The following is a 65,123-nucleotide window of genomic DNA, read 5'->3' as shown; positions in this document are numbered from 1 at the left end:
GAATTTCATGTCATTTTCCCCGTGTGCTGTGTGCTGACTACATTTGGAGGAGGCTACTTAGTTAAATTAAAACCAAATGCAAACCCAGATCAAATCCCTCCCACCTAAACTTGTCGTTTGTGTAAGTGGAGCATCAGGCAAAATAACTTGGGGGATGAAAAAGAATCAGGGCACTCCACGTTTCTTCTTTTTATTCTTAGGAACTTAGCTTAGGGTTTGTGGATTCTTCCTCTCACCCTGACCCCCAGGCCTGGGATTCACTCACTCACTCACCATCCCCCCACACACCAAATAAAAAGATCTCTGTTCTGATCACCAATGTAATATAAACTTATCATAAAGAATCAGACAATACATGGGAAAAAAAACCAAGGAAGAAAGTAAAAATTACCTACATGCCACTCCCGAGAGATAACCCCTACTATCAGATTTGAGTATGTTCTTCCAGACTTTCCTTAGTGTATGTAAACACATGTACACATTTAAAAATAGATGTCATCATCTCCACAGCACTTTGTAACATGCTTTTGTCAATTAACATCACACCGTGACAGGTTTCCACATCAGTAAATACAGTTCTGAGTCATGTCATTGTTTTTAGAGCTCCTTTAAGTTTTATTCATTACATGGCTTTACCATACAGTCTCTCATGATGGGACATGTAGGTTGTTTCCAATCCCTCTGCTACTGGAAACAACACTTGCTTTGGACACAAACTTGTACCCAAAAATCTGGGTGGAGAATAATATTTTGCGTCCTATGAAAGGCTTGACAATACAGCTGTTTATTCCCCCACTAAATCGACTAATTAGTGTGGTGACAGCCTTAGAGTGAGAAAGAGCGTTTTCTCTTCTGCCCAGATAAATAGCCAATATCATTAGAAAGAAGACGAAGCCTTTTGCAGGGAGGCTGGGTATTTTTTCAAGTTGGTGAGGGAAACACCTGCAGCCCTCTCTAGCCCAGCGAGTTCAGGGAGAACAGTTTTCCCTGCGGCCATCGCGCCCGTCTTAGGGGTTGAAACCTTCCCTCTACCAGTACACAGATGCATGTTTTACTCTCTGGCATGACAACCTACTAGGGAAATACAGACAGAAAGCCCCAGAGAGCTCAATAAGGTGACATAAACATGCCTATGTCTCGAAGGTGAGAATTAAGATCAAGACCCGAAATCTTCTATCAACTTCCTCCCTTTTCATGAAAAAGGGTTTTCTTCCAACAGCCTGGAATCAAATGCGAAAACGTGCACCAGGATACAAAGGCACTTACATTTGTGAGCTCCAAGAAAAATCCTGGTGATGTAACTTGATTGTGTTGACAAATTAGCCTAATGAGAATAGTTTCCCACTACGAATTCATTAAGCAAAAATGTGCAAAGTAGGTATTTGCGGCCTATTAACCCTTAATTGGCTCAACACTGAAAACACTTAATTGTGACGTGTGACACCAAAATCCCTAATGTAGTTCATCACTGGTAGACTTACAAAATTATACGTTTTAAATGATGATCTTTAATTAAAAATTATTTGGGATTATCTTTAGCCCCTGGTTTAAAATGAGCAGCTTGGGTACACTTGAGAAAATGGTGGCAAAGACAGTAGTTTCGGGAGGGTTGCTGTCGGCTTGTAATAAGAATTCTGCATATGGGGAATATGGAGATAAGACACAGGCAGTTTTCAAATAAGCTTCAAATGTTTCAAAGTCGTATGGTGGAAAGTGCTGGACCAAAAGAGAGGAGAGGCCTTGCTCCTATATGGCTGTGTGACCTTGGATACATCACTTCTCTGCTTTGGGACTCAGGGTCCTGATCAGTAAAATGTGGGGATTGGATTGGTCTGGTGCGCACAGGAGAGAGATGAAAATAAGTATGTTAATGTATCCATTGGCTCAAACAAAAGTCAAGACACAATGGATAAGCTTCTCACTCAATGGGTCAATGAGCAATTGTGCTATAGACTCTAAAATGTGCCATGGAAACTTAAAAAATGGAAACAACAAAAAGTGGGGCTCAATTCACTTTCCTTTCTGGCTTCTGACCTCAGAACACTCACTGACACAGATATCTAACTGCCTTTCTCCTTCCTTGGTGGTCCCAGTAGGTGGGGAGGAAACTTTCATCCTAACCAACAAGCCCCAGATTGCAGAGAAAATACTTTTCCTAAGCTGGAAAAAAAAAAAGAAATTTTGGAGTTGCACTAATTTTCTTTACACCTTCTATATCCTGCACACTCCATTTCAGTGTCAAATACAAATTATAGTAGTATCTTTTGGCTCCCTGGTGACCCTTCATCACGTACACAATTTTAATGATCTACATTCTAAGGTGGTTGAATAGTGGTCTCCCCCAAGAGATGTGGAAGTCTCTGAGGTGTGTGTTCAAAAAACACAGCTGGTGGCAGGCCTGGAAACCTCAGTGGGGTTGAACATGGAGCAGGTGGGGGAAGGGAGGAGGCTGACGCGATGACCTTGTCCGTCCAGACTGTTGCTGTCACTTCGGCAACATGGCAGCCTCTGGCCTGACCCACAGTGAAAGGAGGGGTGTTGGGAAGAGGGTGAGTATGGACTGGAGTGGGGCTGAAATGTCAGAAATACCAATCAAAGGGAAGTTGGGTACTCTTTTGTCATTGTGACTGTAGACCAGGAGCAAAGAAGGCCAGGTTCTCTAGGTGAGGCTCACCTTAGTTCTAGCGTGGCCCCATGGTAGGTCAACTGAACTTCACCCATCAGTTACTCAATGTCACTTGTGTACAAGACTCCAAGCTGGGAGGCAATGGAGCCTCCATCCATTTCCTCTCCTCTGCCTTCCACCCTTCTCTCCCAGCCAACCGGCTTGATATAATCAGACCATAGCTGCTCACTGATCACCTCTGGAGTTTTGCTGGCCTGATCTCACCAGGTCTCTAGGCTCATAAACTTCTATTGTTTGGGCTTGGCTGTTCCTTGAATTGCCCTCCTTGTCAATGGCGTGGACTCCGTGACCCTTGGGCCCATTATGCTCTGACTGGGCTGTTTTTCTGGACCTCCTCCTGGCCAGGGCAAGCACTATGGCTGCGGGTGAGAGGCACCCACCTCTACCACTGTGGGGTCTCCCTGAGGCGGTCCCTCTCCCTTCTCAGTGAGGGGTGAGATGGGACACCATGAAGCGTCACTAGCGGGATGTGAGGCGAGGTGCCTGACGTCATGGGCTTCAGGCCGGTGGGGGAGGGCTCATGACATCCAGGAACCAGTGCGGCATGGACACTGGGAGGAGCCACGTGGAGAAAAGCCAGAGGGAAGTCTTTTGCAAAAATCAGTGTAAACTTTACCTCCCCTGCTACCAAAGGATATAATCAAGTAAAACCAATAAAGGCAGAGCTTCCCTCATTGAAGTGAGGAATGGGAGTCTCCAGAGAACACTAAAAAGTTATAGTCACTCAGTGAATTCATGCTCCTTTAAAAAAAAAATAGAACATTAAACGATTACACTAAAATCTACTGACGCCCCATGACCAGACCCACTTCCCTCCCCAGAGGAAACCACGTTACAAGTTGGTGGGTATTCTTTTCGACCCGTAATCCACGCTCGTATACACATCTCTGTCTCCATAGCATTGTCTTGAGTGTGTTTTATATCATTGTTATCCTACTGTTGACCTGTACACACCTGGTTCATTCCTTTTCACTGCTATATAGTATTCCATTGTATGTATACTCCCCATTTTACACAGCAGCCCCCTATTGATGAGTGTTTAGGTTATTTCTATTTTCCTGGTCACAAACAAAGCTTGTGCATGTATTTTTAGGCATAGGTAAGAGAGTTTCTCTACTCTATGGAGGAGAATTTTCCTGAGAGCTTGGAAATCACTATGCTGGGGACTTGGGTGCGGGTGTGGTGGGAATGGCAGAGGGGAGGATGGATGGGAAGGCTTCAGAGAGGAGCTGGGCTTTCAGCAGGCTATGAAAGGTGAACCTGGGCTTCACATAGATGGAGAAAAGGAAAAGGGGGTCTGGAGTTGGGAGAGGCAGGTGATGTGCTCAAGGTGCCGACCCAGAGGAAACAGGAGGTTGGTGACTGGTGCCAGGGGAGGGGGTTAGGTTGGCAGGGAAGGGCATGCTTTCATGCTTTCTGGGGGTTTGGCGTGGGACAAGAACAACTCACAAAGGTGTTTGTAGGTGATGTTGGACCCAAGGCTGGCTCTTTATTAGGCACCAAGGTTTACCTCTGCCTTCAAATCCTCGGGGAGGATGTGATCTTGTGCCAGCACTTGTCCTTTTCCCCCTGGCCCGGTAACCCAGGCCTCTCCTTTCTCTTGCCAGCATGCTGCCACTCAGCTCTCACCCCTGCACAGCAGAAGGGAAGAGCCAGCAGCCAGGGTCACCGGCCTCCCCGGGGGTTGAAGGTCAGTGGGCAAGGCCCATCCAGGTGCTCACAGAACCCGTGGGAGGCTTGGAGGAGGACAGTGCAGGCGAGCCCCTTCTGGGTGATCCAGGGAGGGTCCATCTCTTGGGCCCTGGGTGGAGCCTCATTGCTTCACGATGATGGAAATCATGGCCATTGTCTGCTCACACGTTTGCTGTGCGCCTGGCAGGGAACCACGGTCCCTAAAACTACTGTGGGGATGTGGAGGGGTGCCCTTCCAGACTGGTCCTGGGAGTAGTCACAGAAGCAGGACTCCGGGAGGGACATGGAAGTCTGAGGAGGGGGCTGCAGTGGACGTCCCTTGTCCTGGGTGGGGACATCACTCCTAAAGCTCACTTTTGCTCGAGTACAGTCATATCAGGAGAAATCCTCTGACTGTGCCTGTTTCCCCACGTGCCTTAGCACTGGCTCCCCAACCTCTTGACATCTCCCACAGTGGGCCTACGAGTTTTTTGTCTTGCCTCTGGGGTAGGAGGTTCTGAAGACCACTGGGGAGTGGAGACAAGGGGTGACAGCATGCGGGAGGTCTCAACTGTCCTCCCAGCCTCTGTCAGTGTTCCCGCCCACGGCCTCTCTCTCCAGCCCCTCTGAGGTCAGCACATGTTCCAGGCAAGAGGTCTGACACCCCGTGGGCTTCCAGGAGAGGGAGAGGTCTGAGCAGTGGAACAAAGGTTGGGGGGTGGAGGGCAGCAGGGTCACCAAGGAAGCTGGGGCTGCCTCGTGCAGGTCCTGAATGCCAGGCTAAGGGGTTGAAACCATCTCCTGTGGGCAACAGGGAGCCACTGAAGGTTTCTGAGTAAAAGCAGCAAAGTGATCTGCTAGGGAAATGCAAGACGGATGGGCGGGGGCGCGGGGAGTCCAGCTGGGAGAGACCGAAGGACAAAGAGCTGAGCTATGGGATAGTAGAGCAGGAGGCAGAGAAGGAAAACCCACAGAAGAAAATCTGGAAAACTGAGTAACTGCGCTGGAAAGCAGGGAGGCGATACACACACAGCACAGCCCCTCGCGGCTGCATTTTCTTTGGGAAAGCCTTCCTAATTAAGGTGACTTTTGTCAGGTGGATGATTAATTAAAAGTGCAGAACTTCTAAACTCTGAGGCCCTTAGCAGTCCCGGGTCAAAAATAATGGTCGGGTCCTTGGAGACAACGAATGCCAAGGTAACAGAGAAAGAGGTCTCCTTCACTGGAAGAATGTGTGGCCACAGCCTCCAGCAGCTACACCCACCTCTGCCCCCAGCTAGCGAGGATGAAACCTCTCTGATTTTTGTTTTCTCATCTGGAAAATGGGCACAGTGCTATCGCCCGTCTTTATGTTGTGGAGCCATTAACTGGGCTGATGAGCGCGGTGGGTGTTGACCGCAGAGCCTGGCACAGAGGGACCACTTCGTAAATGGCAGCTGTCATTCATAACAGCCCGGCTGAAGCTTCTCTCAAAGCTTCTTCCTTCTCTCAGTGCTTCTCATGAGTCCCGTCTGATTTCAGATGAGTCTCTGCTCTCAGGATACCCCACGTGTCACTTTGCCCTGTCCCATCAGCCAGTCCTGAATTCCCGTGAGGATCCCAAAAGGGCCATTTGAACTGCAGGCACTCACGGTTCCACGGGACTCTCCCCGGTGCCCTTTCTGAGGTCACCGCTTCCACAAGGGCCTTTGGATTCACAGCTTTGCCTACCTGTGGATTTCTCTCCCCTTTCTCCTGGCCGGTGATAGTGAAGGTGGGTATTTCTCTTGAACCTGGATTGGGAGAGTCGTGTGCTTTTGCCTGTAATAAAACCCAGCAATTTTGTTGGTCCAACACAGCCAGGTTTTTAAGACGCTGGCTTTGCTAAAAGCCATGATATAAAAGGGACTTATTAACACTCCGTCCAGTTAGCAGACAGCTCTGAATGCAGTGCCCTAAAGTGTCCTACGTGCTCTTCTTATCACATTGGCTGATTCTTCCCGGCATCAACGAGGTGATGCTAAACTTGGGTGCCTCTGGGATGGAGGGAGCCCCACATGAGGAGAGGTTTGGGGGCATCTGGGGTCCAAGGAGGCCAAGTGAATACACTGAAGAAAAATGCCTCCATGGAAGTGGACCATGGCCCAGGGCTGAGACCTACAAGTTCTTGGAATGTGCCTGATGGAGAAAGTGAGGATGGGTCGGTATTAGGGTTTCTTCTTTTTGCCAAGAATGGAAATGAAGCAGAGCATCAAAGTCTACTCAAAGCCTGGTGGCAAATTCCTGGCAGAGAACTGAGCTGTCCCCATGACTTCAGAGGTCCAGGGGACTTTGCTGTGGGGGAGAAGTCTGCCACCTCAGCATATGCATTAGGATTTGCATGTGTTCCTGGAGTTACGGAATGTGGATGAAGACAGGTGCACCATTTGTGGCCTCTTGTTTGCCTGTGCGTCAATGGCTGGAGGGCTCTGTCTTAGGAATGCAGAAAGGATTAGGGAGCATTATGACACATGGGGGAGGCAAAAAGCCTCGCCAAGCAAGTCACAGAATTTATGGTGGGAGGTGACTGTAGAGGATGCTTTGTTCTGTTTTTATCAGCTCAGCATTCATTTCAACCTTCACTGGGAAACACAGCTCATTTTTTTTCCCCCTGGGAGAAAATTATCCCTTTCTATTCTTAAACCATTAGGTTTGAGTCAGTTCATATTACTCCCCGATCCAGGGTAAGCACATGAGTCAGACCTGGCCAATCAGAGCATTCCACTCCCCCTTGGCCATGGTGAATGGTTCAGGGATGGGGCAGATGACCCAAGCCCATCTAATGATGCTGAATTCAGAGATTTTTCTTGATAATATTGTGAATGAGGAACATTTTTTTTCTACTAACACTTAAGTCTGGAATTATTAGCAATCAGCTCTCTTTCAGAAGCACGAGTTCGTGTACAATTCTTCTGGAAGAAATTTGTAAGTCCTGCAGGCTCGTGACTGTCCCTTTTTGTTAATTCTTTCTGCCACACTCAAACTTGATTGCTGTTTAAAATGCTCTGACCAGTACCCGGGGATGCTGGATGTGTGAAATTGGTAAGCAGGCCATCTCGGAAAGGCAGGCAGCTGTGGGGGACCCAACATCATCCAATCCCCAAACCGGAGCTGTGAGCTCACGACCAACTAAGTCAGGTGCACGAAGCTCTGGCACCATCCCATTACCTGCCTATTAGTTTTGCCATCTTTTTTTCTTGTCCAACAATGAATTGATTTTCTTTAAGATAGGATGTGGTTACATCCTGCCTACCTTTTTCTTGCCTACTCATTGATGTTTTGCACGTGAAGACCCAGGCTCTGGGAGTGCCTGAGAAGCTGTTAGTGCAGCTGGTGGAGTCCTTGCACAGGGTCTGCAGGGAGCTATCCGAGCTCTTCCCTACAAAGGACCGATTTGTGAAAAGAGCTTAAAGATGCATCCACAGAGCGGGGCATGATGAATAGAGCAGCCCCATCGGTTCCAGTCCCTACTGGCTTCATCGCAGGCATACTAAGGGAAAGCCAGTTATGTGATTCCGCAACGAAGACCATGGCATTCATTGACTTCCATTGCATAACAGAACTGGAAAGTTTGTGGGGTAGACCTGGCTTCCTCCATGACTTAAACGTCTGTCTTTCTCTCCCTTGTCTCTGCTCTGCTTTTCCCAGTGTTGTCTTCATCCTCAACGTAAGCCCCACATTCACATCTTTCTTGTGGCCAGCAGTCCCAGGCCGAGTTATTGCCCTCTTTCACCCTCATTTGCCTTAATCTCTGAAACAAATTCTGATTGCCAACTTGGGTCACAGGCTCTCCCCGGTCAGGCCCTAGGGATTGAGCATGGAGTATTCTGATTGTCCAGACACCCTGGAGGAAGTAGGTGTGGCCCCTTGATTGACAGCCCTATCAAAATCAGGTGGAGTCAGTGCTGTTAATTTACAAAAGGAAGGCAAGCAAGGCATACCCCAAAGTAATTGAGATCTTCCATATTCATGGTATAAATTTCTTTTCACATGCCAACTCCAGCAGATTGATGTTAGCTGCCCATAGTTAGTGGATTAGAAGGCTACCGTTGATTAGCAGGGTCTGCCGTGGGTGTAGGATATGGGTGCTGTGGACACATGCTCTGTTTTTTGCTGCATCTGAACTTCTAGGGCATGAGAGGCTGGAAAGTTCACATTGATTTACTTTGGAGGGAAGTTCCTAATCACACATCAGAGTTGCTGATGCAGAAATCCCAAGGCACATCATTAACTTGCTCCCAGCCTCTCTCCCCTATCCCATTTCCCTGCTTCACAGGAGCGTTTCCTCCCTGTTAAGGGCCTCTGCTTGGGCTGGGGGAGGAAGCCGGATACCCTAGCTGAGGACCCTCCTCTTCCCCTAGTGCCAAACAGAGGTCCTCAAATATTCCCGTTCTTGGGAGGAGGGGCTGTCCTGGGGCCAGGCTTTTCCATCCTGGATGGAGAGGGAAAAAAACAGGAGAAGAGAAGAGATGACAGAGAAGAGAAGAGAGTTCTGTAGCAATCTGGACGCTTTACTCTGAGCTGATTCTTCTCTCCCAGTCAACAGCATCCTGGCTGGTGAAGGGAAAAGGGCAGTGGCCAGGGCAGCTGGGGTTGAAAGCCATCCCTGACTCAATGAGTGGAGGCCCTCGGCACCTTCTCTGGGCTCAGTGTCCCCATTCCTGAAACAAGGGGTCAGTACTTTACAGCTTTCTCTAGCCCAGACTTTCTGGAGTTTGATGACAATAGTAGCTCTTTTTTCCTTCTCATAATGGTTTGTCACACAGGGCCGGAGAAGTGGTTCCTTCTAGGCACAGACGGATGCAATCCCATACAGATTTTTAAAAGTTTATTATTATTTAAAAAAATTAAAAAAAAAATTTTTTTTGCCACACCACTCGGCTTGCAGGATCTCAGTTCCCTGACCAGGATCGGACCCTGACCATAGCAGTGATAGTGCCGAATCCTAACCGCTAGACCACCAGGGAACTCATCAGATTTTTTTTTTTTTTAAACAAAGGTACCTTTCAAAAACAAAGAGAACTTGGACCCACGTGGTCCTGACATATTTGACCTCCATTTGCTTCACTCTCATAGGACGATGGTTTAACTGACCCCCAGTCCATTTTCAGTGACCATGAAACATGAGTTCAAATGCCAACTGTGCCTTACTGTATTACTTTTCTTCTCTTTTGCTGGGTGACCTTGGGCAAATCACTTTGCTTCTCTGAACATGATATCCTTCCTCCGTAAAGTGGGGATGTCCACTTATTGGGCTGGTGAGATATTCAAATATTTAATAAGTGTTTTGAAAATCATAAAGAATCGTACAGGAGACAGGGATGAGCTCTTATTAAACTCTCACTCAAAACTGGCCTAAGAATGGGCCAGAAATTCCTTCAGGCCTGTTTGTACTGTGCCTTGCACGTAGCAGACACGTGGCAAATATTTGTTGAATGATTGGAATCCCAGGGGCTGTTTGAGTTGTGGTGGATCTCCACATAGCACTCAGGCTGTGCTACTTTACGTCCCAACTGCGGATCTCTGATGGGACAGCTGGGAGGGTGGGTTGTGGGCCTGGAGGAGCAGGGCTGTCTGGTACCTGCTTGGTGCCAAGTCCGCTAACTCGCCTGAGATGGGGCATCTGTCAGCCAAGGTAGGAAGATAGATTTCTAACAGCCGGTGGTGGGGGGGGGGGTGGGGGGGGAGGGGGCTTGTGTTTTTCTGATCGTGTTGTAGCTGTTTTGGGAATAAATTACTGTGACTTTATAGCCCTTACAGGAGTTTCTGGAAAATCTAATTGGATGAATCCCAAAAACTGAATTCTTTTTTGAGTTTCCAACTCCCTCAGATGCTCATTTGGAAGGAAAATGGGGTCGGCCTCTTTGCCTTTGACAGACACCCAATCACCCTCCTAACGGGGTCACCTCTCCTTGATCTTGGAAGTCTTTCTTTTCCCAAAGGACTCCAAGAACATGGCTGAGCCACTCAGACACACAGCCACTCCCCAAGGGTAAAGAGGCAGCTTTGGAAGCCTTGTCACTCCTTGGCCAAGCGATCAAGCCAATCAGGACAGAGCTGGGGGGTGGGGCGGGGCGCGGGAGAAGCCGACTTCTCGCCCAGGCTCCTTGCCCTGTCCTCTGTTCCTCTCTCCTAAGAAATAGGCATTGACATCCAGCGAGTGCTTTTACACCGATGTAGGTGCACACGGCTTAACAAGCACTGGCGATGCTCTCTTGTCAATTAAATTAAATAACCAGCCCCCCGCCCCAGCCCCCATCTTAGAAAAATGCTCTGTGTAGCCAAACATCTGTAGCCCAGGATATGTGATCTCCCTCTGTTTTGTTTTGCTCCAGACAAAATGGTGGAAAAGCTGAAATTTATGCCTTTGGAATCTGAGGCATTAACCGTTGTAAATCAGCATTTGGTGCCCAAAGGTAACAATTACTGCTCTCATTAATAGATTTCCCCAGCCTCCATCATAAAACAACTCTGGAAATGTCTCCAGGGACAGGGTGGGGGAAGCGTGCCTGGGGATCATTAACAGTCAAGCACCCTGGGCACAGAGGGAGGCCGCATTCCTCTCCCCAGGGCCAGCCCAGGGGACGTGAGAGAAAGTGCGCACACACATAGGGTCCCCCAGACAGGGCCGGGGTGCTGCTGACGTGAGGTGGGTGTGCAGGTCGAGCAGAAGCCCCACATCTGTGCAAGGCCTCCCAGGCAGTGGATCAGAAGCCTTGGGTCTTGAAGAGGAAAGGACTGAGGAGGGAGGACGTGGGGGGTGGGGTGGGGGGGGGGGGTGGGGGGGTGGGCGGGGGGTGCTGAGGGAGGGAGGGAGACGTGCGGGTTGGAGGGCAGGGGGAAGGAAGGCTCGCATCTCTATGACTACAGGTGCCTTTCTTCTTTTGGGAACACCAGGGCTGGAGGGCATCTTGCCTTCAGTAGCGACCTGGGCACAATGGGGGGCCCCGGGGCTTGCCCAGGGTCACCTGGCAAGTCAGTGTCTAACTCAGCCACGACCATAAAGAAAAAGGTAGAGGCCTGCCCAGAGGTTTGACCGTGGACCCTTTCTGTCTCTCTTTGGTTGGAACATAAACTGGATTTGTACCCAGGAAATAATTTCTTCTGTTCTGCAGATGGAAGCAGGGTGACCATGCTGAGGCCACACACGTGGCCCCTGGAAACGGTAGATGAAGAGGCCTCGCTGGGCTGGAGGGGCTGGCCGATCCCCCTCCGGGCACCCCTTTATACCTGGGGATGCGTGTGACCGCGGGGCAAAAGAGAGCAGAGAGTTCTCTCTGCTACTTGCTGATCCCCACCCTAGTTTTGTGTTATTTTTCTTTTCCGGTGGGATTCTCACATCTCTTTTTCTGGGATATTCGTTTGTAGAAAGAATCCATATGGGATTTGGATTTGACGGGGCCTGTGTAAGAATGCTAACTGCATCCTTAGCTGATGAACAAGCTGTGAGGCCTTGTGAAGGAAAGTCTCAGGACCTCTTCCCTTCTTGTCTGCAACGGGCACCGTGGTTCCTCCGTGAGACGGTGCTGTGAGGGTGGGTGCCCAGCTGTGTGTGCAGCGTGTGTGCCAGGCTGAGCAGCTGGCACGGGGTAGGTGTTCACAAAGTACTTTCTGAGTGAATGGAAAAGAAAAGGTATCTATTGGTGTAGAACAAGAGCGGGGTATCCTACCCTCCTGGGTCAGTTTAATTCTCCCCCTTGCAATTTACTCAGATGCAAGAAATCAAAGGCTTCCTGGTACTCGGGCAAAGCTTGGCTCAGAGAAGCTGCCACGTTGCTCGGGGCGCACAGCGGAACACCCAGCAGGTGGTCGGCTTCCCATCCTCCATGCCTCCCAGCCCTGAACCTCGCTTCCAGCTCATAGCAACTCCACCAGGCTGATTGACAGAGAGCATTGCCCCTTGTTTGTTCATTTTTGTTGTGGTAAAATATACATAATATAAAATTTACCATTTTGTCCATTTTTAGGTGGGCAGTTCAGTGAGATTAAGTACCTTCACTTTGTTGTACAATCACCACCACCGTCCGTCTCCACACCTTTTGCATCATTCCTGTACTCGTGAAATGATAACTCCTCCTCTCCCTTCACCCAGCCTTGGTAACCTCTAATATTTCCTGTTTCTATGAATTTGACTGTTCTAGGTAAACTCATGTATGTGGAATCATACAGTACTTGTCCTTTTGTGTTTGGCTACTTTCACTTAGGATAATGTCGTCAGGGTTCATCCGTGCTTGGCATGTGTCAGAATTTCATTTGTTTTTAAGGCTGAATAATATTCTATCGTTTGTATGTACCACATTCTGCTTATCCATTTGTCCATCAATGATCATTTGCGTTGTTTCCACATTTTGGCTGTTGTGAATAATACCGCCATGAACGTGGGTGTGCCACATCTGTTTGAGTTCCTGCTTTCAATTTTTTGGATATATACCTAGAAATAGAATTACTGGATTTATGGTAATTCTACATTTACTTTTTTGAGGGACCACCATACTAACCCTTTTTAAAACTTTCCCAGTGGAAGGGCAGTGCTGCAGGGGTGGTGTCTGATGAGAATAGATGCTCTGGGCCTTTCCAAAGTTAGGGCTGGGGGCTGGGGGTGGCAGGGAGGACCCTGGAGCTGGCACAGGGCACCCTTTGGCAGTTCAGCACTGCCCCCCACCAACTGGGACCCGTTTTACACTAAGCCCTGGGAGAAACGAAGCACTAGCTCTGTTCACCATGGATGGACAGAGATTGTTTTGCTTCTTATGATTAAACAACAACTAAATCCCCCACCCCATGTATGCACACACCAACTCCAAATTTGGTTCAGAAAGGCGACTTAAGAAGATTTAAGATGTTGTGATTAAATACATGGGTTTTGGTGCCAGTTCAAATTCTGGTTTACAACAAGGACCTACTGTATTGCAGAGGGAACTATATTCAATATCTTCTAATAACCTGTAATGGAAAAGAATCTGAAAAAAAGAATATGTATATCATTATATATATATTATATATATATATAACTGAACCTCTTTGCTATATACCTGAAACAAACACAACATTGTAAATCAACTATACTTCAATTAAAAAAAAGAACAAAAACCCAAATTCTGGTTTAGTCACTTACTAGTTAGGGATCTTGGACAAATCACTGAACCTGAGAGCCTCAGTGTTCACATATAAAATTGGGGTCACAGGTTGTTGTGGCCTTAGAGGGACATTGGATGTGAAAAGCTGTACACAGTCTTGGGCCAGAGGGAGCTCTGTCCAAGGACTGGGGTTTTGTTCTCAGAGGCTGCTGACCACGCCATGAGTGGAGGGGTTAGAAGATGTCCCCGACTGGCTGCTTGGCTCTGCCTCACCTGCCTGCTCTGGAGGTGGAGGGTGCTTGAGCCCCGGGAGTTCCACGTTCACTGCCGGGCCTCCCAGGTCCCGAGGCTGGCGCTGCCTGTGGGGAACGGCCCACAGTGGGGGGATTTATTATCTCTGGTCTCCGGTGCTTCATGGGTCATGTGACATGGCTAATCCTTAATTACACCTAATGTTAAAGGTTAGTCCACCTCTGGGATGTTTCCCAGCTTGAAGGTGCCTATGGAAAATTAGTTCATTCATAAAACACAGTGTCAGGTTACAGACCCAAATGGCTTCCCCCAGCCTCTGGTGGAGATGGGGTTGGCGGAGGCCGCTGAGAAACATCCCCAAGCTTGCCTCCTGACTCATCCGTTACCTCTAACAGGGTGTCAAGTGAATGATTCCCTTCTAGAAAGATAGCAATCATGCCCAGAGGAAGGGTGAGTTCAAAGGGCTTCAGAAGCATCGAACAATCACTCAGATGGACAGAGGTCAGCATGGGGGAAGATGAGGCCCGGGAAATTTCATGGTGGTTGTTCAGCTTCCCTGTTCCTCAGCAACTGTCCCCCCACCCCCATGGCTGCTATACTTTGTATGGTCAACGGAGACATTGCCAAGCTGCTGAGAAGTGCCAGGGCCCCAACTCCACCCTGGGCAGTGCCCCAGTGGGCCCAGAAATCATCACAAGTGCCAGCCTTCCAGGGCAGCTTTGCTGGGGCCAAGTTCTGCTTGCTCTAAAGGTGACTTCCCATCAGTCCAAAATTTATTAAGTCATCCAGCAAATATTCATTGGGTACTCACTGTGCCAGGTACTATTCTAGAACCTGGGGATGGATTGCAGTGACCAAACAGACAAAACAAGAATGGCTACCCTCCCAGAGTGTCCATTCTAGTGGTGGGGGGAAAGACAGACAATGAACGAAATGTAGTAGTAAAATGATAGCGTTATCTGATGGTGATAAGTGCTATGGAGAGAAAGAAAGCAGAGGAGGGAGAGAAGAAATACTAGCCTGGGTATGTGCTGCAAGTTTTGATAGGGTAGTCAGAGAAGGCCTTACTGTAAGTTGAGAGTGGAGCAAAAAAAGGAAGGAGGTGAGGCAGTAAGCCATGAAGAGATCTGAAAGGACAGTTGCTCCAGGCAGGGTGAATAGCAAGCGCAAAGGCCCTGAGGCAGTAGGATGCAGGTATGTTTGAAGAGTAGCAAGGAGGCTGTGCGGCTGGAGCAGAGAGAGTCAGGGGAAGAGTAACAGAAGATGAGGTCAGGGAAAACAAAGACCATGCATCGGTTTCTGTGCCTCTAGCCCTGTGCTCAGTGTTTCCTGGCCTTGACCATGGATGTAATATGTCGGCTGTAATGTTTTAGAGTAGGGATCAGCAAACTACAACCCTTTGGCCAAATCCATCCAGCTGTTTTTGTAGATCAAGTTGGATTGGAACAAAGCTGTACCCATTCATTCACGTATTGTCTATAGCTGCATTCAAGCTACCAGGTCAGAACTGAGTCATTGTGACAGTGACTGGATGAACTGAAAGCCTAAGATATTTACTACCTGGTCCATGTTTTAGGGCACGGGCTTTGGAGTTAGACCACATCGGTTCAAATCTCTGCTCATTTATTATCCAAGCGGCCCTGGGCAAGTTACTTAACTTCTCGGAGCTTTATCCTCCCATCTGTAAAATGCTGATAATATCTATCTTACAGAGTCTTCTGAGATTAGATAAAACAACTAATATGGAATGCATGCACCTGATAAATCCAAATACTTTTTAAGGAGTCATCAGTGGGTGCACAGTCCTGGACTCACAGGGACAATATCTTAGCAAAAGTTTTCATTGGTCTCAGTTTTCATTAGTCTCAGTTTCTCTATCTGTTAAGTGGGGATAATTATTTGTGAAACTAAAATGAGATAAGGTGTATGGCTTGTAGCAAGCACATATTAAATGGAAGTTGCTGCTTTTATTTTCATCAGCTTTACCCTCCATCATCTCCTGTGTGGGGGGCCATCTTCAAATTCTCCAGGATCTGGGAGAAAAATCCAACATCTGTCTGTATATCCATGTGCTGCTGCCCTGCTACCGGCTCCTGGTACATACCTCAGCTGGTGGTGCCCAGAAGGGAGTGAGTATTAAAAGGCCTCCCTTTCCCACATCTTGACATCCGGCCTAAACCCACTGCTACCTGAAAGAGCGCCAACCTGTTCAGCATGTTTGAATTTGCAGATAACCTCTTATTTATTCTCAGAGTATCCACAAAGCTGAAGCTTGTCACGGGTTTTTATTATGTGGCAATAAGTACTGTTGGGGAAGGTCTATCTTCGCAAAGTCCAATTAGAGTATTTATTTATTAGGCTCTTTTATCATCAGGTAAGAGTAATAGGAGGGTCATTGTAGGATTCTGCCCGCTGAAGCCGGTTTGAGCATTTGCCGATTGGCGGGGGTGGATGGCAAGTGGTAAGAATTTGGGATGGGATGGCGGTCTGGGCTTGGGAAATGTTGATTTTGTCGGAGGACTTTGTCACGCCGCCTGGCTGTGATGACAATCCACTTGAGTTACATCGCATTAAAAAGAAAAGTGGCGAGAGTCCAGTGGTTGAAATGCAGACGCCCACACGTATTTATATTTGCAGTGCCTGGGCCATGTGTGCAGTGATACAGCGAACAAGAAAGTTGTGGAACTGAAAATAACATATGTCTGTCTCAAGTGCCAGAGGAAATTGTAGCACTGGCGAGAAGGGGAAGGGTCCAGATTTAGAGATGGGGAAAGAAATATGCTCCTTGTTCAACCGTGGTGTTTATACACAAGCCCTCATTTCTCCTCACACATAATGAACAGCCACAAAACTGACAGGAAAACAAATGCAAAACGGGGCAAGTTGATTGCTTCTTTGAGAGCTGGTTGGCGTAACCGAGTCCTGGATTGAAAATAAAGTTCAGGCAGATTGAACTCTGACCCCCCCCCCCCACCTCCTTGTTGCAGTTTTCTGGGTTCCTGGGATCTTGTTCATGAGAACGAAGCTGTGGATGCAGCTGAAACGGGTCGAGGTGGAGATGGTTAGGAAGGGATTCCTCCTTCACCACAAACCTCCTTGACTTAAAAATGATTAAAATAAAAAATCTCCAAACCAATTACTTTCTGTCTCTTGAGAGCCAGAGGATTGTCTAGGGTTTTTCTGGACACAGGGACCCCGAAGATCATATTTCTTTTCTGGGTGGGGTGCTATTTTTAAGACTTGGTTACCAGCCTCCAACTCTTAATTCCATGTGTCTATATGTATAAATAGATGTGACTAAATTTAAAAAGAAATAATATTCACATCTTTGGTTTTTTTCCATCCTCACAAAAAACAAGTAATGGTTTTGACTTCATTTTCCACATTTCTCTGCCGTTTTGACGTTAATCAGACACAGCCCAAGACTAGGAGCACATTTGGTCTTTGCAAAAAAAAATTGAATTGGCCTCTGACTCCTCTGGATGGTTCTGTAATTCCTTGCTCTCAGAGCACCCCTGACAACCCAGAGCCCCAGCTCAGATCTCAGATCCAGCTGGAAACCTCCTACCACGGCCCTTGGCTTGAAACTAGACCCTCAGGATTTTAACATACATGTTGGCCAAGCCACTTACGTCTAACTCCCCCTGCCTCAGTTTTTTCATCTGCAGAATGGACGTGATACTCTCACCACCTGTCAGGACCAGAAGAGGTTGGGAGGAGTTGGAGAAACACCCATGGTGGGTTTCGGAGTAGCTGCTGAAGTGAAATAGAGCCCGATGGCCACTCAGCTATTGTTTTCTGCTTCTTCCTCACCTTACTGGTTAAGTGTGGCCAACACCCAGTTTTCATGTCAGGCATGCTGGCCCCAGGGACCCGAGCCTGGGGGCTAAGCTATCACAGCCTGAACACCTCCTGCAGGCCAGCACCAGGTGCCTGGCCTTCGTTTGCTTGGTTACACCTCACGACAACTGCCAGAGAGGCATTGCTGGTTCCATTTCACAGACTGGGAGACTGATGAGCGGCTGCTCCTTTCACACCAATTGAAACGTAATACTCCCAGCGGTTAAAAAAATATGTTACAACCAACCAAAGAAAATGTATGCAGCTGTCTGTGGAGGAGGATGGGGCAGGTGGGCAGAGAGCAGGGCATTCAGGCTGGAATCTTGGGAGGAGAGCACCATATCCTTCCACATCCTGTGTAGTGGGTCTAATAGTATCACCCTTACCTCGAAAAAAAAAATGTGTGTCTACCCAGATGTCAGAATAAGCCCTTCTTTGGAAATAGAATCTGAAGATGTGTCATTCGTTAAGGATCTCGAGAGCAAATCATCCTGGATTTAGAATGAGCCCTAAATCCAATCACTGGTGTCCTTCCAAGGAGAGGAGAGGGCACAGACACAGAGGGAAGAAAGGCCATGAAGACAGAGGCAGAGACTGGAGCCAGAGGACGCTGGGAGCCACGAGGAGCTCCCAGACAAGGAAGGATGCTCCCCTAGCGCCTTTGAAGGGAGCGTGACCCCGCTGACACCTCAGTTTTGGACTTCTGGCTTCCAGAACGGTGAGAGAATACATTTCTGTTGTTTTAAGCCACCGAGATTGAGCAATTGGTTAGGGCAGTCTTAACAAACTAACACCTTCTGACGAGCTGTTTACATTTGGTCACCAGAAATAAAGGCAGGCGGGAGCTAGTACTGAACACACACAAGCAAGGGCTAACTCTGTAAAGGGAAACATGAAATCTCTTTGGTAAAACAAAACAAAAGGCAGAAAGTCCCTTGTTCTTTCCTTGGAGCATGCCTTAGAGATAGAATCCCTGAGTCTGCGAGGAGCCCAGCAGTGTGAGGTGTGGGATCAGGGGAATGATGTAAGATGATATGATTTATTGCTTTGTTGAGCAATGTTTTCAGCTGTGGATCTTGCTTTCAAGCTTAAGCTATTGCTGAAATAATAGGCAGGCCAAGGGACTTTTGAACACACACAGAATATCTCTGGTGACTGGAGAGCGAGCGTGGCTGATGTTTCTATGGGGAAGTTGGGAGGTGAGCGGTTTGAAGACTTGATTATGGAAACACGGCACAGGGTAACCAATAATTGAGTGACATTGGGGTATGGGGAACATTGAAGTAGGCTGGTGCAGCCTTATCTCCAAGGGACTGATACGAGAAGTCCTTTACAACAGGACAGCAGTTGGGGGCCTCTAACCCCAACAGGTGAGCGGAAGTGCTGTAATTAGCATTATTGTGGTAACTAGAGACCTGGGAAGGGTCAACACAAATGTGAGGCCAAATTTTGAAGAGGACGCATGATATGACAGATGAAGGAGGACCAGCCAAGAGCAAATCACAGCAGCTCAGCTGGGAGACGATGACAGCAGAAACCGGAATCTTGGCAATAGTCGTTGTTAAGTATCCCGCCATCCATGCGTGAGATACGCATGTGCATGTTGTATTTTTAAAAAGAGATTAAAGTATAATAATTAGGAGACTTTATTAATGCCTTTGGAGGAGTTAGAAATGATAATCTATATCCAAAATGACACACAAATCTCTAACCTGGCGCTGAGGGTATTGCTGGGATGACTTAATCTCAGGAAACTGGCAATCTGTCACTGGGGGAGGGCGAAGACAGACCTGCTGGGGAGGGGGGAGGGGTTTGTCCGGGAGAGGATGGGAGAGGGTTCTCTGGAGCGAGGGCTTCATGGCTGGGTGTCCGCCTCGCAGAGGAAGGACCACCTGCTCTCATCCATCTCTCTGTTGGAGTCCAGGGAACTGGTCTTCCCACCAGGCTCTCAATCTGCGCTCAAATCACAGAGGTCAGTAATTATTCAAGTTGATGAAAATGAAAACGTGATTTATAATGAGATAACGGCTCCCACATTTTGAAGGAGACAGTATAAGCCAGAGGCTCACAGCCTGCGCTCTGGAGTTTGAAGCTCGAGTTCAAATCCCGCCTCTAGCTGTGTGAGATCCACCTGTGTGAGGTCTCAGAGTAGTGGACGCCTCTGAAGTCATGAGATCAGCACATTGTATGTGAGTCTCGCATTGCTGAACATTAGAGGAGTGGGTCCTGGAACCACTAGTGGTTGTGTTAGCCGACGTCATCGCATTTAATCAGCACTACTGCACGGGGATGGGGTGGGTATGTGTGTGGGGGGAGGTGTTCTTCCCTGAGTCATACACGAGGAAACTGAGGCTCGGAGGACTTGAGCACTCGTTTGCCTGAGGTTCCTCGCCTGGCGCCTGGTGAGCGGCATCAGTGCAAGTCACTGTCTCTCTCGTGAGTCCGTGGCCTCACCATCCTAAAGGCGCCGTGGAAGGTGGGCAGACCCACTTGGTTCCTCTGCTTCTGGCCACCTCCGCTTTCTCTGTGCCCTGCCTCCTTGTCCCAGCCCTTCATCTTAATTGCCAATGGGAATGGACCTTGTTGGAAGCTGCTCTGGGGCCCAGTGGCAGGGCCACCCAACAACGATGCTCACCCTTAAGAAAAGACCATCTATATTCCACCTTCTGCAACGCCTCCCTGAAGTTCACAGGCATGGCCTGTCCCTGGGGAAATGGACACCACGGGGGTGGGGCAAGGTCAGCCATTCTCAGGTCTGATGCACACATTCAAATCACCTGGGACCACTTGCCAAGTGTCCCATGCCTGTACCCCACCTGAGTCCAGCTGCTGCTCTATCTGCCCAGGTGAGTCTGATGCGCGGCCAGGCTTGAACACTACCGCCAGGGCACACTTCTCCTTCTGGGTCACAGCCCTGCCGACGTTGTTTTACATTTTAAACCCTCTCACCTTAGAGCAGATTCCACGTAGCTGGTGGAAGGCTCCAAGTCTCCGTTTGGTGGGTTGTTACCCGGTCACATGAGGGCCACTGGAACCTGCTAGGGTAGGGGTGGGAACTGCCTTGTGAGGGTGATGTGCAGACCGTTCCCATCAAACAAGCAGGGGTGGCCTGCTCCCCAGGGACCTGTGAGCCTGTCCCCACTGTCCCTGCGGCTGGCACTTGGGGGGAACGTGGTCAGAGTCTTAAGAATCTTCATCCTCTGCTTCCTCAAAGGCAAGTCTTTAAAATGGCTCCCACTTTATGTGAATCTTCTAATCATGGAGAGTTTCCTTTATTTACTGTAATAATAGCTGAGTGACACTCAAGTAGCAGTGTGAGTCTTGTGACAGCTCTGAGTTTTTGTAGGTGTTATTATTCTCATTTCATGGGTAGGAAACCTAGAAGTTACACTGGTTGGATGAATCACACACCAGGAAGAGGCAGAGCTGGGACCTGGCGCTGCGTCTCTGCCCTGTACTCTGTCTTCTCCCTGCTTGAGGCGGGTAGCTAGGTTTCCATGTCACAGATGATCCTTGACATTGACACATATTCTGGGTGATCTTGGACAAGTCCTTTTTCTTGGAGCCTCTGTTTTTTTGTTGTAAAATTCTGAGAGGGTCACATTCTTTAAGGATTCCATCAAAGCTGATATTTTAAAGACAATACAGCTTTTAAGGTCACAGGAGACAAGGAATGTGAAAAATGTTCTTACAAGGAGAATGCCTCCTTGAGACGTGAGGGTTATAATTATAGTTTTCTATAACATTAGCTCTGGCCATGTTGAAAACATCTGGGCTACAATTGCTTGGGAGCAGGGCCACTTCTACCTTGTGTACCACTGTATACACTACATACAGGTAACATATACAGGTGTTCAGTAAAGGATTTTAAGCAAATGTTTTAACTTTGAAGTATAACATAGAGAGATGTGTATAAATCACAAATGTACAGATAAATTATTTTTTTCAATTGAGCATACTTGTGTAACTACCACCCAAAATAAGATGCAGAATATAGCCAGCACCCATCACAGGCCTCCCTCATGGCGCCTCCTAGTAATTACCCCCTGACTACTAACTGCTATCTTGACTTCCAACCTCATGGATTGGTTTTGCCCATTTTTGAACTGCAATTGAATGGAATCATGTAGGATGGACACATTTCTTTCAATCTTATGTTTGTGACTGCACTCAAGTTATAGTGTGTAATTTTATGTTGTTCATCCTCATTACTATCTATATTCCATTGTATGGCTACCACTCAATGTATGTATTCATTTCACTGATGATGTATGTTTAGATTGTTTCCAGTTGGGGGCCATACGGAATAATGCTGCAGTGAGTAGGCTTGTATTTTGGAGCACATATGTACTCATGTTTGTTGACTATATAACTAAAAGTAGAATTGCTTGGTTATAAGGTTTGTATATGTTCAACTCTAGAAAGTCCTGCCAACTTTTTCCCCATTGTACTTGTACCAATTAATATTCCCATCAGCAATGTAAGAGAGAGGATTCTACCAGTTGCTCCACAAACTTGCCAAGACTTGGTATTATTGTATTATTTTTAAAAAAGCTGTTCTGGTGAGTATGTAGTGGTATAAAATTGTGATTTTAGTATGCATTTCCTTGATGGTTATTTATTTTGAACACTTTTTCTTATTTAAGTCTTTTGGCCTTTTTCTATCCAGTTGCTGATATTTTTCTTACTGAGTGCTAGGAGATCTTATTTATTTATATATTTATTTTAATACTTATTTATTTGGCTGTGCCGGGTCTTAGTTGCCACACGATCTTCGTTGTCGTGTGCGGGATCTTCGTTGCGGCATGCGGGACCTTTCGTTGCGGCATGTGGGAACTTTCGTTGCGGCATGTGGGATCTAGTTCCCTGACCAGGGATCGAACCCAGGCCCCCTGCATTGGGAGCCTGGAGTCTTAACCACTGGACCACCAGGGAAGTCCCACTAGGAGTTCTTTATATATTCTGGATATGAGTCTTTTAGGCTTACCTTCTCACTTTCTTCATGAATCAGAAATGAACAGAATAGAAAATTTTTTTGTTGTACAGAAGCTTAAAATTTTTTTTGAGTAAGTTAATTACATATTAGTAGATGCTGCTAATGATAAAAGACTGAATCACTATAGGAATTATTTCCTTTGGAATATTAATCCCTACATTTTTTTTTCAATTTTTATTTTTTAATTATAGAGATATTCTTAATTTTAATGAAGTCCAATTTATCAATCTTTTCCTCTATGATTTTTGCTTTTTGTATCTTGTTAAGAAAATGTTGTCTATCCTAAGGCTATAAGGATATCCTCTTATGTTATTTTCTAGAAGCTTTATTGTTGAACTTTCACAAGTTAGGCCTGTAGTCCCATCTGGGATTGACTTTTATGTATGGTGTGAGGTTGGGGTGACCATTGCTTCTTCTCCATTCAGATGCATCATCTTTCCTCCGTGCATTGCAGATGTATGTTTATTGTAAACTGGGTAACCGTATGTATGAGCCTCTGTTCCTGAGCTCTGTTCTACTGGCTCAGTGAATACTTCAGGGATGATGGTGGGTGGCCTGGGCCTCACATGCTCCTCATGAAGATGGAGGTTCTGAACTCTTGCTTTCTGAGGAGATCCTGTGCTTCCTCTGCTGAATCATTTGGTTTATCTCTGCCCTTTTCTGACTTCTTCCCATAGACACAGTTAATTGGCTGACAAAATTATCAAGATAGCAAAGGCTTCCATAACATTTACCAGGTCCTGTTCTAAATATGCTTGAATTCATTGAATCTTTACACAAACCCTTGATGTAGTCACTATTATTATCCTCATTTTCCTGATGAGAAAATTAGGGCACTGAGACCACATGGGTGGCATGTACCAGACATGGAATTTGAACCCAGGGATTCAGCCTTGGAGTCCATGTTCCTAAGCACAACACTGGGCTTTCTTTCAGCCAACAGCAGGAAGTAAAATGGTAGAGGACAAAATCACCCTGGCCTAGGAATGAAGACATCTGAGCTCTTATCTTGGCTTCTACACCTATTGGATGGGAGATTTTGGACACATTGGTTAATCTCCTTGAACCAGTTTCCTCAGCTAGAAAGCAAGAGAGTAAAATTATATTTTCAGCTCTGACATTTTACAATATCATCTCTCTGGAAGATTCCTAGAGAGACTGTGGATTTTTTGGAGAGAAGACTATTGTACAATGGAGACTAGGGTGGAGGCACAGATTGGGGAGGAGCCCAGAGAGAGTGGTGAGAGCCGGGTTGGGGGGAATAAGGATGTAGGGAGGTGGGGGGAGTGGGAGAGGGAGAGGAGGGAATGTCCCAGCCCTCCAACCTGTCTCTTCCCATCTGCTTATCCCCTTCATGGACCCTCAGATCCAGCCTATCAGATTACATGATGGAGGGGGTGGTGATGCCTAGGTGCTAAGTTTTCTAATTGACCCGCCTTCTGGGAATTTCTTTGAGAGGCTCCTGTTTGTTCCCAAGGTCGTGGTTCCTGTGTGAGCCTCCTGGGGGGCAGTTTCTCTGCCCAGAGCTGGCTAATTGTTCACCCACCGTGTCCACTCACTGGTGAAAATCACGCCAGGCTCTTCCATGTAGACACCAGAGGTCCATGGGGGTGTCTCGTGACCTTGGGGGCCCTCACAGCCCGAGGCTGGGGGCCTGGGAACAGTCTTTTATCATTAACTTCTGGACAGCGACATTGGTGGTGGTAGTGGTGGGGGGAGAGGAACGGTTAAAAGATAACTTAGAAATGTCACACAAGGAATATATGCTATTTTTAGACAAATTTAGAAAATTCAGATACACACAAAAAAGGAAACCAAAAAAGTGATCTGTAATCACTTAATCCAGAGATAACCACTATTAACATTTTGGCAGTGATTTTCTTTAGAAGTGTTTTGGATATCTCTGTTTCTCTCTGTCTTTGTAGATCTTTATCTCTGTATGTATGACATACGTATATATCTTTTTATAAAAATGGGTTGCAGTCTTCTGGAGCTAGATTTTTTAATTTGGCAATATATCATAAGCATTTCTTCAATCACTCAACGTATTTTATCATCTTTAATAGCTGCATGACAAGCCATAGGTGATAGTTTCCCATCTTTGTTATTATTCGTTGTGAACACACTTTTTCATGCATTTTTGAACATATTTCCTTAGGAAATATTTGAAAATATCAGAATGAATATGTCCCAGTGATTTTTGAAAGATAATAAAGTTAATACTGTCCTCATCATTATCAATAAACATTTATATAGTACCAATAACAGTAATAATTATTTTTTTAATTGAAAGCCTCATAGATTACCAACTCTCTCAGTAGGTCATCTCATTTAATTTTCTGAGAGGTTCTATTAGGTTCATTTATTCCCATTTTACAGCTGTGAAAATTGAGACCTTAGGAGGGGAAACGACTCCCCCAGGTCACCCAGTTGAGCAGGGCAGGGACAGGAAGTATGTCTGGGCTCCCTCCTCTCCGCTGGGCTCCCTGCACCCAGCAGGGCATGTGAAGCTGCCCAGAACGAGGCCTCCGCTCGCTCTGCAATGCTCTGGACAGGACGGGAGATTGGTGCCTGCACACGGGCTGAAGATTGACATCTGTCAAAGGAGGATCCCAGGTAACGCCTGCTGGGGCTTCAGAGCAGCCTTCCTGGAGCTGAGCCTTAAAGCGGGGAGAGAGGGAGCCACAGAAAAGCACAGAGAGCATGCCAGGCAGGGGAGGCACGGTGTGAGCAAAGGGGTAAGTCAGGGAAACCCGACACCCCTCCCTCCTCTCGCTCAGGCCCCTGTGCTGAGATCAGCTTACAGGAGGCCTGTTCTAGCACCTTTGCCAGACACTGACAGCGAATGTGTAGTGTCACAGGCAACGGGATAATAATGGAAATTAAATTTTCTGTTAAGCAGCCTTGTATATGTTTAAATCATTTCATTATACAGATAGAAATGTTTTTCTGATTTCTCCTATTTTCCTCAAAATGGTAATAGCCTTTTGCCTGATTCTAAGAATGATATCTATTCAATGGTAAAAAATAAAACTTTTACACAATACAGACAAGCATAAAGATACAAAAAAAGGCAAGAAGCAGACCTTCCCCATCCTGAGGTAACTGCTTGGCGTCTGGGCTTTCAGACTCTCTCTGGGCCCACAGATTCATGGGGGATTTTCCTTGACAGTTTTACATAAATGGGATGGAGCCAAACACACTCTTCTAGTGCATGTTTTCTCACTCAGCAATCTGTCTTGGACACCTTCCCCTGTCATTACGTATGGATTTCCATCATTATTTTTATTTATTTTTGTAGAGTCTGACTTAACATTAATTCAAAAAGGTCAAATTGCCGGTGTATAAAATGTTGATTAAGGTGCACAGAAATTGGGGTTTGACTCTTCTCAAAATGACAAGGGCTTTGTCAGCCCTGGTGGCCTATGAACAAGGTATCTTCCTGTTTATTTTTTTTATGTTTACTTTTTTTTATTAGGCAAATTTTCAAACTACTTAAAAGAAGAGAGAATAGTGCAAGGAACTTTCCAATACCCGTCACCTGGATTCAACAATTATCAAGATTTTGCAACATTTGCTTTATCAATCCTTTATTTTATTTTATTTTATTTTTTGCTGAAATATTTTAAGGCAAATCCAGTTATCTTGTCATTTTAGCCCTGCATCCTTTAGTATGCATGGCTCAAAAAAAAAAAAGATATTTTCTTATGCAGCCACCATGGCTTTCTTTTCCAACCTTCCTCCCTCCATCCTTCTTCCCTTCCTGTCTTACTTTCTAGGTAAGAAGTCTTAAACAGGCAACCTCATCTAGCTAGATTATAATAACATGATTTCTTTGTATTGCGGTTACTTTTACTTATGGTAACTGACACTAATATTCTGTTTAGGGTAGTGTAGTTGTTTTTTTTTTAAGACAATACATTTATTTGAATAAAATGAATGGACAAGTTTAAAGAAAAGCCATGGAAAGGGTGACATGCAAATACAACAACCCTTCCAGAAAGTGATTTGAGAATGGAAGATGCTGCTTTAGCTCATCCTCTTCTGAAAGGCATTTAGAGTGTTTCCAACTCTTTCACTACTAAAAACAATGCTGTAATGAATAATCTTATATATACATACCTCTGGTGCTGTCTGGTTATTTTCTTAGGATATATGCTTTAGAAGCAGAACTGCTGATTTTACAGGCTATGAATCTCTTAAAAGCCATGGTTTCCTAACCAGAGTGTACTGTATTTAATTTAATATTTTGTTCCTGTTTTTATTTTCTGGTGACTCAGGGTCATATTGAAGCATCAGCAATTGTACACTGATGGTCTTAGCCTTTCTGCACTTTTTCTGTACGTCTCCAGGCTATGATGGTGAAGCTTTTGCACCCACTTTTCATAGTGTTTCTGTCTCATCCTTTTCAGTAAATTTTCCTTTGTCGTTCTCTCCCAGCCTTTTAATTTGCTACTTCTCAAGTACTGTGAGCTGGAACAGATAAACAAGTTTGTGCTGATTGTAGCTAAATTACGGGTAAATAGACTCTCAGTAAGGGTCTGATGGGACAAACATGAGGCAAGATTTTTCTTAGGTCCTGCCCATCCCACTTCCTTTTAGATCTATCCTGCTTCAGATCTCTAGGGCTGTTTGAAGGGTGGCCGCTGGTGATGGCAATGGGAGTTACTGCTACTTAACGGCAGATAAAGTGACAAACGGAAAGTATTGTGGATCCCTTGTGCTCCCAGAGAGATTTTTCAGGATACAGCATGGATTTGCTACTTACCTCCCTCCATCCTTACAAGCATTTTGATGTAGCTGGAGTCAGTCTTACAACCTCTGATTTGTGGAGGAGGGATCTGTGTTTCACAGAGACCAGGTGATTTTCCAAAGGCCACACCGCTGGCTTATGGCAGAGCTATGACTCGAATTTCTTCTGCTTACCACCTGGACCAGGTGCACCGGGGGTTTGAATAATGGGTGTTTCTAGGAAGAGTGATGCTAATAGCAAAGAACCAGCGCGTCATGGGGCACTTGCCCAGCCAGCGCATGGACAAGGTCCAGGGACTGGGACAGACAGATTCACGGGAGCTCAACCGCTAGGGACAAGGCTTTTACGTGACTCGAGATGTCCTCAGCCAAAAGGACAGCTGGGCAGGAGTGGGGGCCAAGAACGCTAAGTCCTCATTACTGCTCAGCCTCCTGGCTGTGGAAGAAGGATCAGGGCCCCAGGAGTCCCCGAGCTGGGTTCCAGAGCCTTCCCGGCTGTGTGCCCTGGGCCAGGAAACACCCCACCTCTAAGCCTCAGCTGAAAAGAGGGGCTCGGACCCAGATCAGGGGTCTTCTAACTGTAATCCTGGGGAGGCCACCCCCCATGCACCTCTCCAGGTACCTCAGTCATTGAAGAGGCTCTGTTTTTTGTTTTTTGTTTTTAATTCTTCAGACTTAATTGGAAGGATTCTGATGCCAACATTTTTCTGAACAACTGACCAAAATGATCTTGCATGTTTCACTCTCATCTGCTCCTGAGTTTCCACCCCTGGGTCATGGTACTTCCCCACCCCACACTGACATTAACCAGCCCTTGGGAGACAGCCCTGGATGCTACCCCCGCCTCGTCCCCTCTGCTTCATTCTACCCATCCCGCTTCCTCAGTTTCCCTTTTAGCCCCTGGCACCATCCTGCCCCCGCTCAGTTGCCTGGTCTCCTCACTGGCCTCAGCCCTGCACTCAGCCCTCCACGCAGTTGTGTTCACTGCCAGCGGGAGAAAGCCCAAGACATCAGGCTTTCCAGGCCCTTCGGTCCTGCCCTCTCCTCTGTGTCTAACCCAGGGGACGGTTTCCAGGTTTCTGAACTCTGCTTTCTCTCATGCATCGGGATACAAGAGTTCCTGTGCCCGGAGCTCTCTCTCTGGCCCTTGTCATCTTGGAGCTACTGGACTCATCCTGAAGACTCAGCTCAGTTGCCATGTCCTCAGTGAAGCCTCCTGCAAGCACCCGCCCCAGCCGATGAGTCACTTCTGTGTCCCTGCAGCTGCTGCTAAGATCTGTCACATCAATCCTCCCAGGCCTGGTTCCCCACTCAACCCCAGGCTTCTCAGGGTCTGAGATTTAAAACTTCACCCCAATCACAGATGTTCGGTGTTTCTAGCAAACCTGAGCTCAGCAAATGCTTGTTGAATGAACAGATGAGTTTCCTCTGCAGCCGGGCCCTGTGCCAGGTATGGGGGGCTTGCACCTCACCATTTGGACCCTGTGAACCTGTAGATCCTACCATGTCAACCCCTAGAATTCTCTGACTGCAGCTTTATGAGCACAAACTTTAAAAAAATAGGGAATTATACAAAATCAGATGTATTTACAACTGACAGATTAGACACACTCTGTCAACCAATTTAGTGGATTGATTACTTTTCTATAGAACATGGTTAAACGGGTCCTGATTTTTGTCCATTTTTATCAGTATTGATTCTTTTCCAGGTAGATTTTATAATGAATATTTGCTGCACTGACCAATTCTTTTGTCCCTCATAAAGTTTTACAAATTATAGCATTTTCTGTTGTAATTTTCTTTTGTGGGTGTTATTTTTACCCAATCCAGGTTTTCTGGAACAAATTTTGTGGTAGACTTAAGAAACTTAATTAGCTTTTTATTTTTTAGAAGCAGTTTTAGGTTCATAGCAAAAACTGAATGGAAAGTACCGAGAGTTCTGAGATACTCCCGTCCCCATACCTGCAAGCCTCCTTCTCTATGGCTGTCCCCCACCACAGTGGCACATTTGTCACAACTGATGAACCTACATTGACACATCATCACCCTAAGTCCAGAGTTCACATTAGGGCTCACTCTTGGCGGTATACATTCTGTGGGTTTGGACAAATGTAGAACGACGTGTGTCTGCCATGATAGTACCATACAGAATAGTTTCACGGCCCTAAAAATCCTCTCGGCTCTGTCTATTCATCCCTCCCTCCTCCCTAACTCTTGTGATAAAAATATGATCAGAATGATTTCAGTCTTTTGTTAATTCCAACTGTAAAATAAATTTTAACATGTTCAATTTGAACTATACTCAGTTATATTTTGTGTAAGTTACTTTTACAGGTAACAATTGATTAAAAATTAATCTGTATTTATTTTTCAGGTTATTTATGTGAAAATTGTGAGGAACCTTCTGTTGGATATTCCAGGCTTCTTCTAGGGACAAAGAGTAGCCAGGTGAAAATGGAGAAGTCAGACTGTCCCTTCTCAGATCCTACTGTGGCTCTCTTTACTCTGAACAAAAGCTGGTCTCGGACTTCCCTGGTGACGCAGTGGTTAAGAATCCGCCTGCCAATGCAGGGGACACGGGTTCGAGCCCTGGTCCGGGAAGATCCCACATGCCACACAGAGCAACTAAGCCCATGTGCCACAACTACTGAGCCTGTGCTCTAGAGCCCGCGAGCCACAACTACTAAGCCCAGGTGACACAACTACTAAAGCCTGCGTGCCTAGAGCCCGTGCTCTGCAACAAGAGAAGCCACTGCAATGAGAAGCCCGTGTACTGCAACAAAGAGTAGCCCCCGCTTGCCACAGCTAGAGAAAGCCCACGCGCAGCAACAAAGACCCAATGCAGCCAAATAAAACAAACAAATAAATAAATAAATCAAAAAACCAAAAAACTAAAAAAACCCCAAAATGGCCTGGTCTCTATCCCAGCAACTTAGAGAGCTTCAGTCTCTGGTCAAGGTCACGGAGCTTGTGTTGAGGACAGAATCAGGACCCTAACCCAGCCAGCCTGGCTCCAAAGCTGATGTTCTTTCATTGAGCGCCTGCCTTGTCCTGCGACTGTCCCAGGTGACGACCAGGTTTTGTAGAGTCCCTTGGTGGAGGGTGTCCATCAGGTTTCAATGAAAGATCGTGGATCAGATCAGACCAACCCTGGGTTGGGAGACTGGGGAGGGTAATGAAAGCCTGTTGGAAGCAGGATATTGCCTTCTAGACCCAGTACTCCAATCAACATTGGGTATGACCTCATGCAAGCCATTTACCTTCTCTGACTCCTGGTTTTCTTATTTGTAGGATTCATTCATCCAAAAAATATTTGTTGGACACATATGACATGCTAGATGCCAGACAGTGCCATAGGTACCAAGGATACAGCCACAAATAAAAGTTCCTGACCCCATGGAGTTGACTCTGAACTAGATGGTCTCTAAACCCTCTAAACTCCATGATGCTATGGGGGGGTGGGGGGGCATTTTGTAGGGATACAGAATCAGTTCAAGGCCAGTTCTGATCCGAGGGTAGTTGATCATTGGGCAGGAGAAGATAGGCTGCCCACTGTAAAACAATCAGAGACACAAATTGCCTCTAATGACATCAAGGACCTGCATAACTTGGCCCCTCTTGTCCTCTCTGGCATCCTCGCAGGCCAGTTTTCCTTCAACTCACCAGCCGAATCCTTTCCAGCCTATCTTAGGCTGGATCCCCCAGAAGCAGGCTCTGAGGTTAGTAATTTGAGTGCAAGCAGTTGATTTGGGAGGTGATCCTAGAAAGCAACGGTCGTAGAGTGGGGCAGTAAGGCAGGGAAGGAAAGGAAAGGAAGCCAAGTGTGTCCCATTACAGCAGGTTATTGCTGAGAGCAATTGGAACTCAGTCCTGACGGAGAATTCTAGGGGTGAGAATTCTAGGGGTAAATGCTAGGATATTTACCCATCAACTCCTATTGAGCATTGGCTGAGGGTTGCTCCTAGGGGCATTAACTTCCTGGCATTTCCAGTCTGTTCAAGGCACCATCCAACAGAGAGCCCTCAGGCAGAGACTCTTGGGGGCTTGCAGTAGGACATTGTGTGTGCTGAAAAGGTAAGTGCTGATATGGAATATGGGGGGGGGCTGCTATAAGGCCTCAGGGCCTTTGCACTTACTGTTCCTTTGATTGGAGCAAACTTCTCCCCAGCTCTCTGAAGAACTGGCACTTTATCCTTCAGGTCTCAGCCCACAGTCTTTTCCTCTGACAGATCCTCTGTGAATTAGCAACCCCCCCATCCCGGTACTCTCCATCATATCTTCTCGTTTATTTCTTTCATAGCGCATGTCACAATCAGAAATCAGCTTCTGTGTTTGTTTGCAGGCACTTCTGTATCTCTAGTGCCTAGAGAAGCATCTGGCTCATAGTTGCACTTCCAGAACTATTTTCTGCACACACATGTGCCATGTCATCCACACCCAGCTAAATACCAACATGCCTTCCACTCTCACTCCCAGACTTGCGACCAGAGAACGGAGTAAAGATTGAGTTTGGGTTATGGGGACACGAAGACACTGCTCAGGTTTTCATGTACATTGGCTAGACGTCTGCTCATCAGAAAAGTCTGAAGCCTGTATTGTGCTTTGGGAGATCGATGGTAGTAACACTCCAGCAGGGTAAGGGAGGCAATGACCGATACTGATGAAAATAGTGGAGTTTGCAAGTTCCCCGAATGATTGGATATTTTTACTTCTGATGTAAAGTACGGATCCCTTCTAACAGCCTACTTGTAGGTATTAAATGGACAAGAGCCCAGTGAATGTCCTTCAAGATAAATTTCATGTCATCTTTTCTTGTTCAAAGAGGTTTATTCCATCCCTTCAAAAATCTGTAGGGTATCCTGCTTCTGTTTTTTAAAAACTATATTTAGTTTGCTTTGAAGATGAATAAAACTGAGATGCTATTATGTTCCTTTCCTACTTTGCAGCATCCAGAAATTCCTTTGCTATTAGTACTCTAGAGAAACAGATTTCTTTGATTTTTTTTTTCCAGTTTAGAAGATCAAAAGCTGCCAGAAATTGTTTCAGAAGAAAAATAAATCTCTGAGAAGTTGGATTTGAAATTCTGAGAGGCCAGTGCCTGTGTCCACTGTGTCAGGAGCCATGTGATGAGAGTGGCTCTAACTGTGGCATCTGCCCCCTTGTGCCTCTCCGCCTCTCCTAGGGAAGCCCCGCCTTAGCCTCGACCTTCTGCTTTCTCTTGTGAAATCATAGAATATTGGGCTTAAAATTAAATTTATTGTAAATCTGAGCAGGCGGAATCATTTCCCAAAGAGAGTGATTAAAATAAATGACTCTCAGTCTTTGGAAAAACCCACTATTTCTTGGAGATGAGGACTCAGATTATGGAAAGTTTTGAATGAAAGATTCAATTTTCTTTTGGGTCTGAACATACACTTCACATCTGTATTTCATCACCCCTTTTCTATCATAAAGGTAGTGCCTGAGGGACTTCCCTGGTGGTGCAGTGGTTAAGACTCCATGCTCCCAATGCAGGGGGTCTGGGTTCAATGCCTGGTCAGGGAACTAGATCTCACATGCATGCCACAACTAAGAGTTCACATGTTGCAACTAAGGAGCCTGCGAGCTGCAACTAAGGAGCCTGCCTGCTGCAACTAAGACCTGGCACAACCAAATAAATAAATAAATACTAAAAAAAAAGTGCCATTGATTAAAAAAAAAAAAAAAGTAGTGCCTGGACCAATTCCTTACGTTACTTCTCCTCTCTGCCCCGGGAAGTTTGAGGGTTTAGCAACCATCTCTCCGCACTTTCCTATGTGCCTTGGGACATTTGTGCTTTGGGCTGCCGAGAGGACTTGAGGATCTCAGAATGCTGGTGGATGGAATATTTGGGGAGAACAGAAAAATCTCAGAAACCCCATTGGTAGAGGTCAGATACCCAGTAGGAGATAGAAATCAAAGAAGGGGAGAAAGGTCCAATATCACCTGTGTTGATGCTCTGGGAGCAAACAATAGAGACTGGATTCAGAGAAGACAGCGACCACAGAATCTTGGTGACCACACACATTAGAGCTGAATCCTGAAGCTGGGTCTTTCCCTGGTTTCCCAACTCAGCTTCATCCTTGGATTACACATAAATATTAAAATGATAAAAGTTAGAACATACACAATAAAGTGAACTAATGGCAAAAGAATTAGAAAATAGAGACAAAGGAAAAAAATTAACACCATCCACAATCCCACCCACTCTGCAAAATGAATGGTAACACTTTGGTATTATTTTATACTTTGGGTATGATATAATATGATATTGGTATATATACATTACACAGTAAGTATATAAACAGGTGCATGTACATATATACACATTTGAACAATAAATATGTATGCATACATACTTGTTTTGATAAGTAAACAAGCATATTATAGATGCTTATTTTTGTGATTTGCTTTTTCTCCTGGTATGTTGTAAAGATCTTTCATGTCCATAAATACATATTTTCATCTATATAATTTTTAAGTTTTGGGATAAATAATTTTAGACAGTGAAAAGGTTGCAGAATAGTACAGAGAGTTCCTGGAAGGCCTTTGCCAAGCTTCCCCTGATGTTAATATCTTGCACAACCATAACATGATGATCAAAACTCAAAAATTAATATTACTAAACTACGAGCTTTATTTGGACTTCTCCAGTCTTTCCTCTAATGTTCCTTTCTATTCCCAGATCCAGTTCAGGATTCCACAATAATCTTAGTTATATCTCTTAGTCTCCAATCTGTGACAGTTCTTCAGCTTCTTCTTGTTTTTTGTGACTTTGACTGTTTTGAAGAATACTGGTCAGTTATTTTGTAGGATGTCCCTCAATTTGGGTTTTTCTGATGTTTTCTTATGATTAGACTGAGGTTATACTTTTTTGGTAAGAACACCACACATGTCCGTTTCAGTGTATCATCAGGGGCTGCGTGGTGTTGTTAACTGTTGATGTTAACCTTGATCAGTTTGTTAAAGTGATGTCTGCTGGATGTCCATCCAGTGTAAAGTCATTATTTTTCCCTTTGTAATTAATAAATCTTGGGGAAGATACTTTGGGAGTGTGCAAATGTCCTTTTTTTGTTCAAATGTTAGTCTGCTGACTTTAGCATCCACCAGTGGATATAAATTGCAACAATTATTACTGTGATATTTTAATGGTGATTTTCTATTTGCTTCATTCCTTTATTAACTGGAATTCTTCAGTACAGAAGGGCAGCTTTTCCTCCCTCCCTCCCCCTCTCTCTCTCCCTTCCTTCCTTCCCTCCCTCCTCCCTCCTTTCTTTCTTTCCTTCTTTCTTTCTCTCTCTCTTTCCTTCCTTCCTCTTTCTTTCTTTTTCTTTTCCTTTATTCCTTCCTTTCTTCCTTCCTTCCTTTCTCTCGCTCTCTTTCTTTTTCTTTCTTTCTTTCTTTCTTTCTTTCTTTCTTTCTTTTTCTTTCTTTCTTATTGATTGCTCACTTGCTTTATATTAGTATGGCTGCATAGATATTTGTTCTTCTCTATGGTTATAATCCAATGTTACCTTTATTGATTTTGTTGCTCAGGTTGTACCAGCTCTGAACTTTGGGAGCTGTTTCTGGTTGGTCCCTAAGCCTTTTCACCAGGTCCTCCACACCCCCCACCCCACCACCTTCCCAACCTTCCTTTGAGCACTTTCTTACTTTTTGGCACCTGGAGATGCTTCATGTGTACACAAAGCATTGCGTATTTTCCTTGACCAATGTTGGAAGCAACCTCTTCTCCAAGGAGCCCTAGTTCCTTTTATTGGAGAATGGTATTTAGAAACCAGGATCTGGCTAGATGTCCTCATCACTACCGAGATGTTATTGCTTCTAAGCCCTTTCAGCAGACAAAACTTGGAAATACACACACACACACATACACATACGTACACGTACACTATTTGGTGCACACACACATATTTACCTTCATTTCTTAAAAAATCCCATGAGTTTATACTAATACCTCTTGTTCCAATCCAATACCACTAGTCTTATTCTAGCTTTCTCACTTTCCTTATTTATAACTTCCTCTGACATGAGAAACCCGGCCCTCATTGTCTACAGTATGTTGACTTAATCGTTCAACTAGTATATACACATAAAGCAGTTTCAGAATAGCTAACTCTTCCTGTAACAAAAAATACAGTATTTGTGCACAGTTCTTTTGTCTTTAGCCTGAAAACATCCAGTCAACATTTTGTTTCACAAAGTAATTCAGGTTCGTTGTTTTTTCCTCACCCTCTTCAGTGTGTTAGTATGGTCCATTTGTAATACAGTCAGCTTCACTTGTTACACTAGGTCTTCCATTTGGGGTACCCTCCACATCTTGATTTTTTTGAAGTTACACACAGTAAAATTCTCTCTTTGTGGGGTATGGTATTATGGCTTTTGACAAATTCATGGAGTTACATATCCATCATTCTAGTGCCATAGAGAACAGGTCATCACCCCCCGCACTTCCTTCATGTGGTCCCTTTATAGGAAACCCACCTATTTGTTTCCATTTCTGTAGTTTTACTTTTTCCAGAATGTCATATAAATGGAATCATACAATATGTCACCTTTGGGGTCTGACTTCCACCGCTTAGAAAGTGCATTTAAACTTCATACGTGTCGTTGTGTGCACCAACAGTTCATTTCTTTACATTGCTGCAGAGTATTCCATTTTATGGATGTACCACAGGTTGATTTTTCTTTTTCTATACGCTGGTTGAAATATATATGGGTTGTTTCCAGTTTTTGACAATTACAAATAAAACTGCTTTAAACATTTATGTACAGGGTTTTTTTTTTTTTTGGTGTGTGTATGTAAAACTTTATTTCTCTTGGATAAATACCTAGGTATGGGATTGCTCAGTCATGTGTTATGCGTATATTTAACTTTTGTAAGAAGCTGTCAAACTGTTTCCCACGGTGGTTGTACCGTTTTGAATTTCCACGAGCAATGTATGAAATTTCCAGTTCTCTGCATCCTCACTTATGCTTGGTATTTTCAGTTTAAAATTTTAAACATTGTGGCCCTTCTACTAGATACATAAGTGGCACCTTATTGTGGTTTTAATTTGCATTTCCCTAGTGACTAGTGATGTTGAGCATCTTTTCATATACTTACTTGTCATTTGTATATCTTCTTTGGTGAGGCTTTTGTTTATATCTTTGCAATATAAATTTATATAATCTTTAAAACATCCTTTTGTCTATATCTTTCACCCCATTTTTAACTGGGTTGTTTGTTTTCTTATTGCTGAGTTTTGAGAACTCTTAACGTAGTCTGGATACAAATCTTTTATCAGAAATGTGATTTGCAAATATTTTTTCCTACTCTGTGACCAGCATATTAATTTTCTTAACAGTGTCTTCTGCAGAGCATAAGTTTTTAATTTTAATAAAGTTTTATTTATCAGATTTTTTTCTTTTATGGATTGTGCTTTTGAGGTCATATCTAAGAAATATTTGTAAACCTTAGGTTACAATGATTTTTTCCTGTATTCAACTAGACCGTTTTATAGCCTTATATTTAAATTTAGGTATATAATCCATTTAGGATTAATTTTTGTATAAAATGTAAGATTCAGAATGAGGGTTTTTTGTTTGTTTTTGCATGCAGACAACCAATTTTTGTAGGCACCACTTGTTGAAAAGACTAGCCTTTCTAAATTGAATTGTCTCTGAACCTTTGTCAAAAGGCAGCTAACTATTTGTGGGGGTCTCTTTTTGGACATTCTGATGTGTTAGATTGACATATGTGTCTGTCCTTTTGCCAATACCATGCTGTCTTCATTACTGTAGCTTGAAAGTAAGTTAAAATTGGAGTATGAGTCCTCCAACTGTCTTCTTCTTATCAGGATTGTTTTGGATATTCTGTTATTTTACTCTTCCATATAACTTTTGGAAACAGATGTTGATATCTACAAAAAAGCTTGCTTCCATAATTCCCTGGCCATCCAGTGGTTAGGACTCTGCATTTCCACTGCAGGGGGTATGGATTCGATCCCTGGTTAGGGAACTAAGATCCCACAAACTTCACTGTGTGGGGGGAAAAAAAAAGCTTGCTTGGGGTTTTGATTGGGATTGCATTAAATCTATAGATCAATCTGGAGAGAATCAATATCTTAACAATATTGAGTCTTTCAACGCATGGACATATCTTTTTCTATTTATTTAGGTCTTTTATTTTTTCATCAGTGTTTTATAGTTGTCAGCATACAGATCTGCAGATTTTTTTGTTTGATTTATAGCTAAGCATATAATCCTTTTGTGCTACTATAAATAGTACTGTTGTTAAAATTTTAAATTTTAATCATTCATTCCTAGTAGATAGAATTACAATTATTTAATTTTTGTGTGGTGATTTTTAAAAAATTCTGCAACTTTTAGTTCAAGGAGTTTTTGATTCAATATTTTGATGTTAAAGATGATGTTAGCTGTAGTTTTTGATAGTTTTTTTTGTAGATGCTCCTCTATTTTGAAGTTTCTGAGATTATTAAAGATCATGATTTGAGTTTGGATTTTTTCAAATGCCTTTTATGCATCTATTAAGATGATCAAATGGTGTCTCTTGTTTATTTATATGGCCATGTGCATCACTTGGATTTTGAATGTTGAATTCGCCTTGCACTCTTGGACTAAGCCTCACTTGGTTGGGATATATCATTCTTTTTATATATTGCCAGAACCTGTTTGCTAATATTTTTTGAGGATTTTTGTGTCTATGCTCATGAAGGATATTGGATATTGGATAGCTGTTGTTTTCTTTACTTGTAATGTCTTTGTCTGGTTTTCGTATTAGAGTAATACTGGCCTTTTAAATGAGTTTTCAATTTTTTGCTTGGTCAACTCAGCTAGAGGTTTATCAATTTTATTGATCTTTGCAAAGAATCAGCTTTTGGTTTCTCTGTTATTTTTCTGCTTTCAGTGTCAATAATTTCTGTTGTCATATTTATTATTTCCTTCCTTCTGATTGCTTCAGGTTTATTTTGTTCTTTTTCTATTTTCTTAAGCTGGAGGCTCAGATTACTGACTTGAGACTTTTCTTCTTTGCAAATACAGGGAATTAATGCTATAATGTGCCCTGTAGGCACTGTTTTAACTGTATCCCACCAATTTTGTTATGCTGTATTTTCATTTTATTACAGTTCAAAATAATTTTTAATTTTCCTTGAAATTTCTATCCTTTGATTTATGGATTGTCTAGAAGTGTGTTGTTTAATATCCAAATATTTGGATATTTTCAGGATATCTTTCTGTTATTAATTTTGAGTTTAATTCTGCTACAATCTGAGAACATAGTTTGTGTGATTTGTATTATTTTAGACCTGCCATGGTTTAATGGTCCAGAATATGATCTATCTTTGTGAATGTGTACTTATGTTATCATGGCCCCTTAAGACACTGTATTTTGATGTTTTGGGCTGGAGTGTTCCATAATTTTCAATTGTTTCAATTCGATTGATAGCATTGTTCAGGCCTTATAAATCCTTACTAATTTTCTGCCTCCTTTTCTATTAATTATTGAGAGAACAGTGTTAATATCTCCAAGTAAAATTGTGGATTGTCTATTTCTCTTTTCAGTTTTACCAACTTTTGCTTCATGCACTTTGAAGTTCTGTTTTTAGGTGCATACATGCTTAGGATTGTTATATCTTCTTGGGGAATTGACTTCTTTATCATTATACAAGATTCATTTTATTTTATCTCCGATAATATTCCTTGTTTTGAAGTCTACTTTGTATGATATTAATACAGGGACTCTGGCTTATTTTGGTTAGTGTTTGCATGACTTATCTTTTTCCACCTTTGTTTTTTTCAGCCTATTTATGTCCTTATATATCCAGCATATAGCTGGATCTTGCTTTAAAATTTTTTAAATCTGAATCTTTTATTTTGTGTATTTAGACAATTCACATTTCATGTAATTATTGATATGTGTGGATTAAAATCTACCATCTTGTTAGCTGCTTCTTTTTGTTCCATCTGTTCTTTTTTCCTTTTTTCCCTTTTACTGCTTTCTTTTAGGCTAATTGAGTATTTTTAAATCATTTAATTTTTCTTTTCTATTGATTTATAATTTATGACCTCTTTAGGATTGTTTTAGTAGCTGCCCTAGGGTTTAAAATATGTATTTTTAACTAATAAGGGTCTGCCTTCAAATAATATCATACCATTTCATGTATGGTATAAGGACTTCCAACAGTATAGTATTCCCAGTTCCTTCCTCCAATTCTTTGTGCTACATTTTCCATACATTTTACATTTACATATGTTATAAACACATAATACATTGCTACTATTTTTGCCTTAGAGAGTCACTTACCTTTTAGAACAATTAAAATTAAGAAAAATGAATTTCATTTTACCTTCTCTTTTCCATTTCTTTGTTTAGATACAAAGTTCTGTTTGATATCACAGTCCTTCTGCCTGAAAAACTTCCTTTAACATTTCTTCTAGTATAAGGGTCTTGGCAATGAATTCTCTCAGTTTCTGTTTCCCTAACAATGTCTTTATTTCTCTTTCATTTAAAAAATATTTGCTCTGGGTATGAAATTCTGGAATGGCAGGGGTTTTGCTTTCTTTCAACACTTTAAAGATATCACTTCATTATCATCTGCTTGCATGGTTTCTGGTAAGTCTGCTGTCATTATTATTTTTTATCCTCTATAGCTAAGAAATCTTCTTCCCTGGCTGTCTTCAGAAATTTTTCTTTGACTTTCCCCCTCCCTCTCATGTACCTAGGTAGTTTTTTTTTTTTTTTTTTTTTCCTTTGGTTTTGAATGTATCTTACTTGGTGTTCTATGACCTTTCTGGATCTGTAGTTTAGTGTCTGTCATTAATTTTAGAAAATTCTTAGCCTTTATTTCTTCATATATTTCTTCTGCCTCTTTCTTTTTCTCTTCTTAGGTGTCTGGCTATGTCTACCCCCGTTAAGCAAGTGCTCTTGCCTTATCTCTCCTTCTAGGCACCTGTCTTTCTCCAGATTTTCAGTTAGTTGGCTGTCCTATGACCTCAGCTCTCTGATGGGTTCAAGAAATGTAGTAATCTTGAAGCTTCTCTGGATTCTTTTTCTTATAAGAGTAGGAATGATGCTCTTTCCAGTTCTTTCCATCTCTTAGTGGAAACCAGGAATCTACAACATAATTTTAAAATAATTACATTATATTTTATTTTATAGATGTGTTGTGCCTTGTTAAAACTATTCTCTATTTTTTTGGCATTTAGATTACTTAATATTTGTTTTTGTTACTATTAGTAATGAAGCAATAAATATATTTGGACATACATCTTTGTGCTCTTATCAGAGTAGGATAAACTAGTAGAAACTGGATTGTTAGGTATGTATCTTTTGAAAAATTTTTATTAAGTGTTGCCAAATTGCCTTTCAGAAAAGGCACCCACCCATCAGCAAAGATGAGAGTGTTCATGATTACAGTTTTGGGACCCTGGGGAAGCTGCCTCCATGGCATGAGTGACTTTCCCTCACCACAGACATGTCATTTGCTTGGACATGCCTAATCCTGACCCAGGATTTCCTAGTTTCCATATCTGGCCAGCTCTCACTGCATGAGGCACTGCCAGAAAGGAAAGTCTGAAGTGGGACTAGATTAAATATTGATAAACCTCAGCCCAGGCTGTGACTACAATGTGCTCTTCTAATGGCTGATTAAGATATTGGAAGGGAGTTTGACATTTCCTGTCTTAGGAGTTCTAAACCAATTCTAAGGCACAGACCAACCACACTCATGCAAGACTGAAAGCTTAAATTGGACATGGTGGAGATTAATTTCTGATCAAGGCAACTTTTAATTATTGTGCTGGGAAATAAATAACTGAAACAATCTTTAAATATTTTTGGTAGTGGGGGATGTTGTGGTTTGGATTTTTAATTCCAAATTAAAATATTTAATGCTTTATAAAGCAGTTGCTGTTTAAACTGCCAATAATATTTAACATGAAGTTACTCACCATTTCTTATCCTCATACTGTATAATTTATAACACTAAGCCCTTTCAATACTCCAAAATGCCAGATAAACTTTTCTCATTTGCTCTTAATTTGGTCACGCAGGATAATACCAACATCTGAAGGCTCTTTAAACTGCTTTTTAAAATGCATTCCTGTGAGATCACCCGTGCCCCCTCTGCTCCTTGTCATCAGCCATAATTATTTCCAATCCAAAGCGGCCCTTAATGCACTTATTAATCTGGCATTCTCCTCAGTACGAAGCACATTCAGCTCGATTAATTTTTAAAAACCCCCCTTTTTTTTATAGGGGACTGCAGATGCTTGGTTATTACTGAAAAGCTATTAGAAGCTAACACCTTTCTCTCCCCGGAGACTGGCATCATCCTAGGCCTCCAAATGCCACCCTGTTTTGCATTATCAGCTGCTAAGATGAAGTATTAGAGTCTTTTTTTTTTCTCTTTTTGCTTCAGGATTGGTAATGCTATTATTAGCTAATGGCAGAATCCTGCGTGGCTAAAACAAACAGATTTTTAGATTTTCTGGCCTTCTCAGAGTGTGTACCTCCAGCTCTGGAATGCCTGTGCTTGCAGGTGACAGAGACAGGACTGGACTGTTGGGGAGAGAGAAAGAGAGAGAGAGAGAGAGAGGAGGGAATGAGATTATCTTCTCTATCTTCCCCAGTGACCCTTCCACTTTGGATGACACTCATAGACCATTCCAGGAACCCTGAAAACATCAAAAAGTCACTGAGGCTGTTGTGTAGTAACAAAAAGGCAGGCTTCCTGTTTTCTCAGAAACTACAACAGGGACACAAGCAAAGTGATGGCTCTTGGCTTCATAACGCCTGATGATGCACTGGCGGCTTGGGTGGGGACCGGGGGAGGATGCTAATAGATGATTTGTCAAGGTCTGTTTAGGGATATCAGGTTTTACAGCTTGGAGCTATGCTCCAGGTCACTTGCTGGGAAGCACTAGGGACAGGGAAGCCAACCTCTCAGAAATGGCTGTTCCTTAGGAAATGGTCACAGCCTGGGGTCCCCAGTGAGGAGGGAGTTAGGGGAGGACCATGCCAAGATTCAGAGTCTCCAGCGGAGGTTCCTAGGCTCTGGGGTTGAGCTCAAAGAGGCAGATATGGCTGCAAACCAACCAGATTAACAGGATGCTAACAATGCTTATCTGGTCTCACGGCTTCTCTCTCTGTCCTTCTCCGCACTTGTATTTGGGAAAACAGAGGGCCAGGATACAATGTTGGAGATGCTGAAGGAGAGACCATGGGCCATCCTGACTGCAGCTCTTCCCAGGAGCATCTCTGCTAGGGTGAGGACAGCCCTGGCACCCACCCACTGAACCTGGACCTCTGACCATGCGTCCCACCTTTGCTTTCCTGAGGCTTGGCCATTGGTCACATTATCTTCACCTGTAGATAGCTTCCTTAGGGAACGTTCCATTAAAACATTCATAGCCACAGTGCTGGGGGAGACTTTCTTATGTCCAGCTTACAGATGAAGAAACTGAGGCTCTGAAAAGTGAAATCATTTCCTGAGGCCATACTCTGATAGAGACAGGGGTCATCCCAGGCCTTGCTGTTGCCAGGGTCTGTGCTTATTCTACTCCAAGACCTGCCTCCATGGCTTGGATGGATTCACTGGGGTCCTAAATCCTCACCAGCATAAATAGCCAGAAAACACACCACCGTGGTGAGTTTAAGTTGCCAGAGCCGGTCTCTGTCTGGTCGTCTCTACCACCATAGAGATTGATTTCCTACAGAAACTTTTTCAAGGCACTTTTCTAAAGGGCAGTAGTAAAAAAAAAAATCTTAGAAGGAGTTAAGATGTGGAACAGTGGCCCAAGAATAGAAACAACTCATGACCGAACTGTTCTAATATAAGGTTTTAAAACAATACTATTTTTTGTAACGCTATAAGGACTGTTTTACAGGCAATTCTATTTTTTCTGGATGCCCCAAATAAATGCATTTTGTTTTATCTCAACATGACATTGCTTGTAATTTAAAACCCTCACTCGACTAATCTCCAAAGATTGTAGATTAACTATGATGATGCTAAAATTAACAATAATAGCCTCAACACTTTCTATATGTTGAGTGCCCCTGGACCACTCACCTGTACATGTTATTACCATTTTGGGGGCTCTGAGAGGTTAAGTAACTATCTCAGATTTGCAGAGGACCAGTTGAAAGGATCCAGGCACTGTAATTCATTTCTGATACACATTGTATTTTTGTTTATCTTTTTGAAGAAAGTAATCTGACAGTAGCTACCAAGAATAAGTATGCATATACACTTGACCCTGCAATATGCCTTGAGGAAATCTAATCTAGGGGCAGTTTGACCTCTGGATCTTCTGCTTCTGGAGCAGACAAATAAGGATGTTTTTCTCTAGCATTATTTGTCATGGCAAAAAAAAAAAAAAAAGAAAGAAAAAGAAAAGAAAACAATCTAAAAGAAGTCTATTAAAACAAGATTGAACGAACAAATTAGAGTGTTGATGTGGAGTGGTCTCTGATATATTAAATGTCAAAAGCATACTCCAGAGTAATATTTATAGTATGATCCTATGTCCGTAAAAACAAAATCAAACCAAACCAAGGTCATATATGTATCTGCGGTCTAATTTGCATTTGTGTGATTATGGACGATGTCCTCCTGGCTGTTAATATGGGTTGTCAATGTGGTTGGAGGATTATTAACTTTTCCTTCTGTATCTTTCATGGATTTACTTGTTATAGCAAGCATGCATTACATTGTAATAAAAACACCGAATAAAGAAAATAAGAGGAATAAAGTCACCAGGTAAAGTCAAGGCTGAGGATTTGGGTTCCCACTTTATAGTCAGAGGATGTTAAAAATTAGCTGTGCTCTTGTTATGGGAAAGGTTATTCCTGCCACTAGTCATTTTGAATAGGTAATGAGATTTTTCCATTTTTTAAACTGCTGGCTCCCGATGTTGTGTTCCTACACTTGACTGTAGAAAAGAATTTACATGTTAACACAGCTCAGCAATAATATAATCACTGCAATGTAGAATATTCTTCAGTTATCATAGAGTGCTTGTCTCTCAAATAACTTAATTTTTCCTCATGAGTTAAACAGCAGATATGGATGGCAGAATAGATAACAGCAAAGTAGAGGTTTGAATGAGCTGTGGCTGAACCAGAATGTTCTATCTTTCTAATAAAAAGCAATGCTGATTTAATGCCTGATAATGCACTCAACTGAATATTTTTAAAAGGCTGCTGAATAGATTGATTTTCTAATGGACTTTGCTCAGACTCATGCATGCCTTCCCGGTCCCTCAAGGAAGATTCTTGTTTCAAATGACTGAATAACTGAAATGAGTTCTACTCTTAGTCTAAAAGTTGTAACAGAATGATCAACCTCTGTTGAGAAATGTTTCTGAGCTCTAGGAGCCTTGAGGTGAGATTACAACCATGTGTGCAGACTCATTCTTACTCTAGATGTTCCAGTGACTTTTGTTTGATGGCTATCATAAGACCACTTCCTTTTGTGTCTCTCTCTACAGTGATTATTCTTGTAGAAGTCTTCAGATGACAAAGTCAGAACTCTCATCTACTAATTCTATCATCTGTGTCATTTTCTGTTTCTATTGATTGATTTTTCTCCTCATTCTGGATTGTATTTTTCTCTTTCTTTGCATGCCTAGTAATTTTTGATTGGATACCAGACATTGTGAATTTTACCATGTTTAGTGCTTGATATTTTTGTGTTCTTTTAAATATTCTTGAGCTTGTTCTGGGATACAGATAAATTCTTTAGAAACCATTTACTACTTCTGGGGTTTGTTTTTAAGCTTTGTTGGGAGGGAACAGAGCAGTCTTTAGTCCAGGACTAATTTTCCTCTAGTACTGAGACGATACCCTTTTGAGTATCTACTTGATGCCTGTGTGTTATGAGTGTTCCACTCTGGCTGATGGGAACACAAACTCTTCCCAGGCAAGTGTGAGCTCTGGTGATTGTACTGCTTAGTTCTATCCTGTGGTCCACCCCCCCCCACCCCCGCAACCATTCCCTTCTTGAGTAGCTTTCTCACATGCATGCACTGATCAGTACACCGCTAAAGACTCAAGGGGAGCATGTCCATGGACAGTTCTCTCTGTAGCTTTCTCCTTTCTGTGTCACTGCCTTCATAGGTACTCCACCTTTCAAATTCCAGCCACCTTGGCCTCCCCAAATTCATAACAGTGTTTTTTAAACTCAGTGAGATTGTTGGGCTTGTCTGAGTTTCCCCACCTTGTGCTATGGTCTGGACACTCTCTCCAGCAGCAAGCTGGGCCAATCACAGGGCTCATTTTACTTATTTCTCTTCTTTCAGGGATCACTGGCTGTGCTGATTATTGTCCAAGATCTGAAAAATAGTTTCTTTTGTATCTTCTCCATTTCTTGGTTAAGGTGAGAGGGTACATCCAATCCCTGCTACTTTATCATTGTTGGAAGTGGAGGTCTTAGAGTGAAGATTCCCAACCTAAAATTCCAGGTGGGTTCCTCATCCCCAAAGGGCTCCATCATTGTCTTATAAATCTGTGGTGAAGTGGTGTCCCTTAGTGAGGCCCAAAAGCTGGAAAGTCTGACTCAGTTCTGGGAATTTTGAACAGGGTTTTGGATCTATGAAGAAATAAGATGTCCAGGGAGGCTTTGCTAGTGACAAGAAGTAAGATGGAACCTGCCATGTGGTACCCACAAGAGCTTCTTTAAATCACAAATTTGTTGCTTTCCTGCTCAAAACCCTGCAGCGGCTGCCTGTTGCTCCTATGGTGAAAAGAAACATCCTGGTCCTTGCCTGTATCTGCAGACTCATCTCCTGTCCCTGCCTCTGGCCAAGCTGGCTTTCTTTCAGTTCTTGGACCTTGCCAGCCTGCCTCGGGACCCACTCCTGGGCATGTTCTCACCTGTAGTCTCTGTTTATCTCTCAAGTCTCAGCTGTGATTCACTTCCTTAGACTAGCTAAGACCCCTTAGGGGTCTCAGAGCCCTCTGTACTCTCCTTTATAGCACTTACACCAGTGTGATGACAGGAGGCCTTGTTATCCATGGGTAATCATACTGGAAAGGCCACTTTAGACCAAGTTCACTTAACAAGGGAGCCAATATTTCATGGGCAATAGAGGAGATTTCTTTCTTTTCTTTTTTTTTTTAAAACATCTTTATTGGAGTATGATTGCTTTACAATGTTGTGTTAGTTTCTGCTGTATAACAAAGTAAATCAGCTATATGTATACATATATCCCCATATCCCCTCCCTCTTGCATCTCCCTCCCACCCTCCCTATCCCACCCCTCTAGGTGGTCACAAAGCACCAAGCTGATTTCCCTGTGCCATGTAGCTGCTTCCCACTAGCTATCTATTTTACATTTGGTAGTGTATATATGTCAATGCTACTCTCTCACTTCAACCCAGCTTACTTTTCCCCCTCCCCATGTCTAGAGGGGATTTCTTTAAAAAGGTTTGATTCAGACTTTAGCTGGAAAACTGAAGCTATACACTATAAAAATAAATTTATTTTAATCTTATTCTTTCCAATTTTAGAGTCTAATTTCCACCACACACTGCAGTTTTAGTATGAACAAAGAAAGAATCGTGTTGATAATTTTGAGAAATGCAATTTTTATGACAAAATAAGATGGTGGCAAGATATGGTTTCCCTAGCTTCATGTTTTTTATACTTTTGCAACACAAACATAAAGAAAGCTGTTTATTGCAAAAAGGGTCTAGGGCTTCATGGGTTTTCCCAAAGGCTTTCTTTTTAAAAAAATTTTTTTAATTTATTTTTTATATATTTATTATTTTTGGCTGGGCTGGGTCCTCGTTGCTGTGCGTGGGCTCCCTCCAGGCACGGCGAGTGGGGCTACCCTTCGCCACCGTGCACAGGCCCCCCATTACGGTGATCTCTCCTGCCGTGGAGCACGGGCTCTAGGAACATGGGCTTCAGTAGTTGTGGCCCACAGGCTCAGCTGCTCCGCGGCATGCGGGATCTTCCCGGACCAGGGCTTGAACCCATGTCCCCTGCACCAGCAGGCGGACTCCCAACCATTGCACCACCAGGGAAGCCCCCCAAAGGCTTTCTTAAACCACGTGATGGTCCAGCCATTCTGTTTTGACCATCAGTTTATCACCTCTACCAAACCCCCCTCTTCCTTTTGTTACCTGATGAACTGTCAGAGCCCCATCTGTCATTGGCTTGGTGTGAGGTTTAAGTAGTTCTCTCATTGACGTCATAAAATTCTACAGCTTTGGTAAAGTCTTCAATTTCTCTCTGCAATTTGTTTGCGTTGTAATTGCATTGTACTGTCAGATAACCAAGAATGAAAGGAGATGGATCAAAAGTGATGACAACTCTCTGGGCCATGATAGACTCTGATGTTACATAGGTTGTTCAAATGGAAACTGAGCTTACAAGTGGTTGGTTCACTAATGCAGATTTTAAAAATTATTGTGATCATTTTTGTTTCTGTATGAAACCTCATGAATGTGGACACTTACTTAATATGTACTCAAGAGTATGAAGTCCCCTTACAAATGTTCTTGTACTTACTTGTATGATGTTGTCTCCCCAGATGGACATCAGCTCCACCAGAGAGGGACCTCTGAACCACAGGTGCCTAGAACAGTCCTGACCCAGAGTCAGGGATCAAGAAAATGTTTGCTGAAAAAGTAAACACACTAAAGAAGAGCCAGGAGGAGAGGCACCTGGGTAGAGTGGTCTCAGCTCATCAAATCATTCCATTGTCAGGGATTTGAGCTCCTTAAGATCAGAAACCTACACTTTGGTGGAAACCATTGTGTGGATTTGTCAAAATTCTTGCCTTGTTCTTAAGTAGTTTCCTAAGATGAGTGCATGACCCGGGTCTTTAACAAGTTCCTTGCATGGTTTTGGGAGATTTAAGCCTGTCTCCTAGGACTCACTTCTCAGGCCCAGGAAGGTATAATAAGGAACCAACATTTAAGCCCCAGACCATCTCTCAGAGGAAATGAAGTGCTTTTGATGATTTTCTTTACTCAGGAAAATGTCACTTGAAAGTGCTTACTTTGGGGATATTTTAGCCCCTGGGGATTGCCTGAGATTGGGCTTTCACCCTGAGCCATATCAGTATCCCTGATGGCAGAGGAGGGTACCCCTGAAGACACATGCTGGAAGGACAATTTTTGATGTTTTATTGCAAAATTAGTGTAAAATTTGCATTTGATTTCAATATCATCCCAAGCGTACTTTTATACAAAACTAGTATCCTCCACAAACCCCCCTGAAACAAACAAACATACAAACAAAACCAAACCCTGAGAAAACAGTCCTTCAAGTGAAAATCATGCTCCTGGAAGATTCAACAAGTGGATTCTGTAGGCTTGTGTACAGTCAGGCAATAACCCCAAGGGTTTACATAGTCCAGTTTGTGAAACTCATGTTAACGACTCTTTTCTGGAAAAGTATCCAATTCCCCCCACTCCCCTCCTGCAAATTTATTCCCAGATGTGCCAGCAACCTCAATATCTGGGTCCTTCTAAGCACTGATTCTGAAATAGAAAAATAAAGTCACTCTTGGCTAATATATGCTCTTTATCACTTCCAGCCCCAGTTCCAAGAACACAACTTCATGAAATATCAGTTCTGTTCAGAGAGCATTTAGAGTGTTATTATGATCTAGTTCAATCACTTAAGAAACAGAGAAAACCCATATATGTTCCTCCCATTTCCATTTTTTTTTCTAGGTAACTTTTGAAAAGAAAATCTTTGGGTCAGTTTCTAGATAGATAAAAATATGAATTTAGGGGTTCAGCAAATTCTTAAGATTCATTAAGATTTTTCCTATTGCAATCTGGGGGTTTTCTCCTCCACAAGACATAGTCCCAGCTCTGCTTTTGCATTTTCTGAAAGCCTCACATCCGAGCAGAAATCTCCTTCTGGATTTAGATGTTGATAGTAATTTCCTTTCTTTGCATGCCAGGATCAGTTACAGTTTCTTTCTGGTCAGCTTTTTGCAACTTCATATTTTAGCCTAGAATCCAACAAGATCATAAAATGCTGAAGAAACATTTTATGTTTATGCTCATATGTCAGGTAACCAAATCTCAGAATCCCTTGCCTCGAGGCAAGAAAACTCCAGAGACCCAGTTATGCCTCAACTCAGTTTATAGAATTTTACCTGCACTCATGAGTATTTGTTATTGAGATTTAGAATCACGGAATGTGACAGAACTAGAAGGGGTTTTTAATGCTCATTTCAATTTGATAATTTAATTGACTGTCCTCATTTTATAGAACAAGAAAGTAGGCACACCAGAAAGGTTCAGTGACTTGCTAAAGGCTGTACAGTGAGTTATAGGTAGGAGCCCTGTCTCCTGACTCATTGTGGGATACCACAGTGTATAGTTAACATTTGCTACGTATCAAACCACCCCAAACTTAGAGGCTTAAAACAACCACCACTTATTTAGGTAATGATTCTGCAGGTCAGCAATTTAGCCTGGGCTCAGCTGGGTGCTTCTTCTTGTTTGGGTTGGGCATGGCTGATCTTGGCTAGGCTTGCTCATGTGTCTGCAGCCAGCTTGTACATTGGCTGGGGCTGGCCGATTTATGATGGCCTCATCTGGGATGGCTGGAATGACTGAGGCTTCTCTCCACATGGCAATCATGGGTTCCAAGAACAACAAGGGAGAGACCCCTCAATGTGCAGTCACTTTTAAAGACTATGCTTGTGTCGTGATTGCTTCCATTGTTCACAGCAAGCCACAAGGCCAAGCCCAGATGACAGGTGATGAAAAGAGAATAATTTGTGGTCACTTTGCAATTTGTGACACAGGGTGATTTCCATTTTTGAATGACAGGATATCTTACAGGCCATCTTTTTAAGAGTCTCACTTCTGGTTACCTCGTATGACAATATTGACATGCAGTCTTTGTAAATTAAGTCATGGGATAGTCTCTTAAAATCCAATTTTTTCATTTCATCTGGTGCTTGGAGATTGTAATTTTTTGCATAGAATTTTCCTCCTGGAGTATCATCTTAGACGGACATATAAGAAAATTTTTAAAAAGCCATTTCTAGTCCCCCAATTTATGGTGGAAACAGTCTTCCGTCTTCGAAAATGCTGTTAAAAAGAAACCCAAAGGATCTGTTTATCCACCCCATTATTTCTTGCATAGTTCCAAAGGGCAACAATAGTTTCACCCTTCATATTTTTAGGGCCATTATATGGTTTGTACATGAATCCTGACCTTTTGGGATATCAAACCCCATTGACTCCCATAACACCTGTGGAATAGTCAGGCATAGGTTATTTGCCCCGTTTTATAGATTGGAAAACTGAGGCTCAGACAGATTCTTGGTACCCTCCAGGAATTCCCATGGGGCCCCATAGGTGTGAATGGCTGTGTCAGTTTCCTCTCCCTTCAAGTCTATTCTCTAAGTCTTTGCGGGACTTAGAGAATCACACATACAGCCCTTACATCTGCTCTATGACCTCTCCATCCTCAAGGACCATCGAGATGCTGCCCCTCTGGGCACAGGGTCCTGCCTTTCCTTCACTGAGCTGATCCAGGCACAAGGTGCAAGTCCTGACCTCCTCCCCTGCTCTTGGCACATCTGGGTGTCTGCATGTCACTCCCACATCATCTTCTTCTCCTCCACCTCCTTCTCCTCTAGGGTTAGTCCTTCACCCAAGATCCTGATTCCATCTGCTCAGGGGGACCAGGGGACCTTCCCTGGAGCAGGTGACATGTAAGCTGACCCCTGAAGGATGAGTAGGGTCAGCCCAGTGAAAGGCATGGGCAGTACTATGAAGCACTTTCTAGGCAAGAGGAATTGGTGGTGATCAACATGAGAACTGCACATGAGAGTTTTTATGACTGGAGGGTAGAATGTGTGTGTGCAGCGGGGGCAGCGGGAAGGGAAAATATGGATTTGTCCCTCAACTGGGCCCACCACAACCTGAATTCACCTCAAGAGAAAAATCATTAGCTGGTGGGAATAAGTCTTGAAGGAGTGGCCATATTGATAACCAGAGTCCAAAATTCACAGCCACCTGGTGCTTTCCTCCAGCTGGGGCCAGTAAGCACATATGAAAAGCCTGGAGTGGTGTGATAAGGGCCCTTTGCTGGTTTGTTGAAGGCAGGTTGTGAAGATGCCACCTCCACACCAGTCAGCATCTCGTCTATCAAATCTGAGTGCCTGGAAAAGTTGTACTTCCTCTGAGAAACTGCTGTGCTTTTGTTGGGCTGGTTTGTTTTAATCTGGTGGATACCATGCATGGTTTGACTGTAACCGAATGTAGGTCCCTTTTTTCTTTGGCTGCTAGGAAGCTCAGGGATGACTGTTTCCCTAACATAGTTTAAAAAGTTAAAATAACTTCATTGATTTTTATAAATACAAATAGAATAATAATTTTAAAATTTCAACAAGACAGTGATGTATGAAAAAGAGAGTTTAAAAATCACTACAAATATTACCATGAGGTGAAAAATATTCCAAGTATCATTCTGTGTTTGTGTGTGTATCTTTATCTGTATCTATCAATATCCATGAATGGACTTCAATACATCTATTTATTTTTACTTATCTACCTATGTATCTGTCCATCATCTATCTACCTACATGTGTAAAAGTCCATTCATGAGAAAAAGATTGTATGAATTATGCATGTTATTTTTAATATAAAGTCTTAAAGTCAATTTTATTTGAATTTAAAAGAAGGAAAAGAAACTAAAGGGAAGTGGAAGGAATTGTTGAACTTGAAATCAAAGTTCAAGTTCAACTTGAAACAAGAGCTATCTTTTTCTAAAAGATCTCTCTAAGGTTAAGAAAAGAGGTTTTGAAAAAAAATTGAGGTTGGAGTAATTATGTTTTTCTAACTGCATGTTTCAATTTTAGACACTATCAGTTACCACCCTGCCATGAAAGATGACGTTCATACCTCCTCTTCCTCCCTTCGCCCCACTACTTACTTTCTGTAAGCTTTATCATCATTTGATGATTGCCCTTTGAGGACTTATCATCATTGCCCTTTATCATCACTGCCCTCTGAGGACGTATAAAATGTTCTCCGTTCACGCAGTGGTTTAGTATTAATTCTATGTCAAAGTAGAATCTTATGTCTAAGATTCTATTGTCACCATTGGCTCTTTTACCACGTGTACTCCATTGCTGAAGTCTTGATTCTAATTTATCTCTCGATTGGCTGGATTTCATAGCCAAGTAGTTTAGTCAAGAAGCCACTGTATTCCCTCAGTTTTTAAAATGTGTGTCTTTTAATTCTTCTAATGTCTGAAAATGTTTGTTTTTTGCCTTTATAGCTGACCGTCAGCTTGAATGGGAGAAGTACCTTTGGTCTCCCTTTCTTTCCTTTTGAAGTGAGTGTTCTTGTGCCATTGTGACCTTGAATGTTGCCTTGGAGCCTGAGAGCGGCCTGATCCTCTCCCTCCTCGATGGTCATGGGCTTTTTTTTTTTTTTCTTTGATAAATTTATTTATTTATTTATGGCTGTGTTGGGTCTTCGTTTCTGTGCGAGGGCTTTCTCTAGTTGCGGCAAGCGGGGGCCACTCTTCATCGCGGTGCGTGGGCCTCTCACTATCGCGGCCTCTCTTGTGACGGAGCACAGGCTCCAGACGCGCAGGCTCAGTAGTTGTGGCTCACGGGCCTAGTTACTCCGCGGCACGTGGGATCCTCCCAGACCAGGGCTCGAACCCGTGTTCCCTGCATTGGCAGGCAGATTCTCAACCACTGCACCATCAGGGAAGCCCCAGTCATTTGCTTTTTATGCCTGGATTCTTGAGGAATTGTTACTTCTTTACTGAAGTTAAATTACTTAATCAGGACACATCACGGTGTTGAAAATTCTGAATTCATTTTTTTCTTTTTTTTTCCTGAAACACTATGGACTGTGGATTCAGTCCTTCCTGCGTTTCAGACAGTGCTGTTTTATATCATCCAGTACTTTTTTCATTCAACACTTTTTCCATTCCATTTTTTGATTTCTCTATATCAGGGACACTAATTACCCTTGTGTTGGATTCTCTTAGCACTGATTTCTTTGTCTTTTTCATCTATGTTCTTTGCAATCATCCAGGTTTTCCCTCTTTGCCAGTAATTCAATTTTTCATATCTGTGATATTCTTGCTGATTTTCGTTGTTATTTATTTTAAAATATTGTTGTTTGGTCCACACTTTATTTCCTCTAGTTTGCAATGACCATTTCCCTCTCATCCTGTTATTTTATCATCCCCTTCATCATTTTATTATGAAAGTTTCAAAGATACAGTCAAGTTGAAAGAATTTTGAACGGACACCCATTTGCTCACCACCCAGATTCTATAATTAAAATTTTACTCTATTTGCTATAGTCATATATCTGTTAATCAGTTCACCCCTTAATCCACCAACCTCTCATATTTTTGCTGTTTCAAAAGCAAGTGTTGACATTGGTATAAGTCTCTCTAAATACTTCAACATGGATATCATCAAGTAGGGTTTAATATTTGTTTACAGTTATTTATTTTTCCCTTTGAGGTAAAATTTGCATATAATGAAGTACACGAATCTTAAGCATACCATTGCACCATTTGATGAGTTTTCCCCCAAAAATGTATTGTGAAAATTTCCAAATACACAGCAAAGTTGAACGCCTTTTACAACAAACAATTATATATGTATTACCTAGATTCTTCCATTGACATTTAATTATACTTGCTTTATCATACATGTAGGGGTAAACTGTATACACAATGAACACAAATCTTAACTGCACATTTGATTAATTTTAACAGATACATTCACTGTGTACTCCAAACCACTATAAAGATATAGAATATTACCTCATAAAATTCCCTCATGCCCCTTCTCAGCCAGTCTCCACCCCTACACCGAGGTAGGCACTGCTGTAATTTTTTTCTCCTGCAGGTTAGTTTTGCTTGCTCTAGAAGTTCATGTGAATGGAATCACATAGTATATACTCTTTTGTGTAAGGTTTCTTTCTCTGAGCATACTGTCCTGACATTCATCTTTAATGTTATTTGTCCCTTTTTTATTGCTTAGTAGTTTTCCATTGTATAAATGTACTATTATTTATTCATCCATTCTCTTGTTGATGGACAGCGGGCATGTTTCCAGGTTTTGGCTACTATAAATAAAGTTGCTAGGAACACTCTTTTTGTAAACATACACTTTCATTTCTCTTGGATAAATATCTAGGATTGGAATATGGGGTCATAGGGAAGGTGTACATTTAGTTTTATAAGACATTGACAGAAACTTCCCCAAACTGTTGTATTGCCTTTCACTACCACCAGCAGTATTTGAAAGTTGTAGCCACTCCATATCCTTGGCATCATTTGGTGGTGTCAGTTTTTAAAATTTTTGCCCTTCTGGTACTGTTCATTTTGAGCTTCTTTTAAAAAAATCGGATCATGTTCTTATTGCCTTTTTCTTTTAGCTAAGGGACTTGTAAAGGATTTTCTTCTGTGGTTTCATTAATGTTTCCTTCATGATACATTCATGTCTGTCTTTTGGTGGCTGTGTTTCTTTTCCCCTTTGGGAAGAATGACCATAAACTGGACGTTCCTAATTGCCTAGTTGCTATACCATTACTTTTTATTTGGCTTATGTTGAATAGTTCTCTTTAGACATTTGTTTTGCTCTCATGGAGTGTGGTTGGCTTCTTGACTTTCTTTCCATTGTACTTGAGGATGGTTTGATTTTTCCCCTTAGGCTACATTATCTTTTTAAGTCAGGTTTATTGAGGTATGATATGCATCCAATAAAATTCATCTTTTTCCAAGCATACAGTTCTATGAATATTGGCAAATATATGCAGTTGTATAACTGCCATCACAATCAAGAGATATGCTGTTTCCATCACCTCACCAAGTTCCCTTGTTCCTTTGTAGTCAGTTCTCTCCCCCCCACTCCCCTCTGTCCCCTGGCCCCAACCCCTGGCAACCACTGATGTGTTTCCTGTCCTTATAATTTTGCCTTTCCTAGAATGTCATATAAATAGAATCATACAGTACGTAACCTTTTGGGTATGGCCTCTTTCACTTAGCATAATGCTTTTAAGATTCATCCATGTTTTTGCACGAATCAATAGTCTTTACTTTCTATTGCTTTATTCCTATTTTTTATTTATTTATTACTCAACTTTTTATTGAGTATTTTTCCACTCTACGGATGTACCACACCTTGTTTATCCACTCACTAGTTAATGAATATTTGAGTTATTTCCAATTCTAGGTGATCGTAAATAAAACTTCTATAAATCTGCACAAATATTTTTCACTGGGTGTTCATATCCTTTGCTACATTTTAAGGAATGGTGTTTCATATCTCCGTCACACGTTTTTATCCTGATGAACTCCAGTAAAGAGGCGTCTGAGTTAGATTCCCGACTCCCACTTCTAAAAATTCGCTAAATACCCTCTCTTGGGCTCACCACACCCAATCGGGGGCGTGTACACTATTCCCACTCTTGGTTTTGGATTATTTCCTACAATCGCCTGTCAGAGAGAGTCAGGACCCTGATTACAGCCCCATTTTTCCTGGTTTTTTTTTTTTTTTTCCCCCCAATAGCATTTTCTACTCTCTCCCAGACAATGGAGGGAAAGCTGTGGATCCCCGTCTGGCTGGCTTCACTCCAGATCTGACAGTGCTGGGGGGGCGCTGCTGGCATACCGTTGCTCTCCTGTATTAGTCAGGGTTCTCCAGAGAAAGAGAACCAATAGGAGACATATATGTTTACATTTATATCTGTGTTTATTATAAGCTATTGACTCATGTGATGATGGAGGCTGAACAGTCCCACGACCTGCTGTCTGCAAGCTGAGACCGAGGAAGTAGATGGTGTGGTTCGAAGGCCTGAGAGCCGGAGACCTGATGCTGAAGATGCCAGTTCAAGTCTGAAGGCCTGAGCACCAGGAGTGCTGCTGAGCACAGGAGAGCATCGGTGTCCCAGCTCAACCAGCACATGGAGGGCGAATCCAACCTTTCTCCCCCCTTTTTCGTATTTGGACCCTCAGTGGATGGGGTGATGTCCAGCCACATTGGGGAGGGCAATGCACTTGACTCAGTCTATTTATTCAATTGTTAACCTCTTCCAGAAACACCCTCACAGACACACCCAGATATAACGTGTACCCGGATAGCTGGGCATCTGTGATCCAGTCAAGTTGACGCATACAATTAACTTTCACACCCCCAAAGGCTTTTGGGTGTGGGGAGAGTGACGCTGGACACCTTGCTGCACTGAATCGTTTTCCTCTGCTTCTTAACTTTTTGTTTCTTTCCTTGGCTGACGCTTTTGAAGTTTAAGGCTTTGGGCTGAGCCTCTTTCCTTGAATACTGTTTCTTTCTTTACCTTTTTTAAAAAAAAATCAATTTCTTCAGCTATTAATGGAGGGCGGTTCCATATGCTTCCATGAGACATCCTAACTCAAAAATCTCCGCTTGCCATTACAAATTGTGCAGACATTTTCAACTTGTGCTTTCATGTCCTAACTTTTCCTCTGGCCTTTTCCTACTGTCCTATTCTGATTTTCCTTCCTTCAGATTTCTTCTATTTTAAAATTTTATTGTGTTATATGTTTATTTATAAGTTGTCTCAAATACTTTTTGGAATGAAGTGGGATATAAATAAATCCAAAAGATTAAGAAAATATCAGGATCAGTCAAGGGTTGCCTAAGACCTGCAGGATCCAGCAGCTGTTGGTAAGTCAGTGTTTTGGATCTAGTGGTGACTTCTCTGAAGGAAGCAGTTTCATGTTATGGCAGCCGAGACTGCGTTGATAGGAGTCACAAACTCAAATGCCTCTGGGGCCAGGCAGGTTCTACCAATTAGTGAAACAGGGTGGTGTAAGGCAATAGGGAGCAGTGGGGACTGTAGCAAACCATAGAGCACCTGTCCTATCTAATGATGGCTGCCATAGGCAAGCATGTGGGCTAATCTTGCCAGAGCTTTTAGAGGGACCAGGTATAAGACAACCAGCCAGGCACTAGTTTTGAACAAACACTACTACCTTTTGTCATGAAAGCCTACTTTCAGATGGAATCTTCGATGGAAATCCAGTAAGTACAGGAGTAAAGGTCAACTGGCTTAGTGGGTTTGAATGGGGCCGCCTGAAGCAGAGAACTCCAGAGGCCCCCTCCTTAAAGGTCACGTGACTCTGAGGAACAGGTTGGAAACCTTCAGACTAGATCGCAGGCAAGGTCTTCCTGCTCCGATCTCCTCTTGTGTCTCTGTGCCTCTGGGAATTTTCATTAGCTTCCCAGCCCTGGACATGGTGGCTTTGCACATTATAGATTGTCCCTGAATTAACTTTTGGGCATGTGTGTGCTTTGCAAATTTGGAAATTATTTTCAAAGAATGTGGTTTTGCCTCATGGACAAAACACTGACTGTGTGTGTGTGTGTGTGTGTCCATGTGTGTGAATATGTGTGTCTGTGTGTATGTGAGTCTGAGGATGAGAGCACATCTGCTTCTCTTCTTATAGTTCCGTGAAGACCAAGTTGATCTTGTAGGGAATGTCTTGAGTTAGTGATATTCTAGACAGAGGTCAACAAACTACCACCTATGGGCCAAATTCAGCCTGTAGCTATAGTACAGTGTGTGAGCTGAGAATGGTTTTTACATTTTTAAAGGTTGTTAAAACAAAACAAAACATGTTACAGCGACTGCATGTGTCCAACAAAGTCTAAAATATTTACTCTCTGGCTTGTTACTGAAAAAGTTTGCCAAGCCCTGTTCTGAAATATCTCATATTCTCATTTAGTCTGAACCAACCAGTCGTAAGTCTTTAAATAAGCATCCACTATAGGAGCTGTATCATCAGGCTGCTTTTTTCTGCTCTCAGCAGGCTGCTACCATGGGCTTGCTCACCGCTTCTCCTCCTGACCAGAGTGCTGCTGCCCAGACAGGGGAAGGCAGCCCGGGACTTGACCGGCCTGGAGAACAGCGGCTGCAGCCCTGCAAAGCCTGTGGCCAGGCTGAGCGGTTCACATGTCCCTCTCCAGGCCTGGTCCTCTAAGAGCTGGATTCCCCAAGGGGCTGAACTGCTGCCACATCCATGTTTGGGGATCTGCTGGCTTCCAGCAGCCCGGGTGGCAGCCGTATGATCCCTTTGCCTGAGCAATTCTCCAGGGCAGTGAAGACTTGGCTTAACTTTTGAATTCAGGTGGTCTAGTCTTCTCTGAGCCCAGGTGGGTCCCACTGACACTCTTGGGGCCACGTAAGAGGGTTCTGCTCTTGCAGGGGCCCCACGGCTCTTGCTTCCACTTCTAAAGCTCCGGGAGGGGCTCTTGGAAGCCATTCCAGCCAGCCGTCCAGCCCGTGGGCCCCTATGTGTGCCTCGCAGATGCTGGCGCCAGCTGTTACTCATGGTGTCTGAGGGCACAGCTCCCTCCCAAAGTCCAGAGGAAGACATTCACATTATAGTCAGTGGGCAAAATTCTGCTCTGGTCAGCTGTTCTTGGGGGCTCCTGTGGACCCATCCTTGGGCTGAGAAGGGGTGCAGTGCACTGAGACTCAGCACATCCCCATTCAAATATGGCTTCAGCCCCAACTCCCACCGTGATCTTGGCAAGCTACAGTCCTCCTATGGGACTCAGTTTCCCCATTTGGAAAAGGCAAAGGATGGGCTAGATCTCTGCTTTTCAAACTGGGATCCCCCAACCAGTGGACAAAGCTTCTAAGAGATTTTTAAAAATATTCTATTTGTATTTTACTGATAATTTAAAAAAATTGTTGTAAATATTTTCTGGCTCATCTGCCTTGTCACCTTATACCTGGACATGGCGGTAAAATTTTAGTGCCTAACTTTTAATTGTGTTCAAGAGGACATCGGGTCAATCAGAACGATGTACTTAAATTCTCATGGGCTAATGAGAGAAAGAGCAGATGTGACTGAGTATTTGTAACCACCAAAGGCCCATGATGTCATGGCTTTCTGTGTCAATGAAGGTTTTTGCAATAGTTAGAAGAGAAAAACTGAGTGGGAGGATGGAGTCATCACATAACACTTTTTAAGATCAGTCTTACCAAATGCGAACAAATCTGTACACTATCTGCCCATCCATGCTGTGAGCAGCAATGCCTCTTCAGCAAAAATGTCATCGGCTGCATTATTTTAATGCTCTTCATTTTAATTTTAATGTTTCTGTCATTTTGTTGGCATTTAATCCAAGAATGCTTTTTGGTTTTCTAGTTGTGTAAGCGCTGAAAGCCTAAGACATTTATTCCTAACTATCTCTGTGTCTGTGTGTATATTTAATACTACTATAATAAAAATAATTTAAGTCAAAGTTGGGGCCCTGTGGACATTTATTTCCCTTTCGAAATGACATGCACTTTACCCAAGAATCAATGGGTTAACAGAGGGGCTGTGGACAGTGTCTGTAAAGGGCCAGAGAGTAAATGTTTAGAATTTGTGAGTCATAGTATCTCTGATGCAACTTCTCAGCTCTGAAGTTGCTGGGCATAAGCTGTCATAGGTAATACGTAAACACATGGGCATGGCTGTCTTCCAATAAAACTTTATTTACAAAAGCAGGCAGTGGGATGGATTTGGGCCTCAGGCCATAGTTTGTCGACCCCTGGTCTACAAGATGGCCGAGGCGTCTTCCTTCTCAGATACTTACTTGGCAAAGTAGTCTTACTGAGGAGATGGGTTTTCTCTGGTTTCTCAAAAGACCCTCCTCTTTTCTGCTGTATAAATTCCCCGGGGCGCTCAAAGGAGAGTTGCTGACAGCCCAAGTGAGGAAGTAAGGTTCTCCCTCAATGCTGGAATGTTCCTTGCTTTGACTGTGGTTTCCGGCTTAGTCTCGGACCCGGAGTCAGGTGAGATTCCCTGTGTCTCTCCAGGTGACCGCCTCGGCACCTTCATGGGGGGAAGTGGTCCCCACTCCCTGGCACACTCACCTTGCCAACATTTGGAGGCTGTTATCGCAATAATCCTGTAGCCCAGCTTTATGAAGCTGGGCCCTTTTATCTTTCTTTATAAATCACCCTCTCCCTCCACTTAATCCTGCCTGGCCCGCTCCTCTGAACTCCCTCCAATCTGTCTCTGGTGAGCTGGTTCCGAGCATTGCTGGCTGCAGGCAGCCAGGTGCGGCCTCGCTGAGGCTTCGGGGAAAGGGAGGAGTCTCTGTTCCATCTGCCGGACATGGGGCTTTATCTGCAAATCCGCACACCTTTTCTCTGCTCTTGCTGAACGGAGCCCAAGCAGGTTATTTATTCAACATTCACTCAACTTTCATTTACTGAGCTCCCCATTAAGTGCCAGGCAGTGTGCCAGGCACCGAGGGCACAGCAGTAAAGATGATGGCGGTGCCAAACCATCTTGGGACTAACAAAGAATGGATGGGCAAAGGCACAAATGCTTACATATTTTCAAAGTGCTATGGAAGAAACCAACAGGGTTGAATTGGACAATGGGGCAGTAGAGAGTACAGGGACATCTGTCCAGATAGAGCGGTTGAGAAGGTCCTCCAAGGAGGTGACATCTATACCTAGGCCTAAAAGATGCAAAGGAGCCAACAATGAGACCAGTGGAGGGAGGAACATCCCATACAGAGGAATAGCATGTGCAAAGGTCCTGTGGTGGGAAAGGGCTTCAGAGCTTTATTGTGTGAGGAGCAGAGAGAAGAGTATCTGCTCAGAGATTCCTGCCTAGTGGTTCTCAGGGCTGTTAGGAAGATGGGCTTAGTAGAGCCCTAGTCAGTGCAGGAAGTACATACACATGTAGAGGTGAATACATGTGAATATTATTCACATAAAAGCCTAATAATCACACAACGAGCTTAATAATCATTATCATAATAGCTTCTGCTTAATGGCAAGGACCATATGCTCAACACTTCATTAAATTTATTACATTTAATATTCAGGGCAATCCTTTGAAAGCATTATGCCCTCTCTTGCATTTTAAAGATGAAGAAACTGAGGTTCAGAGAGGTTAAGTAATTTGCCCAATGTCACACAGCTAATAAGTGATAAAACTGGGATTCTAATCCACAGCAGCTGGATTCAAAGTCCCTGTTTTATTATCACTTTGAGTCAAAATTATTCTATTACATTTGGAAATAAATTAAGTCTCAGCTTGTTCATTCACACCCTATGCAAGATGCAGGCAGTACAGAGGTAAAAAGACACAATAGTGCTCTTGAGAGCTCATTGTTAATGGAGGAGACATGAAGAGGCAACTACAATGTAATGTACTGTGTGCTATGCCAGGGTCAGTGCAGGGGCTGTGGATGGAGTGGGGATGGGAGGTAAAGGAAGGCTCCCTAGAGCTGAGTCTTGAATGGGAAAGGTGGGATTTGGAAAGGTGCTTGAGGCAGAAGGAACAGCAAGCACAAAGGCTCAGAGGCATAAAAACATCTGCTGTGTTCAGCTGTGGTCTTTATGTCATTTGGCCTGGCTGGAGCCCTGGGTATGGAGAGGCGATGAGGACATACTTGGAGTGTTGGTTGGGGGCACCAGGTTGTGAAGGGTTGTGTTCTGAGGCCAAATTTATCCTGCGGTGATTCTGAAGAAAACCACTGAGGGTATTAAGTAGGTAAGGCTGGGGCCAGACTGCCTGGGACCCCAACCCTGCTGTTCACTCCTGTGTGGTCTCAGCATGTGGTTTAACCACAGTGTGCCTCAGTTTTCTCATCTGAAAAATTGGGATAGCAATAGCGCTTCCTTGACAGAGCTGCTGGGAGGCCTAAATGAGTTAATTCAGGCAAAAGACTTGGGACGGGGCTGGGCACAAAGTCAGCACTGAAAAGCATCAGCTGTCGTCGTCACCATCATCGCCACCATCATCATTTGCCGGGTCATGAATGAACCCACCATGCAGCTCTGTGGGTGCTGCCCTGCAGGAGGTCTCGCCAAAGACTGGAACACCAGTTAGGGGCATTGGTACCGGTGCAGGGGGGCCGTGAAAGGAGCGGGACTGGGACACTGGGCATGGCAAGGGATGAACTACCTGGGAGATGAGCAGGAGGTGGAGGTGACAAAACCTGAGGAGCAGCTGAGAGCCTGGCAAAGGGTTGGCGAGGGGAGACTAGGATTAGGCCAAGGGTTTGGGGCTTGGAGGTCTGTGGAGAAGGTCCTGCCGGTCCCCAGACTTGGGGTGTACGGGTGGGGGAGCTGAGGAAGGTAGTGAGCTCAGTTCTGAGTATGTAACTTGTGAGGGGTCCCGGCGACATCCATGGGGACATGTCCTTGGATGTGTCACCAAGGAAGTGAGGCAACCACACCAGATCTCTTGGTTGGTGTGTGATAGACCAGGAGTCCCGTCCAGTTTTCCTGCTGCCCCGGGATGCCTGGGATGGGTTCCCAGATTCCCCATCCCCTGTTTTTCCTGGTACCACCTTCCTGTAAGCCGGTGATGTCTGCAAAGAGGCCCAGGCCCAGCCTCCGGCTGTTACTGGACACCTCAAGCAGACCTTGGTCCTCGCCTCCACAGAGAGGACCACGTTGCTGGGAGAATGAAGAGGACCGTGCCTTGCCCTCCCTCTGGCTGTGTTCTCGGGGGGGAAGGCAGACATCTCAGCCTCTCTCATGGCCCCGAGTGCCCCCATGCCGGCTCCTAGCCCCACCTCTAGCCACAGCTGGGGTCCTGGCCTCTGAGAAAGGGGAGCACTCCCAGCAGAAAGGAAGGCAATTCCACAGCCCACAGCTGATGGGCTGGAAGGGCCATTCCAGAGGGAGGTAGAGAAGGGGATCTGTAAGGCCAGTGAGTGAAAATGGGGACCAGGGCGGGGATGGGAGGGGACTAGGGTCCCAGGGACTTGGGAATGTGAATCTTCTGCTTCGTCAGGCTCTGAGGGTTGTTTTTATTTTAATTTTATTTTATTTTTTAAATTCATAATTTTAATGAGGAGAGGAGGGAAAAAAAGCAACATCGAGTACAACAAGACAGTTAGTCCAATAGTAGCAGTTACAGCTTGCCAGTAATGCCATTTGTAAGTCAGTCAGAAACTGCATTCACAAAAATGAGATACTCATTCAGTGTCTGCTTCCCTGAGGGTTGTTTTTAAAAGGCTGGATTTTGGAGGCTTAAGGACCCACGGATGTCTCCGAGTCCCAAGTCCTCTGCCTCTCTCTTGATAGACTCCAAATGCATCTGGGACGGTCCAAGAGAGTGACTGGGGGCTGAGAACAGTCAGAGCTGAAGGGGGTGGGGGGAGAGCGGCCACTTATTACTCACACCTTCTATGTGCTCAGCGCTTTACATACACCATCTCATTTTGCTGTAAGGTAGCTGCTCTTACGGCTCTTTTATAGATGAGGAGAGAGTCTCAGAGAGTTTAAGTAACTGGCCTAAAGTCACACAGCTGATTAGAGGTAGAAGGTGGCCTGTCTGACTTCAAAGTCTGTTCTTTTTCCACTTCACTGTTTTAGTTTTCCCACTTCATCTGCTGCTTTCCCCAGTGGCCAATCTCTCCACCAGACTCCTGTGATTCCCAGGCCTGACACAGAGTAGATGCTTATTTGTACATACAACACTGTACTTCCTGTTTCCTGTACACAGCTGTGTTTCTGATAGTGGCTGAAAACTGGTCCTTTAACACAGCTTTGCCAGGTGCCTGGCTTAGTGGGAGGAACTTAAGTATGGGGATTACAACTAGTATTATTTTAAATTTGAACCCCCAAATGGCTGAGTCAATGGGGCTGGACACCATCAATGTCTCCCTCTCCTGGGCTTAAAAATGGGGAAGAGATGCTATTGTCTGTGTAGATTCGAATCCACTAGGAACTTGCCAGAAAATGTCCTGCCATGGAGCAGCCCAGAGAGGCCGTGTGTCCTGGTGGCCTTGGTTGGGAAGAGCGAGTCCTCCCAGCTCAGCCTCCCGCTGCCGGTTCCCCAGCTCAGTCCAAGTGCAAGGAACCGGGACCCCAGGAGGGCCAGGAGCTGAGCTGCAAATGCCCGGCCCGGCCTCGCCTCTCTCAGCACATGTGATGCATTAGGCCCAACGGCTCCCTAGGGATTCCGTTCCCATCAACTCCTCCGCAGCAGTTCGGAGGTGGTGGGAAGATCAAAATGAGCACATTTGTGGATCATGTGCTGAAGCCTTGTTGGATTTGGGCCGTCTCGGCGGGGGTGTGGGGAAAGAGGGGACACTTGAGGCCCGAGTGAGGAGAGGGGTGAGCCCAGGCAGAGCGGGGCTTGCAGAGGCCCACCCAGGGGCAGTGACCGAGCTGCAGTCAGTAGTCTGGCAGCCGAGCGTCCACACTCCCAGACCCGAGCAAGGCCTGGATGCGGCTGCCTGGGCCCTTCTTCCAGGGCCAGGTCCTGGCTCCCAGTGTGTCAGGCTGTGGATCTAGTCCTGGGGAGGAGGGCGCCTGGCGGGCCGCAGCAGCCAGAGCAAGCACACTGGGGACCCGGAAACAAGCTGCAGAATCTCTGGGGCGGGGTGGGACACAAATGACTTTCCCCACCCTAGATTCCATCCTGCCTGGGAGGCAGCCCTGCCGTCCCTGGGGATGGAGACCACAGGACCTCAAGAGACATCACAGCCCAGAGCTTTAGCTCATGCCTGACCCCAGCCTGAGGCTGGGCAGAGTTTTTCTGTGGGTGATTAGTTCTTTTAGTCACTTATTCATTGATTTAAAAAATTATTAAAAGACTATTCCATGCTAAGTGTGAGGAACGGTCCAAATAAGTTTCAATTCCAGCCCTTGAGAGAAGATTGATGCCTATGTAGGTATGAAATAATGAGCTAGTTATAGCATTCCTTTGTGTTAGGCAATTTTTGGTCATCCCCCAATTTAAGAACTCCACCCCCATAGCAGTCAATATCCCTTGCAAAATGCAGTCAAGTTCACTGGACCCCTTCTGATCCTTAGTGAGTCTATAAG

The 65,123-nt window shown here is 44.0% G+C and overlaps 1 long non-coding RNA gene across 3 annotated transcripts; it reads left to right on the top strand.

Moving 5' to 3' along the window:
- The first annotated feature begins 4,459 nt into the window (after positions 1-4,459).
- LOC309642532 lies at positions 4,460-30,730 on the top strand. 3 transcript variants are annotated; one of them, XR_014253243.1, is made up of 4 exons: positions 4,460-10,010; positions 10,711-10,791; positions 11,744-18,262; positions 29,667-30,730. It is a non-coding gene; the product is annotated as an uncharacterized lncRNA (long non-coding RNA). The 3 variants fall into 3 exon arrangements; XR_014253244.1 differs by lacking the exon at positions 29,667-30,730 and having other exon boundaries at positions 11,744-11,964; positions 12,088-22,172; XR_014253245.1 differs by lacking the exon at positions 29,667-30,730 and having other exon boundaries at positions 11,744-22,172.
- Positions 30,731-65,123: the final 34,393 nt, after the last annotated feature.

This window comes from Balaenoptera physalus, assembly GCF_965194825.1.
Source record: "Balaenoptera physalus genome assembly, chromosome: 14".
Taxonomy (NCBI): domain Eukaryota; kingdom Metazoa; phylum Chordata; class Mammalia; order Artiodactyla; family Balaenopteridae; genus Balaenoptera; species Balaenoptera physalus.
Note: the sequence above shows the minus strand (reverse complement) of the source record. Positions and strands in the feature narration are given on the sequence as shown.